This window comes from Mytilus galloprovincialis, chromosome 1, assembly GCF_965363235.1.
Source record: "Mytilus galloprovincialis chromosome 1, xbMytGall1.hap1.1, whole genome shotgun sequence".
Lineage (NCBI taxonomy): Eukaryota > Metazoa > Mollusca > Bivalvia > Mytilida > Mytilidae > Mytilus > Mytilus galloprovincialis.
This window is the reverse complement of record NC_134838.1, coordinates 11,847,263-11,919,351: the sequence shown is the minus strand read 5'-3', so window position 1 is coordinate 11,919,351 and position 72,089 is coordinate 11,847,263. Positions and strand designations below refer to the sequence as shown.

The following is a 72,089-nucleotide window of genomic DNA, read 5'->3' as shown; positions in this document are numbered from 1 at the left end:
TATTTTGTCAGTTGACTAAAACTAGATGGAGGTGTGTGTGTTCTTATTTCCAACAGATGTACACTAAACCTATATCAATATGTGCATAAAGCAAATTGATAGTTGCTAGATACTGAATGATTATACCACAAGAAAGTTTTAACCTGTGCATATATATACTTAAAATACGATAAAACAATCATGTCTTTTTCAGGAATTCTGAATCCAACCATGTAGTATGGAATGTTCTTGAGATATGGTTTTGGTCGATGGATGTTCACGAAGGACCTGTAGTACAAAGTATATCACTGGATTTAGCTCTTTGTCTAAGTGTATTATTAAATTACTTTGCTTTGAGCTCAGTTCATTGTTATGCAATTCTTTCTTTGTAAAATAAAGATTTGAAAGACAACTCTCATGTACAAGGATTTGTCAAAGTAGTATCACCTCTTATGTACAATGTAAGTATTAGGGAGATAAAAGCATTCTATTTTAATTTGAACCAAACACATTATGTTTGTTCAATTATGTTAAAAAAATGATAAGCTCTATCTAGGCTTATCGATTTCTTAAACTATATTTCATTGTTCATGCTTGAAATTTTTATACAACCACAGAAATTTTTGCGGTCCTAAATAGGTATCCTGTCGTCGTCGTCCGAAGACAAATGGTTTCCATATAATACCTTAACTATAAGCAAAAAGAAATAAATAAAATTATAACACAATGTTTATAACCACAAAAGGAAGCTTGGGATTGATTTTGGGGGTTATAGTCCATAAGGTTTAGGTTCCAAAGGTGCCCAAAACAAGCATTAATTTAGTGTCAGTACAATAAGTTGTGTATAAGTATTTCAATTGCTCTGAAATTGTACCATAATGTTTAATACCATAAGTAGAAGGTTGGGGTATATTTTAAGGGTTATTGGGGCAAACAGTCGAGGAATTGAGGGCCAAAAACAAGCATGTTTGTAGAGTCGAGACCATAAATTGTCCAGAATGGTTGTTGAATTACCTAAAACCAATGCTTTATGAAATCTTCTTTGAAAATTAGAGTTGTCTTTCTCTGTCAAGAATAGTAGTTTAATCATCTTAAATTAATGCTTTATACAATATACAATGCAAAATTCACTTTACTACCAACTGATAAATTAAAGCAGTCTTTAATAACCATTCAGTGATTACAAGCACTTTGATTATCATTCTAGGGTTATGCCCTTTTACAAATGGAAACATTGAAGAATTATTTAGTCTTAACTTAAGTTTGTTTTAACTAAATCTAGTGAACCATACCAATAGTAAGCAAATACATATGAAAAAGATGTGGTATGCTTTCCAATGAGACAGTTCTCCACAAGAGACCAAATGACACAGAAGTTAACAACTATAGGTCACTGTACGGACATAAACAATAGGTAAAGCCAATACCGCATAATCAGCTATAAAAGGCACCGAAATGACAATATAAAACAATTCAAACGAGAAAACTAATGGCCTTATTTAGTAAAAAAAAAAAAAAAAAAAAAAACTTGTATGTAACACATAAATAAACGACAATCACCGAGTTACATGCTCCTTATATCATGTTCTCAAATCTAGATATCATCTCCCATATAGAAAAAAAACGTGTGAAAAAATTAATCTATTATGTGTTGCTCTCCTAGATACAAAATGTATCCAAAATCAAAGATGTAGAACATATTCTATCATAATCATTCGGTAACTAGTGTTATTACTGTCTCCTCCATGCCTGTCATGAACATAAAAAAAAATATTAAATAAATAACAGTTCTAATGCTCAAATTGGTTGTCACCGTGCAACACAGTTAATAATATAAAAAAGAAGATGTGGTATGATTGCCAATGAGACAACTATCCACAAAAGACCAAAATGACACAAACATTAACAGTTATAGGTCACCGTACGGCCTTCAATAATGAGCAAAGCCCATACCGCATATATAGTCAGCTATAAAAGGCCCCGATAAGACAATGTAAAACAATTCAAGCGAGAAAACTAATGGCCTCATTTATGTAAAAAAATGAACGAAAAACAAATATGTAACACATAAACAAACGGCAACCACTGAATTACAGGCTCCTGACTTGGGACAGGCACATACAAAAATAATGTGGCGGGGTTAAACATGTTAGTGGGATCCCAAGCCTCCCCTAACCTGGGACCCCTACAACATAAGAACAAACTATAAAAATCAGTTAAAAAAGGCTTAACTCATCAGATAGACAAAAAAATAACACCATAAAGGAAAAACATAGAACTCCTTTTGTCATAAGACACTGTCAAACATCCAAACATACTATCCACACTCATCTGTGTCCACACTTGTTTATGTATGTAAGATGTTAATTAAAGGATGATCACCTTTTGACCCATACGTTTTGTGACGTTCTGTCCTTTGACTTTTAGAATCGTGTTACTTTATATTCCACGAATTTTTCAATCAAATGAAAAATTATGTTTCTCTCCATATTGTTATTATTTCTTTATATTCAAGTGACGTATTGAATATTCAACTACTTATACATATTCAGATTTCGTTTTAAGTGAATCTTTAGATCATAATGTAACTGCTAAGCTGTTGCAGCTTCTGCAAATAGAGCACTCTGCCTTGTTATAGCTAAGTACAAATTCTTAGGTGGTGTTACTCATAATGTCTTTTCAAAATTATATGAGAGTTTGTTGCTTCCAACTGTTGAATATGGTGCTGGTATTTGGGGTTGCAAAAACTTTTCTTTTATAAATGCCATACATAATAGAACTTGCAGATTTTTTCTTAGAGTAGATAAATATACCCCAAATGCTGCAGTGCAGGGGATATGGGGTGGATACCTATTGTTCAAAAACAATGTCCATGCTTTATTCGACTATGGTGACGTTTAAACAATATGAATTTCAATCGGTTTAATAGAAAAGTGTTTATATCGGCAGACATTATGGGTAAAAAACCATAAGTTAATATACAAATTTGGAATTTCATATAATGAAGAAAATTAGTGTATCATTACAGAATGTGTTTATAGTACCTCAGTTGTCAATACTATAAAAATATGTCTAAATGTTTAGTAAATATGTTGAATAGTGAGATAAAGCGGACAGAAAGTCACAGGACAAAAAGACAAAGGACATAAAATCACAGGATATAAAGTCATAGGACATAAAGTCACAAATTTGACAGATCAAAAAGTCACAAATAATTTGTTGACAATTATTTGAATATATAAGAGAAATATCTTAAAATATATTCTTTTTGTTACATATATTAATTTCTTAGTTTTGGAAATTGTTCATAAGCCATGATAAATATATATATTATTTAAAATTTTAATGAAAATGATATATTTCTTGGTACCATGAAGCTATTTAAATAGGTACCACCCCACTTTGAAATTTTATTTTCATACATTTATTTTATCATTATTGATATTTATTGAATTTATTTTAATTGCAAAGTTCCTTTATCAATCATGATAATAGTTCAACAAAAATTAAAAAAAAATATTTCTAAAACTCGTGTTTTTCTTATTAAATTAGGGCAAGCTGACCAAGGTTCGGACAGTATCACTTTTCATAACGGCCTTGCCGTTAAACTTGCATGTGGATCTCTTTGGCTATACCGTTGGTTGAATGTTTTCAACTGGTTCCCTCTAAGAATCTAATACATTTTCCTGTAGCTTTCGATATTCGACACATGAAACCAGTATAAAGTAGATATTGTAGATCAACCGTCGTTCGGACAACTACAACTAAGGTTCGGACACCGAAAACTATCCTAAACTATGGTTCGGACACTTGCATAATAATATGTTAAATACAAGTCTATCGTGTATGTTTTTCTTAGTATTTACTCTCAATACTCCGTATTTTAAAACTCCTGGTTTCCAACACGGACTCCTGATTACCGCAATTTCACCTCAATGATCCCGTACCCCACACAGACTACCCCTTCATCTAGACTCCATTAAATTTTAAAATTATATAATAGTTTGTAATTTTACCTGTCGTCGCTGATTTATCCTTACTTGCCATTTCTTTGAACTGAAAGTTGTAGCATATCTTTAGATAAAGCTACTCTTCGTTTTTGCAGTGGGGCGTGGGTATTAATACAACGTTTAATAGAAATAGGTCTGTAAAAGTCTTTGCATTGCAATAATATATGCTAAAAGCTCCATCAGGGGGGTGCCAATACTAAATCCACTTCTGATTGCATATATTTTGCTATCATTATCATGATCAGGTATGTAGATTGAATGTGTTAGGAGACAGGACTTCATACATGTATAGTGTGTACAACCCTATTGCTTATTGGAATTACTTTGGGAAAGAGCAAACACCTCTAACTTTACTTAATATAATATAAGGTTGGCTGAAAATAACAATGTTCATAATATATGTTTTATATGGTTGCAATTCAGATTGCACTTTAATACACATTTAATATAATGTAATCAGTTATATTTAACAGTTTGTATATTATAAATATATTATTGCTTTTTTGTACACATGTCAGTTCTATTAATCAACATTTTGAACCAAAAGGTATCTAGTAGTCAAATTCAAGCGTTCATTGTTTTTTATTCATTTAAATCTGTTTGTAATTAACGTGATATTCATTTCTGCTTGCTTCTTTCTCTTTTCTCTTTTCTTGCCAATTTTTGGGCTTCCTTTTCTTTTTTCTCTTCTTTCTCCTTTACTTTTTCCTTATATGCTTCTTCGCAGGTGATAACGAAGTACTTCTTTTTTTCAGTTTTCTTTTGACTTAGTTGGGGGATACTGAAAATGTCTCTGTCGTCGTTAATTGACGGTATTACAGAATGTTCCTGCACATCTTCCATTAGACTTTCGTTATTTACCTAAAATAAATGTTTGAGACACCCTTAAAATCGTTTGCTAGTTTAATGTTTTACTTACTCAGTTTAGGAACTTATAATATTAGTAATTAGTATACAGGCATGCACATTTTATTTTACATGTATATGGTTGTAAAACGAACTCAATAAATGTGCATCTCCCAGGGGGAAAACGAGATGTGGTATGCATGACATGTATAAAAGTAAAGGTAGAAGTGAACATACATTTGAAATTATTGTTTGTAAAGTTGTTAAAGATAGACACAACTGGATCACGTCATTCCCTAATGATCTTTAACGCGAGAACATTGTTATATAGACCCGATAGTTTAAAGGATTGATGAGTGCACGTTGACTGGTACAATAAAAAACAAGCAATGTCAGCACCAAATGATGCTATCTGGAACAAGCTTTATTCGACTTGATGTGTTTGTCTTTTAACGAGACGTGCCGGAATGGATTGTTGCTGTGGCATTTGTCCTGTCCAATACTATTGTTATTTCCTATCCTCCTTTTATATATTATTAATTATTAACTTTAAAATATAATCACCAGTTGCTTATAATGTTTCCATGTTTCATACACCTTTTCTTTCAGATTTTTCCCATGTATGAATGCTTGTTCGTACTGTTCCCTCTTTTGTAAGGAAAACGAACACTCAAGGGCAGACAGTGCTAATTCTGGCGGACAAGCTGACGGTGTCAAATTTGTAGGTATAGACGTTCCAGCAGGTACTCCCAACGTCGAAGTTGACGATATAACACCAGAGTCGTCAACTGTGATGCCCAGATCCATCACTTCAAATAAAGATTCTTCATTCGAAACCTCTTCTATCAATGCATCTAAAAAGAAATGATAGAAAGTCTATATATAATATATATAATATATATGTAGTAACATTGAAATCATGAAAAGTAGCCCTAATCTTTAAATAAAATTCAGTGTATAGTCATTGGATGCGTTTTTGGTGTTCTTGCCATGCACATCTCTAATCGTCGATTTTTGCTTTGACAATTCCTGAATTAACAATATAAGTAAGTCCAGACTTCCTTCATTCATTATAGTTATCTGCATTATTACCTCCCTGTTAGATATATAAAAAAAGGAAGATGTGGTATGATTGCCAATGAGTCAATACTTCAAATAAGACGTTACATTGATCTATAAGTAAAAAAAATGTGCTAAGATTGTTAAGAATCAGAAAACTATAGGGAAACAGGTCTAATAATCTGGTGAGAAAAAGATAGCAATGTACATGCGTGACATATAACCATAAAGTGCTACATAGTGCTAGCAAGATCCATAACAGTACCTGAAGTTATTGTGTTATCACATGGATAAGTTTCTGTAGCTGCAGAAGTTGTATCAACTGCTTCGGCAACGTATATGGTATTTGGCAGGAAGGCTTCTGCTGGTATGGCATGTTCATTGAATGGGTAAATACCCGTACATTTAAACCCATTAATTATTTTTGTAATGTCCAAATTGGTTTCAGTCCATGTTTTGTTGAAAAGATGGAAAAATCTTCCATGTGTAATAGGACAGCCTGTCTCTGCTGTAAAGGAATTGAGGGTATGTCTCCAATTTGTCTTCAATGGACCAAAGTATGTCCTAAATGAATGTAAAGTGAAGTGTGACATATGTGAACATTACCTTTACACGACAGAAAAATATAGACATAAGCGGCAATTTCCATGTACATCATTTTAATAAATTACAGCAAGGTTCGAAATAACCGGTGTAACGGCGATCTGTTATATTGACAAGTGAAGTTCCTTTATTAATTCAGAAGTATAGGCAGACAAAGGCAGTTAGTATATAATTAAGAGTAATCATAAATCGTACCTATCTAATGGTTGCAACCAGTGAGATGTGTGAGCGGGGAGTTCTACAAACTCAACATTATTCTGTCTTGCAATACCAAGAAGTTCCACATGATTGTGATAGTTGTGTCCATCAAAGATGAGCACCTGTGGACGTGCTGGTCCAATACTTGGGAGAAAAAGGCTGGTAAACCAAAGTTCTGCTAAACCCTAGAAATAACCATATTCATAACTAATTATACACCGATCATTTTTCTACATATTGAGATAGATACAAAATAAAAGTATGTTTTTCATTTTCATTTCTAAAATCTTAATAAATTAACATGTTCCCTCCTATTCCATGGAAAACTCCAACATAGAAACTTTATTGGCTAGAGGTATAGGGGGAGGAGGGTTGAGATCTCATAACATATGTTTAACCCCGCCGCAATTTTGACGCCTGTCCCAAGTCAGGAGCCTCTGGCCTTTGTTGACTTGTATGATTTTTAATTTTAGTTTCTTGTGTATAATTCGGAGTTTAGTATGACGTCCATTATCACTGTACTAGTATGCATATTTTTTAGGGGCCAGCTGAAGGACACCCACAGGTGCGGGAATTCTTGCTATATTGAAGACCCATTGGTAGCCTTCGGATGTTGTCTGCTCTATGGTCGGGTGGTTGTCGCTTTGACACATTCACCATTTCCTTTCTCAATTTTATTTATAAATTACATGTGAAATTTTTATGTATGTATACTTTTTTTTATTTCCCCTAATTTTTTATTAGGTTATGTCGTTTTTCTTTGTAAATACATTGAGTATTTATTTGTTCTTTTGGCATATAGAGATAAAGGTAAGTTGTATGATTTTTTTTATTATGATTATTTATAAACATTTTCCTGCGAAACTCAAACGTAGCTTTTGCAGGAAACATGTGAGTTCTTTTGCAAGTACTTTTATGTAGATATTTTACATTTGATTTCCAAGTTACTATACAAGTGGATATTATAAAGGTCTAACCTGCTTTGTCCAGCCACTGTCAGATGCAGACATTAATGCACCTGCAGGGGCATTTTCGGTGTCCCAAGATTGTAAAGCTCTTTTTGTTTTCCCCTTTACTATTACATGTGGAGGTAGTATACTTCCTGCTGCGTTGGCACACGCAATTAACGTAACACTCTCTCTGAATCCTGTTTTACTCTGCACATGCCTTGCTCTTTTACTACAATATGATTGAATGTGTACTGACTGATAAATAAGACTAACATAAGTAGATTTTATTTAGGATGCGAGTGGCTCTCCAGGAACTTCAGTTATCTTAATTTCGGCGCTTTGTGTCTATTGTTTTTATGTAAGTAGTTTTTTGTTCTTTGTATTGATCTTTTGAATTTAACCAACTGAAACTGAAAGTGATGTTTTACAGTTAGTTTTTGTTTTGATGTAACACCACTTTCTCCAGTCGGGAGCCTGTAGCTTTGTGGTTGTCATTGGTTCTTGTATGTTATATGTTTTGTTCGTAAATTTTTTTGTTATTATTTTGGTTGTTTGTTTTCTTGCTGTTTTTTTTTTTCTTATTTTTTTTATTTTTAATGTTGATTCTGGGCAAATTTAATAGTCGACTATACCGTATGGATTTTTTTCGTTGTCATACGGTTGCCTTTGTAATCAATTGCTCACAATCATGTACACTTGATGTATTTTAGTCTCTTAATTGTTAATCGTCTTCTTATTCTTACATAACTTATCTTTTACCAATACTACTGTATGGGTGATTGACATATCAAAGAATATATATACTAGAATACAAATTTACCGAGTCAAAACTTTTTCAGAATCTACTGATAATGGAAGATAAGTCTCGTCCATATTCCAAATTTTTTCTGGACTATTCATAAGTTGATGCTTTAAAAGTGTTTCTTTTAAAGCATCAAAATATGACCCAACATTTTCTTTGTTCATTTGTTTATGTCGGATTGCTGCTGTTGCCTCGGGTTTTCGGAGGGATAGTGTGTCCGGAAACCTCTTCTTGTGGAGTCTCCACCACTTGTCTGATGGGATCTTATTTTTAAAATTTAGCCCTCTTTTCTGCGCTAGCTGCCCAGCATATCTGAGGTAGGTTTTTTTCCCAAACCCAATACCTAGGGATGCCCTCTTTTCAGCATATTCCACTAGCTTTCCCTCGTCCTCTTTCTTAAACATTGGTTTTTTCCCATCTTCGGCTTTTATGTCAATTCTGCCTGACACTCGGTCAGCCAGAGTTGATTTGGGAATATTAAACATTTCAGCGGCTTTCAGGGGCGGATCCAGGATTTTGGAAAGGGGGGGCGAAGAAACTAATAATCGCCGAGCGGAGCGAGGAAAAAAAATTGGGACCTTTTTTTGGAATAAAAACATAAAATAAGTGTAAAATGCACTTTTTAAACGGTTCTTGACTTTGGGCATGTATATTTTATAGTTGCTGTAAAGTGTAAGGGTTGGACATTTTTTATGCCGTATTCTCCACATTAATTGTCTATTATAAAATGATGGGATGATCCAAAGCTATGGACTAATATATTTGATGTGGGACTTGCCAGTTAAAAATGTACATGGAAAATTCTCGTTTGTTGTATGTTTAGTTAGTATCAAGATATACGCCGGGCTATTCGATGAAATTTACAATACGACCGACACGAGTTAAGAAACAAACAGACAATTTTTATCCAAATGTTTGGTAGAAATGTTTCCGCCAACAAGGGAAGTGAGGGGTTCCAAATCAACTAAAGGCTACGAATGAGTCTGAAATGACAACGAATTTATGAATGACGGTCGAAAAATGGAGACATTAAGGCAACACTCAGCAGGCAGGTTGCAGTCGGGCCTTGAACAAAGTATTCAATAAATCAGTTTGGCGAAACAGACATTTCGTTCAGATATGGGATTTACATGCAAAACCCCGGCCACCAAAAAATTACGCCCGTTTATTAATCATCATGTTCATTTAATTCTAAAAAAAATCTGTTTGGTTTCAAATGGCAAAAAAGTGGACAAGATTATTGTTTTCAATCCTGATACGACAAGATATTTTGTTTAAGGCAAAAAGAGTGTCAGAACTTTTCCTCTAATACATCTCAGACTGCCCCCTCAAATCAAATGGTCCGTACCTTAGATCTTAAGCTTACTGACAGAGGATCATTATTCAGCTATCTTATTAATAGGCTTGACCGTGTAAATAATATTGCTGTGGAACTTTTTTGTTCCTGACATTATAATAGAGTATTACTTTCTGTTTGGTGGAATTGTGAAATAGAAGTCAGTACGTTCTTGCTCAATCCTTGTCACTTTGAAGGTGTCATTCTTGTCACCCTCAGCATAAGCAATTGTTACTGTAATTTGATTTTCAAATTGACATAGTGACGTTTCTTGACGCACTGGTTTACTCCACCGTAGCGAATCACAGGACTTTGGCATAACCAATAATATATTACAGTAAATACGAGCGAAAAATATCTTTATAAGTAAAGAATTGCCACATAAAAACTAAATACACGGGTAATATTAAAGTTCACTGATTAAATTTTACAAAAAAAAGAAAAGTCCAAGCAAAGGGGGGGCGTACGCCCTCTACGCCCCCCTCTGGATCCGCCACTGGCTTTCCTTATGGACATGTTGTTATTTGTAATTTCTCTTAAGGCCTCCCGCATAACATCTTTTGTCCAAACTTTTTTTTTTTTTCTACTAGGCATTACTGAAAATTTTTCTATTAAAAACTATCGGTTTTAATTAGAAAACTCCATTATTTACAATCTAGTTTCACTTTGTCTCGTTTTCGAATGCCAACAGTAGGTTGAACACTATAAATAGAAGGCTTACTCACCTCTTTGGAATGTGTATGGCAGGCTATTTTTAGATCAGTATCAGGCAAAAACCCCGAAAGATTCCGAAGAGCGGTAATGAGCCAATCAAAATTGGGATTCCATAACAACTATCGGAACATACATTTTAAGGATAAATCTATTGGTTTATTAGTATAATCAGAACAAAAACCGATTGAATCGTCCGAACGAAGGTACTAGTCCGAACCTTGGTCAGCTTGCCCTAAAGACAAAAAAGTCTAAAAACCGAATTGTGACTTTTTGTCTGTGACTTTTTGTCCTGTGATTTTTTGATCCGTGACTTTTTGTCTTTGACTTTCTGTCCTACATTCGAATAGTGATAATTCAATTTTCAGTCAGAGAGAGCTTTTTCTGGTACACCAGGTGGTAACAAACTTCGAACATATTTTTTTCTATTTATCTAAGAACAGTTTCGAAACTTATTTTACAATTCCAATACCATTTTCGCATAGGAGATCTTATGCCAAATTTCGATGTGGTGTAGATCCAAAGAATCGAATCGGGGAGATTTGAAAAGTTACTTTTAAAGGATCGAGTCTGTGATAATTGTAAGGATATTTTAGAAGATGAAGCCCATGTTATTTTAGCGTGTCCTTTATATGACGATTTTAGGAAAAAATTTGATGAAGCAACATATTATAATTATAGTGATTTTATGTATTTTGATGATAATTTTCAGATATTAATAATTATGATGCGTATAGCTAAGCTAAAGCCTGTTGTCTTATTTTATATAGACGCAGAAATGTGTTATACGTTAAATAATGTTCTTATACATATGTTTTATAATAAACGAATTCTGTATAATGTTTTTATATATGTTACAGTCTCTTATAATTCTGTACAGAATGGCTCTTTTTTAATTTTTTTTTATCTATATGTATCTTTTTACACTAAAAGAAATGTTGTATTATATATTACTGAGAGATTACACTTGAATAGAATGTTGAATTGAAATGAATCGTATTTCGAGTGTTCTAAATGTTGGTAGAACTAGCAGATAATAGATAACTTTTGATAAATAGATTTTGTATCGGCTTTCAAATTTACAAGATTTTCATATTTAATGTTTGAATTTGTAAACAAATGGGAATATCCTTGTCCGGGCTAATCTAAACTCGGTTTCCAATTAGGAAAAAAAAAATCATATTTGTCATTTTAAGGATATTTCGCTTAATTTGTTTAGGGAAAAGTAAAATCACAAACTGACTAAAAATTTCTTTTTGTGTAAACAAGGGTGGGACTTATGGGCTACTTGCATCCTGATTGACACAAGCTGAAATCATTACATAGGGCGCATCTATGGCTTCAATTAATTAATGGTAGTCCTATACTGTTACCATAGATAGAGATAGGTAAAAGACTTCAATAAACATTCATAATTGACACCTATTGTTATTGCAATAAACAAAAACAAAATGTGTCGAATGCATGTAGGAAGTGTAATGCCATAACATAATTTTGAAAGAACAAATAAGTACTTAAAACCTTCAAAATTAATTTCTTCATCAGATTCATAATTGATATCTACAAGTTCAGAAGGAAAAGCTAATTGGTGAGTTATTGTTTTTCGTCACGAATTATTAACATGAAATATTTATTCAATTTAAACTAGAAACGGTTTTTACTGATGGTTTAGTCCGAACTAAAACAAAATGTTCTTTAAATTTGATTGACTCAATGCAAAGCTAGGAAATCCCAAAATGTGTAACCTTTCACTCCATATAGAAGTATTTCAATAAATGCCCCCCCCTAAAAAAAACAACTCAATAATATGTATGTATTTGGCAATTATATTTCTATGAAACTATAATAAAACTATTCTGTGTAAAAAAAAAAGCTTTTACATACTATTGTCTAGTATAAACGATTTCTGAGAGTATTGTCCAGCCGAGTATAATATCTTATCAGTTAAGTATTGTAATATCTATGAATATTTTTTTTTTACAAGACTGGAACCAAATTATATTCCAGTATTGCGAGAATGTAGGACTAAAAGTTACAGGACAAAAAGTCACAATTCATTTTTGAGAATTTTAACATATTTTTGAAAAAAACCTAACATTTTTGTATTTTGTTGTGAACTATTATAAATTAAAAGAAACTTAATTAAAATCTTCGACAAATCAATTGTTAAAAAAAATATGTCAAAGTGGTTTGGTACTTCATAAATGGTTTCATTGTGCCAATAAAAATATTCAAAATGCATGATTTGTTTTTAATTTTTTATTTATTAAGCTTATGAACGACTTGCTAAACTGAAAAGGAATATTTGTAATAATTTTTTTTAAAGATCTTTCTCTTATATATTCAAGCAATTATCAACAAATTAGTTGTGACTTTTTCCCTATCAATTTGGTGACTTTCTGTCCGCTTGGTTAACCAAATGCTACCGCCAAGTATAGAAGATATAAATACAAATAATTGCTACGTGGGACTTTCTAGTATATAAAGTCCCTGTTGCTACTTTCCATGAATTGACGATTTATGAATAAGAACAACATTGAAATGATACATATTTTGAAATTCAAACCGTAATTTCTAACGGGAAAAGTCATATGCATCTTACATGTCAAATTATGCGTTCTGTATATGCGTCTTTTTTCTCGAAAAAGTTATGCAGTTTTTCTTTTTTTTCTAATAATATGTAAATTCTAATTTGTGAGAAAAAAACGTTGTTTCAAAAGAGAACAAATTAAATCCAACTCTAAAAATATTGAACGATTGAAACAAAAAAATCCGGGACGTCCCTAGAAAAATTCCATCGCCCCCATATGGTTGGTGCTTAATGTTTGTTTTTTTTTAACTTCTCAACACTAAGTGGACGCCAATTCTCCAGTTGGTTCAATATTTCCACATCTGAACAAAGAGTTTTCTAAGAAGTCTTTTAAATTTTGACATAATCATCATATAGTTTAACTTTGTACTTGTTTGGCTTTATAACTATTTTGATATGAGCGTAACTGATGAGTCTTATGTAGACGAAACGCGCTTCTGGCGTACTAAATTATAATCCTGGTACTTTTGATAACCTTTAAGCTACATGCGTGTATTTTAAGTACAAACATCATTTGATCGTATTTTTAGAATGCATCCAAAATTCTTGTTTTAAAAATAACTTAAAGTCGTACTTTGATGGATAGGGTTTTAGGTTTCACTTAAACTGATAAGCACAAGGGAAAATCAGAAACAAAAACTCTTTCGGAACTTAAACAGCTATTCATTAATTCTAAAATTTATTCCCCTCGGACATAGTACGATAAGCATGGATTTAGACATAAAGTTAGATCGGATTCGGGATCCCATTAGAAGGTTCCAATGAATCTGCAAATGAGGTGTCCCTTGTTGCATGGTTTTAAACATACAAAATAAAATTTGTGAAAAATGTTTAATGTTTTATCAAGCCTCAGAAGCTCCTTTGTTTTATCTATCATCTCAATTGTAACACATGTAAAATTGTTGTTTATTGTATTGTAAATGTTATATTTTTCTGTTAGTCTGCAATAAAACTGGGACATAATATGATAGTATCAAAGTCCAAGATAAGAGGTTATTTGAATGAAGGGAAACCCGACTGATATATAGAAATGAGTTTCTCGTTTGCATTGTTTCATATTTCTCATGTCGGTGCCTTTTTCTCTCATTCACATCATTCAAGGTCGTACGTGAACTATAATTGCTTTTGGATAGTTGTTTCATCAGCAATCATACCACATCTCCTTATTTTGATACGACTGTATAGCATTTAGTTTTCCGACATTATAAAACATTAGGTTGTCATATATCTATAAATATAATTCCTTATCTTTCTATATATACGCATATGATGGCCTTTATATGACAGATCTTTGATAAAAATATTCACAAGCTTTTGGGCTACTTTCAGACAGCATTAAACTCGTCTAAAAAAGTAACACCTATTGCTCCACAACTCATTTGCGTCACTAAATTAAAAAAACCAAAAAGTATCCTTTACGCCAAAATAGACAAATGTGCACCACAATCAAAGATTAACTGAAGAGAAAGAACAGTCCTACTGCAATTTTATTAACAGTAATGCACAGGGGGTAAATCCAGAGACCATTACGTACTTTCTCTAGAATATAAATTCCAGGTTAGAATGGATTTTATATATTAGAGTTAACCTTTAAGACTTTTAGAGCTGTATTTTAATGGACATACTCTTTTTTATAATTCATTATAAAATGGTTTACAAATATTAAGCTAAAATGGGCATTGACAATTTTAATTTTCGCTAAAATGGGTTAAAATTCTTGCGCTAAAATGACTTATACGTTGGCGCTCAAACGTCCGATTTTTTTCTCTCGCGTAACTTGAATGTCCTATCAATGCGATAAAATGTCCTCCGATAGACACAATGATCTAAAACAGTTTAGCATCCTTTTCGATTATTTTCTGTAAATATCACGGCTAACCGAGAGATTGGTCGGTTAAACTATATTGAGTATGCGGCTATATCGGCGGTTGGTCTGTTAATCGGGTTGGATAAAGTCTGTTAATCAGGTGTTATCGAGAAAATCATTGAAAGTTCAGCATGTTTCATTGTATAACTTTCTAAATATATTTTCATCATAAAAAGTATTCATGTCTAACAAAACAATTCAATGTACTGAATTCAGTGGTGTAATTATTATTTTTCTAGCTTCGATGTACGATCTATAAAATGAAAAGGCGTGTTACTCATCAATAAATTTATACACATTTTACACACATAAAATGTACACAAAATGACAAATTGGTTAAATTTACTTGCATTCAATATTTTGAACATCGAAAAAACAAAGGCATTATGTTCGTTAACCATATTGATATCATTGTGTGAAAAATCTACACGAAAATCTGTATTTTATTGACATAAATCAATCTTTATTTAAAACCTGGTCTGTTAATGGGTCGGATGTATAAAACCCGGTCTGTTAATTGGTCTGTTAAGACGGTTATGAATGGCAATAAAAGTATAATTTTATTGCTATATGGGGTGTTATCGGATCAAATAAGTAGGCTCAAGACGAGCGGCTAAAATATACGAAAACAACACATGAGCAATGAAACATAACATATACGGAAACAACACATGTTGAAATTGAAAATTGAATAAAATGGTTTCAAAAAGTGTAATATTAAAGTAATATTAATTTCATCCAAGAATGATCGCATATATCATGTTGATTCTGTTTAATTGTCATGAATGACACAAATTTGTCAACTTCATTGGTAACCAGTATATAAATCAGAGATAAACGTCGTAATGTAACTAAACACCAGTAAGTAAAATATATTGGGATGACAAAATATGAAAAATAAAGAAAGAATAATGAGTAAGATGAATAAAATGTAGAAAAACGATGACATAACAATTTAAAGAATACAGAAATAAACAATACCCCCAATCCGGACGCTCATGGTATACACGAGAATCTGGATGGAAACGCAGAATATAGAATAATATATAAGGACAGTAGAGAGTGATACATTGCTAAAAACGAGAGAAAAATAATACTTGTTTAAGAATACACACATGAAACACCGATGGCTGTTGAAACAGTAACGGATTGCGATGTACTTATGTTGGTGACAAATTTAGAAGTTTACATGCGGACAACTATGGTGGCAGGTTAATGCCGTTTTAGCGCTTTAGCGTTTTCGCCTTACAATATTCTATATGGCGAAAACGCGAAATTGCGAAGTCGAAAACGCGAAAACGCGAAACCGATTTCTCGTTTTCGACTTCGCGATTTCGCCTTTTCGCGATTTCGCGTTTTCGCCCTATAGAATATGAAAGGCGAAATCGCGAAAACGCGAAATGGGCTTCACCGGCCACCATAGACAACTGTAGTTCTCCTCTGTACTTATTTAGAAAGGAGCTAAACGGAATAAATGAATTGAAACTTAAAATAACCAAATGTAGCTGCATTCGCTCCTTTCCGTTTACTTCGTTAGAGTGATTTGTAAACAACATATGATTAAGTAATAAAAGAAAAGAACCAATTGGATGATGCTGACGAATTAGGGTTTAACGTCCAGTGACAAATATCATGTTCATATGTGAACGAGAATACGTTATATGTACCCTGTGTTGTATTAGAAAGACACTTTCAGTCGGAATTGAGAACGTGCTACTTCGAACAGACACAAAAATTAAGGCTGATTGAAAACGTCAATAAAAAATTCATCATATTCCAGAGGCCAATCCATATCACGCTATATTGAAGTGACACACCCTTCAATAAAATGCAAAGAAAGTCAAAATAAAAATGCTCTTTCTAGGATACTGTGGCACCGTATTGTCATTTTTGTTTACTCAGGAACATCTCATTCTTAATTTTTTCAAGGGGAAAATATAAAGGTAGCAAAATTAATGTCGTGGCCAAATAACTGTTAACTGACACAATTTTAATTGTCCAACCCATTAACAGACTTTATTCCCATAATTTTCACTAAAACGTGGTATTATTCACGTTATTTTACAATTATGAAATATTTACTAATGTCAATTTATTTTTTAGAACCACAGTGTACAATTTTAGTCGTTTAAGTGATATCTAAATTTGTTTGTTTCGCCTTTTATTAAAAAAATTGCTATGCGTATAAGCATATATACTACATACTTGCGCGACGCCTTTTAGTTTTACTGAAAACTGCGCAGACTAAGAAATGTTTTTACAAGTGGAAAATGTTCTATGATAGATATCATTTTGTCAGACACTTTTCTTTTTTTGATTTGCTTCTTATAACATGCCAAAAATCTGTTTATTTAATAGAATTTAACATTAAATTAAGCGTTTTACTCTTAACAGACGTATAACCAACCCGATTAACAGACCAATCGCCCATATAGCCGCATACTCAATATAGATTAACCGACCAATCTCTCGGTTAGCCGAGTGTCGGCCGTGAATATGAGTCTGTTTAATTAAAACTTGATATCCCCCTAACCTTTCATTTCAAAGTCGGAAAAACAGAAAAAGAATGTTACATATCTTCATATTTAAGAAAAAATAACTTCTTCCTTTCTAAATTCATACCATTGCCCCAGTGGTAGACTCATACATGATGATAAATGTAGCTTTAACCTGAAAAAGAAATCTGACTATGATATACGTAAATTTCCAAATGGTTTTATGACCCGTACCGTAGAGTTCACGCAAACACCAATCAACACATTTTCCGTTTCCAAGTTTGCCTACGTGAATAATTAATCTAATCAGTTGGTTCTCATATTTCCTTGATATTTGCCGTTTACAAACAAGTTACAAAACAGCATTTTGTCGTTTAAAAACAGCAATCGAAATTAGGCCCGAGAACACAGTTATATCATATTGTATTTCTTTAAAACAACTCAAGAAAATGAAATTTAAAAAATTAGTAAATGACTTTTTGATAGCTCAGACTTTAAATAAAACTTGCAATTGTTTGTCCACATAAGAACGTATGCGCTGTGGCACCGTTAAAGTCCACAATTCCTCTAAGTCCACAACACCGTTAAAGTCCACAACGCCGCTTAAGTCCACAAACTTTCCCAAAGTCTTCTCAATTATGATTGATGAATAAAGTATGAGCATGGAAGTAATATTTAAAATTTAAAATTTATTTCCATTGTATAAGAAATTGAAAAATTAAGTTTCGAGTCCTATATTACAAACGTGACGAATAGTTTTCTCGAATGTTTATAATTTCATTCCATTTTATGCTGATGCACAGAAAGCATCATTATTTGTAAGCGTATATATATAAATTATTATATATTCAATAATCCAGGTCAAACAGACAGCATGCATTATTATTCATGAAATGAGGAACTGTTTTCAAAAACAGACTTGACAATGTATCTGACCTTTAAAACAGAAGTTAAACACAAAAATAAAATCAAAAGTGTAAGTTGTGAACCTACTAGGTATTTGGTTACCTTAACCACAAAAAAGACGGTTGAATTTTTGTCTTATCTGGGTCTCTTGTACAGGTTCTAAAACTTATCTTTCATTGCCTTTAACTAGTAAGTGCTATCAAAGAACTTATCATTTACTTTTGTAATGAAATATTTAAAAATAGTGAAATAAACTATTTTTGGAATGTAAACAAATCTGTCGATTTGAGCTAAATTACGTGCTTTAGATTCTGTTGGCATTGACTATTCAACATTTAACACTAAATTTCCACAAAATCTCATCTAACAAAAATTTGTCTATGTAATTAAATTAATATAGCCTTCTTCTCTAAATAGAAAAGCAAATATGCTAAATAAATTTACAGGAGATATGATAAGATGATTGAAGCTGTTAATTTTCTCCTGGATACTATTAATGTATGTTTCGGCAACAAAGTTTATCGACAAGTTGTAGGTATTCCTATGTGCACTTATTGTTCCCCTTTAATATATTTCAGTTTTACACGTGAAATCCTACACTAAAAATTACTTTCAACCTTTTGTGATAATTTGTGTAAATTATACATCTTCATTTGTAACTATTCAAATAGATATTTTTTTCTTAAATCTGATTTTTTTTGGGGGTGGGGGGTGGGGGGGAATTCACAGACAAACTGCTGTCATTAATTATTATTATATTGTTAAACTAATAATTATTTTATCGAAATCTTTTTATTTACTAAATTTGTCCGTCAAAGTAATTGTGATGTAACGTTTTTTTTTTTTTTTTTTTGGGGGGGGGGGGGGGGGGGGGATATTCGTGACTCTACAATATGTCGATCCCTGTATCTTGGCATTGCGTAAGTTCATGGTATTAACTAACTGTCAGTTACTGCTGGCTTCTCAAATATGTACTAAGTATCTTTTTGGTGTAGGTGTGTATAAGTATCCTGCCACGTCCACTCATTGTTGAAGGCCGAACTGTGACCTATAGTCATTTTCTCTTTTTAAGAGTTTTCTCATTGGAAATAATACCAAATCTGCTTATTTTGTAAATTATATTAACTGTACTGCTTTAATTGTATGTTCACTGGTCGAGATTATAAAGAGATGTCTCAAACGACTTATCCCGATACATATTCACTTGCCTGTCTCCAGTAAAGAATATATTAGTGATTGGCATAAGACATTTCTTTATGTTTTGTTATTTCAATTATTTTAGTTATGAGGACAGATCTTAAAGGGACAATAGCATGTTCACTTAAATTTTCATATTCAGCTTACAAGCATTAACATACTTAAACGTATATCAGAACATAAAAAGTCTACAATAAAAAAATTATAATGCATAGTCATAAACTTTTGTATCAGTTCCATTTCGTGTGTATTTTAGTCTAAACTTCATCTAAATACCCATCGATGTGGCCTTCAGAATAATGGTTATCTAACTCGTTGTTAAGTAGGCTCGCGGATACAATAAATTCACCGAAAAATTAAACAGTAGTTTTTTTATTACACTATTAGTTATAACTTATGATATGGTACAAAAATGTATTCGGTTTGGCCCCAGATGATTTTTAAAATGTTTATATCATTGTAAAAGCTCCAAATAATCTTTCTTTGGTGCAAACATGCCATTTTTTGGCACTAAAATTGAAATATCTTGTCTTACTCATCGGTGACCTAAATTTTTAGCTCACCTCGCCTAAAAGGCCAAGTGAGCTTTTCTCATCACTTGGCGTCCGTCGTCGTCGTCGTCGTTAACTTTTACAAAAATCTTCTCCTCTGAAACTACTGGGCCAAATCAAACAAAACTTGGCCACAATCATCATTGGGGTATCTAGTTTAAAAAATGTGTCCGGTGACCCGGCCAACCAACCAAGATGGCTGCCATGGCTAAAAATAGAACATAGGGGTAAAATGCAGTTTTTGGCTTATAACTCCAAAACCAAAGCATTTAGAGCAAATCTGACGGGGTAAAATTGTTTATCAGGTCAAGCCTTGAAATTTTCAGATGAATCGGACAACCCGTTAATGGGCTGCTGCCCCTAAATTGGCAATTTTAAGGAAATTTTACTGTTTTTGGTTATTATCTTAAATATTATTATAGATAGAGATAAACTGTAAACTGTAAACAGCAATAATGTTCAGCAAAGTAGGATTTACAAATAAGTCAACATGACCGAAATGGTCAGTTGACCCCTTTAGGAGTTATTGCCCTTTATAGTCAATTCTTAACCATTTTTCGTAAATCTTAGTTATTTTTTACAAAATTCTTCTACTCTGAAACTACAAGGCCAAATTGATCCAAACTTGGCCACAATCATTATTGGGGTATCTAGTTTTAAAAATATGTGGCATGACCCTGCAAACTAACCAAAATAATCGCCATGGCTAAAAATAGAACATAGGGGTAAAATGTAGATTTTGGCTTATATCTCTGAAACAAAAGTATTCAGAGCAAATCTGACACGCGATAAATTGTTTATCAGGTCAAGATCTATCTGCCCTGAAATTTTCAGACAAAAAGGACAACCGGTTGTTGGGTTTCTGCCCCAGAATTATTAATTTTAAGGAAATTTTGCAGTTTTTGGTTATTATCTTGAATATTATAATAGATAGAGATAAACTGTAAACAGCAATAATGTTCAGCAAAGTAAGATCTACAAATAAGTCAACATGACAAAAAATGTCAAGTTACCCCTTAAGGAGTTATTGCCCTTTATAGTCATTTTTTTTTTAACAATTTTCATAATTTTTTGTAAATTTTTGTAAATTTTTAGAATATATTTTCCACTGTAATTACTGGGCCAAGTTCATTATAGATAGAGATAACTGTAGCAAGAAGAATGTCCTGTAAAGTAAGATCTACAAACACATCATGATCACCAAAACACAATTTTCATGAATTTATCTGTGTCCATTGTTTGATATGCACATAGACACATGCTCTTGAGAGCCTCTAGTTTATTATTGTTTTCAAAAAAGCTGTACATAAACTATATAATTGTAAAATTTATGCGATTTCCTGTAATTAAGTTCTTTTTTTATTTCGATATAACCTCAATTTCTCCTATTAGTTTAACAAAAAAAAATGTATGCTATGCTTCTTTCGGAGGCAGATTGCGAGCTTAACGGTGACCCAATATTTTTATTTTATTTTTCTATTAGATATAGGATAAAGTATATTTATAGAAAAACATAGCGAAATCCTATATTAGAAAAAAAATGATTTATACCCGCGAGCCCCCTTAACATAAACATCTATATAAAATATAGCGAACTCGTGCAATTGGATTTTTCTAGGTCGATGTGATTTCATATTAAAGGTCAAAACAATATGTAAATAATCGTTGTAACCTACATAAGAATTTTTTTTGTAGATTGAATCAATCAAATCAAATAGTTAACCTTGTTTCACTTTCAATGTTGACATTCTTTTCCTGTTACTAGCTGATCACGCCTTGTTCATGCGTAACAATTCAAGCTAAGCGGTCCAATTTAAGTATATAAGAATACGGATTTAATGACGTCGAATTAATCACATGCAAGTGAATAATTCACAAGAATGTTTCTTTGCTTATATTGAGAAAACTTAACCGAAGTAGTTTTTTCTATTTCTCGTATGCTCCTGTTATTCGAAAATTATGTTGACTCTGAACAGTTGAGACCTGGACTCCTATATATTTATGTCTTTTGGTAATTTTTGTCGTTAGGTTGTTGTCTTATGGACGCTAATTCGCTACATTTATTGCAACCACCCCGGAGTGTGCAGTTTATATCACAATAGTCTAAAACAGAGAAACGGAATTTCTTACGGAGAAATAAAATCACGGAGGTACACTGACATATATCAGTAGTTAGCACTTCTGTGTTGACTTGAGTTATCATTGATATGTTTATAATAATAAATTAACTGTTAACAAAAACTTTGAATTTCTGAAATACTAAGGCTTTTCTTCCTAAGGAATAGATTACCTTAGCTGTATTTGGCAAAACTTTTAGGAATTTTTGGTCCTCTATGCTCTTCAACTTCGTACTTTATTTGTCCTTTTTAACTTTTTTTGATTCGAGAGTCACTAATGAGTCTATTGTAGACGAAACGCGCGTCTGGCGTAAATATAAAATTTCAATCCTGGTATGATGAGTTTATTTATCAAAGATCTTCTGTTTATCGTTCATCGCACTATTCTAAAGTACAAACAGAATCAATAAAAATATATCAGCAAAAAACAAAAAAATAAGTCATCATTTTCAAAAGACCCGTATGATTTTGCCATCTGTCCCCTGTTGACTTTTTCTCAGAAACTACTGGTTCAATTTAAATAGAGTTATTAATCTTAAGATGTCTTAATTGTGATAATTAATTCATAAGTTTGACCGAACAATCAAATTTATCTTTTGAAATGGCTTAAATAAAAAAAAAAACAGTTCATCCCAGTAATTGACCATAAATTGAGATTTTGATCAACTTCCAGTTGTTTCCCCTAGTAACTTAAAAGATAAAAGTTAGACTTTTGTCCCAAAAAAACACAAAAAATAAGTGATCAACTATTATACAGTTATACATGATCTGAACTAATTTCAATTTGATTGTCCACATCATGCTCTGGTAAATGTTATTGTAACAAAGAGGATCTTGAACCATTCTAAGATTTTTTGCATATAACATCTTGAAAATTGGTTATAAGTTACCAGCATATATTATCAGCAAAAAAGTGACCTGTATTTGTATGCAAATCGTACTACTACGAGTGTCTTGTAAAAGAATACTGAAAAAATAACACTCATGTAATCCCACAAACCACAACATTATACGACAAGGATGAGAGTTCGACGAATCATATATACCAGATAATTATTTCACATTTAGATATATTGATGATGTTTTTTCTTTTCCATTAACAATAAAAACGTGATTGTGTTCCATTAAAATATTCCCCAGAATTTGAATTAAAGAAGATACCAAGACCTTGTTGATAAATATTCCGAATCAACTTCACAATTAATATACAATGGTCTTGATGTATAGATTGTTATAGTATTCTTTAAATTGTCTTTATTACTTTTAAAACTGCTAAGTCTATTTTTTGCAATATCCATTTGACGTGGCTCAGTACTTATACATCCCGTCATTTTATTGTACTATGGACATTTTTTGCATTCCTGTCTTTGGTTTTTGCTTACTATTGTGTGCCTTTTCTATTTGACTTTTTGTTTTTCCTTATTGACATATGTTTATTTTTAAGTGATTAAGATTATTATAGCACAATTGTGTCTGCTGTACCTTTAGTTATCTTACGTTCACAAATTGTTTTAAGACAATAATGGAATTGTATGCGACTGTCATACAAGTCAGATGTTTAGCTGGCTATAAAACAGTTTAATTCACCATTTTCTACATAAGAAAATGCCTAAATACCAATTCAGGAATATGACAGTAGTTATCCATTCGTTTTTAATGCCTTTGAGCTTGTGATTTTGTCATTTTCTTATAGGGACTCTCCGTTTAGAATTTTCCGTGGAGTTCGATATTTTTATTGTTTTACTTTTTTTCTGCGATATAATAAAGATAGTCTCTTCTCTTTTAAACTAGCTTTCGATATACTTATAATAAAAACAGAAATCGCTGCTTCTGTTTCACATAGAATATTTTCTCCGTATGTCCATTATGCAATAACATAACAGCTAGTCAAAGAACAATTTTTGTTTAACGTTTTTTTCTAGCAAACTAAACACAAGGTTCCGAATATGAATATATAATAGATCACAATTTCGAAGCTGATATCATGATGAAAGGTATGAATTTTGTTCATTGTTGAAGACCGTACGGCGACATATCATGAGCTAACATCTTTGCCATTTTTGTCTCGGGAGATAATTATCTCATTGACAATCAAACTCCATATATTCTTTTTTTACATAATAGTTACATTGTATGTGCGTCCATATGTCCTTTTGTATTCCAAACAAATAAAACGATTAATTAATATCAAGATTATATGTAACAAATCTGAATTAACATATCAAAAACAATCCGTGTCCGTTTCAAATTATCATTGCTGTGGTATATAAAGTAAAACGTATTTTAGTTGGTTAAAGCCTGTTTCAGTTATACACTGCATATTTTTACGTTCAGAACATTCGGAACTGTCTGCTTTGTGTGTTCCAGTTTTGCGTTTACTTCATTTAATATAAACAGCATCACAGAACTCTGCAGAATTTTCCTAAAAAGTAAAAATCACAAAAATACCGAACTGAGAGGAGAATTCAAAACGGAAAGTCCGTAATCAAATGACAAAATCAAAAGCTCAAACACATCAAACAAATTGATAACAACTGCCATATGCCTGACTTATGTACAAAACTGTGGATAAAATCTGGTTTTATAGCTAGCTAAACCTTTTACTTCTTGTATGACAGTCGCATTAAATTCCATTATAGAATGAAATTCAAAACAGTGTAGCTGTGGCCATTGATTGACACATTAAAATCATCCATTGACTGGGACAATTTAGGTGAACGTTCGTATGTAACGACCAATGCTCACTATGTACTTTTTAAAGACACTTAAACTATGGGGTCACCAAAGGTTCTCAACACCTAAATAAAGTAATTCGAAAAATTAATCAGAAATAACACGATATTTTGATTTATATCAATTATATAAATCAAAACAGAAAGGTTATTCCTGATTAATTTTTCGAATTATTTTATAATTAAAGGCGTTAAGAAACCTTTGGTGACCCCACAGTTTAAATGTCTATCGTAGGTACGTCGTGAACAGTGGTCGTTACAGACAAACGTTCACGTAAATTGTCCCAGTCAATGGATGAATTTAATGTGTCAATCAATGGCCACAGCCACACTGTTTTGAATTTCATTCTATATATTTCAACAGTTGTTTAATGCCTGAATCAAACCTTAAGGATGTACTTAGGTGATCTATGCTAAATTTGAATAAATCAATAATTCAAAATTGATACTTTAAGCTGGAAGAGAATTAGTAAAGGATCAAACTAAGCTAAAAATATTGATAGGTCATGGAGCCCCTTTTCGAGATACGAATTATAAAATATGGCGGTAAAAGGCTTACTCAGACTTTTACCTTATACTTGCATTGGTATTATTTGGGTCTCAAATCAAAAGAAAGAAAATCAAGAATCTGCTTTAATGTTGTCAAAAGACCATATCTGAGCTATCAAGTCTTATGTTTAAAGATAAATAGATGTTATGGGGCAAAATATTTTACCTTGTATCGTATGGAAAAACACTGAGGAGTTCGAACATTTGACACTTTAAACTAAAACCTCACCTAAGTACATCCTTAAGACCGAATTTTCTGTGAACCTTCAGCTGTCTACTTTCTTTGGTCGGGTTGTTGTTTTCACTCATTCCCTATTTCCAGTCATTTTTCAGTACTGACTATTGAGTCGATGATATAGAGTCCACCAGTAGTGATGTCAACCCAGTGCGATTTTTTGACAGATTAAGCATTGTATCAATTGACTCTTTATTTGCTTTATATTCCTACAATGTCAAGTCGGAAAATAATAATAATAATAATTGACTCTGCAACAACTGAACCTATGAAAATATACTAAATCGGTTAAATATATGAAAAATTTATAATTCTCCATGCTGGGATTTTTTTCAAGTTAGCAAATTATACATAAAAACCAACACGGCTTAAATTATATCAAAGATTTTTTACTTAGAATACAAATAACTTTTTTTAAAAGGTAGTAAACGTCTTTTTAGCCATATATAAGCACAATTTATACGGAAAATTAAAGTTAACAATTAAGGGGGTAAATATTATGTTTTTCTGATTTTTGGAGTAACTTTCAAACCAAAACTAAACCAAAACTTAATTCAGGTGCTTTAAAAAATATTTCGCAGTTTGACTATTGTTTCTTTTACAAGTAAAAAATGAGTAAATGTGTATTTCAAATTGGTTCAGCTTTTGTCACAAGAGCGGGAAAGTCAAACTTTTATTATGGGTCATTCATTTATGAAAAATTCACACATTAAGATGGGGACTCATTGGTAAGTTACGTATTAAAGCTAAATATGAAATTGACATATGGAACATACAAGAGAGTTGTCTCATTGGCACTCACACAACATCTTCCTATTTCTAAGTAAACATTTTTAGGTCAGTTAGACATGAAATATAAAACTAAAGAACGCCTATAGGTTCCTAAATATGGCCACTATTTTCAACTTATCTGTATTGAATTATCACAATGTATCAATGTGACTTTTCTGATTTTTAATTGTTAATTGGCACATAAGGCTTTTTGTAAGGGACATGCTATTGGTACTTAAATTGATTTTGTTTTGGAAGAATAACTCGATATTTTGTTATATGCACAGTCTATACTGTTTAATTATATTGTAACATTGCACAATGTGATGCATTTCTCAGAATGTCTTTACACTAAATCCGTTGGATGCATATTGATTGATACTTTAGTCTGCGATTACATGATTTATTTGTTAGTTGTTATTGACCTTGAACTAAAATGCTATAACATCGTGTTCTCTTACTTGTTCAGTAAAGGATGATCTAAAAATAAGTCAACATGAGCAAAATAGTCAATTGACCCCTTGAGGAGTTATTTCCCCTTTTTACATTATTTACTAGAGTCCAATTACTTTTTCAAAAATCTTCTTCTCTGATACTACTTCGCCAAGTACTCAAACATGTAACGGAATGTTCCTTATGGTATCTAGCTATTAAATTGTATTAGGGGATTTGATCCATTCAAAACATGGTGGCAGTTTTTAAAAACTAAAGAAGTAAGAGCAAAACTGACATAGGTGAAAGCGTTTGACAGGTTTAGATCGACTTGGCACTTGATATTCAGACCGATAAGACAACTGTGATTGTTGGGTTACTGTCCAAAAATGATTAATTTTTTGGAAATTTTGCAGTTTTGGGTTATGTTTTAACTTTAATATTATTATAGAAAGAGAGAAAGTGTAAATAACAAAACAGCAAAGTAAGATCTCCAAATAAGTCAAATGCCTGAGTATGAAATTACAAGTAAGCGATATATCAGGCTCTTATGAGCCTCTTGTTTAGACGGCGATGTACCTTTTGATCCATCATTCAGTGTTTATATATCCTAATATGTTATGACCGTATGTGTAGTGGTGTCATAGATTTTCACGAACGGTAATATTGCACTTAAAGCGCATAACTTCTGTCGATACTTTTGGCATTAAACAAGGCATGTCTTCTTTGACTATCCATGACGTTATTTCAAAATACCAAATCCCTGGGATGTGTTTTAGTTGATTTGAGTCTTTGATGCATGCTTTTTTTAATTAGTATTAATTGTTTTTGGCTTTTAACTAGCTTTCAGTAACTGGGAGTACTCTCAAATCGAATTTTCGTGTTAAATTGACCCGTTGGTACGGTTTGTAATACATTCTTATTACTCAATGTTTTGCTAGTTGTGTGTTATACTATCTCTATTCACTATTTTCAAAAGATATCATCCGTTTGATATTAAGTATGACGAATTTTCACTTCTGTTCTCCTAGTATGAATAAAACATTTACTTATTTTGTAAAAAAATGTTTCCGTACTCTATGTACTCCTAATTACTACAAAATTATTATATCTATACTTGTGAACGTTTTTATAAAGCGCCATTTTATCCAAGGTTAATAACTTATATTTGAGACTGTTACATCTTCTGGTATTGTTTTACATCATCCCACTTTTTTTTAATTACTATTGTATTTACATTGTGTCATGGATCAAATTTATTCATTCAGTGTAAAGGAGTAGGTTCAGTAAGACCACTTTTTGACCCCAAAATATATCAGTTTTACAAAATTGTCATAATGTAAACCTTTAGCTATTTATTGGAAAGCAGAATACTTCTGCTACATAAATATGGGCTGTTTTTGACAATATAATGCACATATATCGGGTACTAGCATAATTAAGTCATTCTAAATTACTGAAATCTTCACAATTTTAGCATTCAATTAAATTTTAGACGGTTTTCGTCTTAAATGGAGTGACTGCATTCGTGTTCATTCTTAATATTTGAATGTTAGTTGTATTTGATGATAATACATGACATATATAAAGATTGAGGGTGAACACAGATGCGGCCACTTTCATTTTTGATAAAGTGACACATTGTTGCATAATTAATAGATTTTTCGTATTTAAGCTTCAATATGAGCGTCTGAAATGACTAAATCAGTTCAAATATATCACACAAATTGACTGATTCGACTTAATTGTACAAAATCTTTCTTGAGATAAACCTGAAATTTGAGGCCAAAATGGCCCCTTACCGTTAATTGTTTTTGTTATTATGTCTTTTAATTGAGTTAAGTCATTTCAATTGATGTAAGTCTTTCTATGTTGTGATGTGACATTCATTTTCTTCTTTCTTCTTTCAATTTATACAATATTCAATTTATTTCAGTTTCAACTTAATTAAATATTGAATAATATGAACTGTTAGGATGCAGGTTGGCGCTTGGTAATATGTTTAAACCCACTGCATTTGTATGTACTTGTCCTCATTCTTAAACCTGTTGTTCAGTTGTTGTCGTTGATGTGGTTTATATGTGTTTCTTGTCTCGTTTTTCTTAAGATGATACTGTTGGGTTTCCTGTTTGGATGGTTTGAATTACACTATTATTTATTGTGGCTTTTATAGCTTACTCTTCGGTGTGAGACGAGACTCCTTATAGAAGGTCGTATTTTGACCTATAATGGTTACTTTTTGTGGCTTGGATGGGGAGTTGTCTCATTAGCACACTAACAACAACTTCTTATATCTAATTATGGAATAAAACCATTTAATCTGATGTATATACAAATATTATTATGAAGTAGTGTAATGTACAGAGTTGGAAACAACATATCTTCTAACCTTCAAAAGGACGTGATTCATCCAGTTAATAAGCCAATTCAACTTTTACCATAAAATTTGCAACACGTTTTATAATTAAATTTAAAAAAAGATTGAAAAAGTACTATTTAAATTCACACTTTGATAATATAAGAATTAGAAAAAAGGTTTCATAATACAACTCTTGAGTAATTCATAAAGGTGTAAAATTGTTATAATCCTGGAAGTAAGACTGAAAAATGAAGTCGTAGGGTTTCAAAATATTTCAATATAATTGATTGATTGAGATTTTTGTGCAACGTTCAGTGAAAAGTATTTCATGTGAATGCCAGGACGACTTTGTACAGTACATACTTTTACTATTATCATCATGGTAGTATTGTGCACTTTGTGTGAATGTTACATAAAAAAGTTAATAGATCTTGATTGGTTGTTGCTATATATTCATTGATAAATATTAAACTTGTAAGTTGAACGTTAAAATCTTTAAATTAAGTATATTGTAATTAATTGTCTGTGACAAATTTGCGCCTCTACAAATTAACGCAACTTAAAACAAATTATGATGTAAACTGTTTTAATATTTAATTTATGTTTTCTTGCAGATTAAAGATGGACCCACCACACCAAGAAAATTGTCACCTCCATGGCAACTTACTCAATACCTTACAACGAACTGTCAACAACACATCCGAGCAAGTCCTACACCTACAAAACCAAGTGAAAGCCTTTTTCCCTTCAGCAAAGCCATCAGCTGAAACCATCATGTCTAATCCATTTGGATTTGATCTAAAGGAACCATTACAACAACAAGTAGCTGCTTCTCTACTTAAACTTGGTCGTCATCATCATAACACATGTATTCCCTCCCTTGTAACTTCACTCCAGAACATTGGGTGGAAGGTTCGCATGCAGAACTGGTCAGTTTCAACTATCCAAAGCCAACTGACAATAGCAACATCTTTATCTCACTGTATATCAACTAGCAGCTCATCATTTACCGTACCTACAAACATTCCACAATCTGCTACGCCTTCTAGCACCACTCACGTGACCGGAATTGATGCTACTTCCAGAACACCTGTGATGTCAGGGTCAATCAATTGTCCGTATTCATCAGACGTTACCACGAGTTGTTCCTGCTGTCAAGACTGTATAGATGCTCTTAAATTAACCAATATGTTAATTAACAACAAACTTGCTAAACTGAATGAGACTTGTAGTACTATACTAGACATGCTGAATACATCTATTGTACAGAAAAGCAAACTGATTCAACATCTAGGTTACCAATGTGACAACCAGATCAGTATCGAAAGACAGGTTTCTCAACTGATGACATCCGGGTTAGATGGTATTTATGCTTGCTCATCCGTTCATTCCACTCAACAACATACCCAACCGTCATTAACCAATAGGACGTCGACACCATTGATACCTGCATTCAATTTGCCTTTATTTACTTCATCCATTAACCCACATCATGACTTGACAAAAACAAGGGATTTGTACAACAAATTTCCAGAACAACTGAATTTTACGAACACTCAACCGTCAACCATTAGAGAAAAGACCACCGTAACTCCATCAAAAAGGGACACACTAGATAAGCCGCCAAAACTAACACTACAACTTCCTGTTCAGATTACTATAGATACCCCAGCGTCTATCTCACTGTCACCTCCAATTCTATCTCCACAGCTACCTGTTCAGTTAACTCCAGATACTCCAGTATCTATCTCAGTATCACCTCCAGTTCTCACTCCACAAGTTTGTACAGAGTCTACTTTTGATCTTCGAGATGCCACACCATCAACTTGTAACTACTCTAAGTTACTGAAGTCAACTCTTAAAGAGCACATGAACCGCTTCCCCAAAAGTGAAATTTCCAACGCCTACAGCATCCTACAAGATTCTACATTATTTCAACTTACCGCAGCACCAATATCACCAGTAATCAGTAGAAAACGTCTATTTATAGAAGTCGATAGTGACGATGTAGAGAAAATCAAGGTTGAAAAGCGTACACATTCATCAACCGTGGAACCAGTTCAAAGTCTTACCGATTACCCATCATTACTAGCTGGTATGATAGTAGGACATAGCTCGTTCAAGGTGACAGACGATTGGCCAAGTTACAAAAGCCGTCAGAATATGGTAAACCTGTGGAATATCAAACCATTTTATCTAAAGAGAAGACTGAACCTCTACACGTTACACATGTATTCCCTCTACTGCGGCACAGAGAAACCAGCCTACGACGTTACTTCAAACAGGGTTTGGCAAGAAGTTTTGTCAGAAGTTTCACAAAATAACAGCTCAGCTACATTTTTCGCACGTGATTTAGTTTGGCGTGTTCTTACTTTAAAAGATGTTTACCAGCTTCACCATGGTAAATATAGTTTCAGAGAAGTAATGTCAGCTGTTAAGAGAGCTACAATTGATAAGTACAATATAAGCGACGATTTCTGGGATACATCTTGCATTGATTTCATTAACAATTCAAACAACTACTTCTTCAAGAACAAACTCCGTTCTAAAGTCTTTCAGATGTTTTTACGCGGGAATCTTCCTGACGCCTAATTACGTCTCGACAACAGCTGCTGAAAGGTTTACCAATTCGGAAGTGCGTTGGAACGTCCAAATTAAACTTTTTTGAAATCTTAACTTTGTACCAATAATTTAGTATTTTGCTGAAATACATTCGGAAGAACATTTGAACGTCTAATTCAAATAGTCTTATTATAACCTTGTATCAATTGCTTAGTATTTTTGTCATTACGATGTCATTTAGCTACAGAAAAACTTGTAAACCATAAGCTGTTTTTACTTGAGTGGAAAAATTATGTTGTATGTCTTTTTAACTTGTTAGAACAATTATGTATTTCTTGCATGCTGTGAAATACTTTATTGGTACCTTTAATTAATGAATTAGTTTATAGAATACCATTTGGTGCAACTTAGCAATTGTTAACTATTCAAAGTATCTAATGGATAATTATTTTTAAAATGGATATTAACAGATTTAAAAAATATACTAGTAGTTGTCTTTCTCTTTGGTGTGAGGTAAATTATAACCTTTCAACTATGTTTTAAAATTAAGAAATGGTAAAAGAAATGTAAATATTCTCATGAAACCTATAGTTGTATGTATATTTTCAAATCAAAAATAATTTATTTCCCGCGATTTTTATAAATATGTGTTATATATATATATGTAGAGATAGAGGTAGATATTTATTAAATTATTCGACGTATTTTCTTTATATTTTTTGTATTCCTTTACCTTTTCTTGTCTGAAACTTTTCTCACTCCATACCGTATCAATAAAATTGAAAATGGAAACGGGGGAATTTACCAGAGACAGCAACCCTAACAACGTGCAGAAAACATTGTATTTATTAGGAAGTTACCGTAGAAAAAATGTGATATGATTGCCATGAGACAATTCTCCACCAGAGATCCAAATTGCCGTAGAAGACAATGCCATAAAATAACATCAACTTGGGTAACATATATTCTGGTTCACATTTTACCACAAATGTAAAAAAGAATAAATGTCCCCTAAGTAAATTTTAACAAATACACTGGTAAACAATGGGAGGATGGTTGGATACATTTGGTTAGTTTTTGTCGTTATCCATCAGCGATGGTTTACAGTATCATCTGTTTCTCGTTTCTCGGTTTTATATAGATTAGACCGTTGATTTTCTTGTTTGAATGGTTTAAAACTGGTCATTTTTAGGGCCCTTTATAGCTTTCTGTTCGGTGGGGGCCAAGGTTCGTGTTGAAGACCGTACTTTGACCAATTATGGTTTACTTTTACTAAATGTTACTTGGATGGGGAGTTGTATCATTGGTATTCAAACCACATCTTCTTATATCTATAATAAATGGTATTAAAACTGTGAAACATAAGGTATTAAAATTTCAAGATGGCACAATACACTTGAAATATTTTTCTTGTTACAATTCTTTTATGAAGCTTTAACAACTATTACACCGAAAGGACTTCAACAATAAGCAAAACCCATACCACATAGTCAGCTTTAAAAGGCCCCGAAATGACAATGCAAAACAATTCAAATGAGAAAAATAATGGCCTAATTTATGTTTAAAAAATGAACGAAAAACAAATATGTAACACATAAACAAACGACAACCACTGAATTATAGGTCCCTGACTTGGGACGGGCACATACAAACAGAATGTTACGGATTAAACGTGTTAGCGGGATCCCAACCCTGCCCCTAACCTGGAACAGTGGTATAACAGTACAACATAAGAACGAACTATAAAAATCAGTTGTAAAACACACATCATATGAACGGGTACTTGTGCATTCCAACAACAAAAAGACACTAGGTACAGATCGGAGAGAACTCGCAGTTAACTGACAGCTTCAAAACCTCTAACATCTAATACAATCAAAGCGCGAAAGCGCTGTAAAGGCAGTTAATTACAGGTTGTGTGTATTTCTAGTCCAGTTATATCATTATCTTCCATAGAACAGAGGTGGTTTGTAGAATTTAAGATTTAGAGTTCTTTTGTACCTAGTTCACCTATATCTATAGTCTACTGTTTACAGTATATTTTATGTGCCTCGCCATGAAATGCATTTTTAGCCATGGCCTTGTCAGTTTGCTTTAAATTTATGAGTTTGACTGTCCCTTATGTGTCTTTCGTCCCTCTTCTTTAGACATATAAGAACTTTTCCTTTTCAATATAAATAGACTATTTTTAATTATTGATTGTATACGCATATTCTATGACTCCCATAAAAAGAAGTTCACAAAGATTGACTAGTCTCTGTACTGTGTGTATAGCAAGAACATCAAGTAACATAATGGTAAATGTACATAGTAACACATCAACTTTTTTGATGACGATACCTGCCAACTGTCAGTATTTGCAGAGAATTTCCCCCATCGAGCTCGAAGCTCCCAAATGGAAATTTTGTAAGAGCAATTTTGTCGACTATTTTAAAGAAAACAATTATTTCAACAATGGCAATGAGCTTGTTTATGCACGAAGAAGCCAAAAACCACATTAGAATATATTTGAAGGGAATCCATGACAAATCGCCCCATTAGCAAATAGCCCCACTTTAAAAAAAAACCTGCCCCAACCTGGATAACCAAATCGCCCCACTTGTGAAATGTGTTATATCCCTTAATATTACTCCTGCCAACTTGCCCCAACTTATAGAAAACGATAATATCTAAATAAATATATTATTAACCAGGAAGAATTTACTAATGCCAACTCGCCCCACTCATGTAAAAAGATGTTATCCCGTTGTATATAAGTTAAATTCCGTTAATATTACTCCTGCTAACTGGTCCCACCTAATGGAAATCAGTGAAATCTAGATAAATATATTATTAACCAGGATGAATTTAGTAATGCCAAATAATGGCAACAGTAGTATACCGCTGTTCAAAACTCATAAATCCAGGGACAAAAAACAAAATCGGGGTAACAAACTAAAACCGAGGGAAACGCATTAAATATAAGAGGAGAACAACGACATAACACCGAAACTTAACACACACAGAAACGGACCAAGCATCAGACAAAACACCACGAGAATAACAAATATAACATGAAAACCAAATACATGAATTAGGGATAGACAAGTACCGTGCCACGTCTGATCTCAATATCTCAAAAATAAGAGAAAACACAAACGACTCAACGTTAAAATGCAACACACACAGAAACGAACAATAATATAACAATGGCCATCTTCCTGACTTGGTACAGGACACTTTTAAAGGGAATAAAAGTGGTGGGTTGAACCTGGTTTTGTGGCATGCCAAACCTCGCACTTTAATGGCAAAGTTAAATATAACATTGAAATGACAACATATTACAGGACTACAATACAAATAAATAGAACATATTAGACAAAGAAAAACATGATTATAATAGATAACAAAAAGCATCAGGTTTAAAATTCAATACGCCAAAAACACACAGGACTTACAAGTGACGCCCAGATATAAAAGATCGAAAGAGAAAAAAGTACAAAGTTGTACTGGAGATAAAAAGTTGAAAAGGTTTCGCCAAATATGGCATTGTTTTTATGCCCGGGATAAGAACATTCTTATTATATAGAACAATTCATGCTATTGCAAACAGTAAATTTTATCAAATGAATATGAAAGAGATATACATAAAGAAACTGAAGTATTAACTAATTACAGAAAACTAAACCCGAATACATAACGCCCAGATATAAAAGATCGAAAGTGAAAAAGGCACAAAGCCGCACAGCACCGAAGACCAAAAGCTGAAAAGGTCTTGCCACTCTCCCCACTTATGGAAAAAGATGTTATCCCGTTGAATATAAGTTATATTCCTTATATTGCATTATGATACAATTAACAGGTTTCTTTTCAATTGTTATGCAAATAACTAAGCTTCAAAACTTAGTTATTCTTCAACAATACATTTTTTTTTTAGAATTATAATTTCAGTATATCAATAATAGTAATTAAATAAATTTTCGGTTTGTTTGTATTCTGTGTAGATTAGTTTTCATTAAAGTGGTGCGAGTTTTTATTTTTAATTATATATATATATATTAATCTAAATATTACCGTTTTTTTATAAGTAGGGCGGGTTGGCAGGAGTAATATTTAACATGATTTAACCAATTTCACATGTGGGGCGATTTGATAAATCAGTTTGTGGCGGTTTTTTTAAAAGTGGGCGATTAGCCAGTGGGGCGAATTGTCCTGCTTCCATTTGAAGGCCTCCTTGAAGGTTTTGTATGACTATATGAACCATCTTTCACGTAAAACCCCCATGTGCATTTTGAAAAGTTGGCAGATATGTTTCTAACTCCAGGCAAAATCTACCGGTATGAATGAAAAAGAAGTTTTCAATTAAGGCTCTGTGGCCATAACAGCTGTCATGGCTGTCTCATTAGCATTTTAACCACTTCCCATATTTGCAATTAAATTAATAGAAGAAAATTATTCAACGAAAACTTACATGTAAATATGAAATTCTCTTTACGATATGAGTTTTTCTCATTGTTTGAGATTGTACAGTAGTACCTGTAACTGCTTATACCTATTTCTTATTCACTTTTGCTTGATAAACTCACTAAATATCATGTATATATACATTGTACCACATCTCCTTATTTTTATATGCATTCCAATAACATGAACAATTGTAATTCAATTCTATATACCAAAGCAAAATGAACTGCACCACTTTCATTCACTAGTATGCATCTTTTGGCAAAATACAAGTTCTTAAATGACACAAGATATATTTATTGATAAAAAAAATAAAATTTAGTATACAACTCTTTAACAGATATAAAAAAAAAAAAGCACAGCTGTGTCATAACTTGTGAAATCTGTGCTGAAAACATAGACATTGATGGTATTTGAGTAATTCCATATGTGAAGCTCAACATTAGCTCGTCAGTTGGTGGTGGACAGTTATAGTTCCTTTCTGCAGGCTAGGATGAATGACTTTTCAGGAAAACCAATTTCACAAATCAAAACTTTCCTCAAGATTTCTCCTACAATATTCATCCAGTTTAGTTCTTTTGGTTTAATTGGACACCGTCCTGATTTTTAATTTTGCAAACCATCCAGTCTCTTGCTTGCAAATGGTGCATGAAAATAGGATTGGTATGGCAGTAGACAAGTCTCTTTAAGTGGGTTTGTGCCCTGAAAAAAAGTTTTATAACTTAAGTTTTTTTGAAACTTGTGCAACACACATACCTAAATAACTATAACATAGAAGAGAGCATCATTCGTGTTAATGTTTTGTTCCTGTTTACATTGTCATTGATATTTTTTCAGAAAGCCCGAGGCATAGCTCATGAATTCCTGTCATTACATCCTAAATTAACATAATTACTGCTAGAATAATTATCAGTATGATATACGTACACTATCATTGTACAGCCCAAGTCTTCAGTATATATCATTGTTGCATTCATTCACTCCTGTGTTCAGTCGTTCAAAAATATTTATTAAACATCAACAAATGAACTTTAATAAGGACAAGAAAACACTAGAAAAGATACGTACATACAACCCGTGTTTAAGTGTATTTGAAAGAGAAATATATCTGGTTAAACGATGTATAAAGGAGGAAAAAATTGCGGATATTGCATTACGATGCTTTCTACCTAATAGCACGTGGATATGTTTACATATTTAGACTTGACCCAGTATGACCCGTACCTTGTAGGTCACCGCCGTCGTTTAAACACTAGACTACAGTCGTGTATAAGACAATAAAATGCTTAAGCCTGTACTATTTGTGTGAAGTAAATGTGTTTTTTCTGTACATTTAAATTGTTTTACCTGATAGCAAGGACGTATATCTATCCGTTTCCTTCTCAATTCACTTTGTCAATATTTCTTCGAGCTCCTTCAAAACATACGTATTACTGCGCCCGGAAGTGAAAAAAATATTAGAAATCCTCGTAAAATAATGCTATTTTCAATTTTGTGGAATCCATTTTGTTATATTTATTATATAAAGATAAAAAAAGTTACGATTAATTATGAATTTGCATATCATTATACGGAACGTTTATGGACTATTTTTCCATAGCTGTAAGTCGGTCATTTTGGCGGGAAATCATGTACACATACACACGTAGATTGGCTGGTACCTGATCGTAATGTTACACATCAGATATATCAAATAGCTAATACCCGGAACGTAGTACCGGGAACCAGGATAATACGTAGACAACATACATAACTAATACCGAAATTGAAAACGCTTTACGGTTTCTCGTTTATAAACTGAATTCCGCTTTGAATTATAGAAGATGCAATATTAATCATGTTCAGTCGACTTTTCATTGTTATATCAACGTCTGAACTAATTAAAAAATCTTTAGATCTCAGATAACACTCGAAATTGACCCGACCTCTTTCCACACGGAATACAAATAATGATAGTTTGTAGTCAGGTTGACTGCTTATAATGCAAAATACACATTAATAACAAGTTCTATAAAACGAACAATACACACTGATCGTTTCTTTAGTCCCCAATGTAAATGAAAGAAACAAAAACCATATCATACCATAAAAAGAAGAGGAGAAATTCGAACATTTCCGGATCTTTTCCTGGCCAAAAGACCCCCTGCATTGCGTATGAAAAGATTAACCTCATGACTTGAAAGTCAGGCCTTAAAGCACTGCCTTTAAAAATCATGCATCTAAGACTTAATTATCAATCTGTACACATCCAACATCCAATGGATTTCGTGTAAAGACGTTATAAACAGTCAGAGAAAACCATGGCCTTGTGCAATGCCATCATACAGGTATCGACAGATTGTACATCCATGAATGTGTATATCTTTATAGCATACAAGTAATATTTAGTTTGCTTTTAATTTACTGATAACAAAACAATACTTATACAAATAAAAACAATATTCAATGATCTTATTACAGTGTTGAATTGGTAACTTTTAGAAAAAGTTTATTTAACGGATCGACAAGTTTACCAGGATCGTTTCTAAATTTTCGGGCAAGGTTAACAACATTTCCGTTAAAATGAGGATATTAAGCTATCCTGTTAGAAAAAAGTTTTCTTCAGATACAAGTAAACTTCAAAACCAAATCTATATATCTATGGAAAAATTTAGTAAAGGTTTTAAATAATTTATGGTAACGAAATCCCTGGTTTAATAATATATCAGAAATACATATAGATTACGTTCGTTAAAATCAAAAACATCACAACAGACACGGGCATAGCGAACGAGCTGTGAAATATAAACACCATAAGATAGTGCCAAAGGAACATCACCATCTAAAAATTGAAAATTAACAATAGGGAACGAAAACGTCCCTTTTGTCGAAAATTTTAGTGTGGAGTTTCCCGTTTAAACCTAAAAGTCAGTAGGCTGTATACTATACAATGTTGGACTACCAATCATCACAGGACTTGGACAAACCATCATTATCTTTATGAACAAAACTAATTGAAAAAATCCCAATAAGTTTGTGATATTAAATATCGACAATCGATGAAAGTAATCGTACATACAAATGCTGCGACAATAAAAGGTTAGCGATACATGACCAAGAAGACAACTTAGTTACCCAGATAGTGTAGAAACACAACATACTTGAAAACGTTAAAAAAGAATAACCTATACTATTGAAGTACGTGTTGTTATTTGAGCATCAGGAACACAATATATGCTGACAGAAAAAAATCTGAGATGTTGATTATCCAAAAACAGTTTTAAAAAAGAAGATTGAGTATGATTGCCAATGAGACGACTCTCAACAAGAGACCAAATGACACAGACATTAACAACTATAGGTTAACCGTAAGACATTCAACAATGAGCAAAGCCTATACCGCATAGACAGCTATTAAAGGAAATGCAAGAAGCACTAGTAATGCCCAACTGAAATAGAAAAGATACACATATATCACTCACTTCGAAAAAAATTCTAACATCTTTTTTTCTCCTTCGAAATATATATCAAAAGGGAGGACTTTAATATTGCATCTATAAAAATGGATACCAAAATTTCATTTGAAAAAGTTGTTTTGGCAATGCACAACTTCATGTTTTTTCTAAATCCGTTGATAAAGATTTAAAAGCCATGGGATGTGTACTGATTGATATTTTAGCCTGAGAAAACATTTTTAATTAGCTTTTGACTAGCCTTCAGATTACTGTAAGATCGGTACTTTGTCAGTTTTTTGGAGGATGTTGTTTGTCGATGTCAAGCATTTTCAACTGGTTTTACTGTATGTTTGTATGGTTCTCTTGCATAGAATAGTATGGTCGATCGCTCCAGCCTAACTGATCTAATATGTGTTGTACAACAGTTCAATCCCACATGCTTAGAGACGACATCAAAAGTTCAATGAAGGATAAAAAACTTAATTCACATAGTTTTTTTACTGAACCCCACACCCCCCTCTTAACTTAATTTGGGAAAAATTGATTGACCAATAGGGATATATGTAAAATCGATTTTAGATTAACAAAACTTGCAGCAATGTTGACCCCCCCACCCCCAAACTATTTGATTTAAGTTTTTTATCCTACATCGATCTTTTGATGTCGTCCCTTAAATAAATAGTGTCAATACAATCCCAAGAACACCTTAAAATACCGTGATTATGTACTATCCATAGGGTGTTGGCCATTTGCTTACTAGTATTCTCAATAAATCTAAGTTTCGATGTGTTTTACTTTTGTCAGTATTTGTAGAAAACAATAGAAACATATATACATCAACATCAAAATTCTTTAAAAATCAATATAAAAAAAATCACTTGCATAACCCACACTAAAAAAATATAAACATTATAAATGTTTTTTAAACAAAAGATATAACCCTAATCATAAGTATCTGGTTTTTTTCGAATGCTGAAATAGGATATGAGTTTTTTCATAGAATAACGCAAATTATATACAAATACACTGAATTTGTCATTTGTCAATAATATTTTATCGATTTCATATCAACAGAAGGATACATATTTTTTTTAATTTCGTTAAGCGACTACTATTGGTAAAAAAAAATGCTTTATAATGAAAAATATGCAATTTCGCATCAAAATCTATGAATGCCCGTATAATTTTGAATTTTTGAATTGGAATGAAAATCGCTATAACGGAATAAGTTATTCATACAGAGTTTTCTTATTTGTGATCACAGATTAAGTTCGTGTGAATTTGAGAAAACGCTTTCAAACATTTTTAAAATTAATTATCACGGGTTTAATCGTTACTTTTTTGTAAATTTGTTATGTACAATATCACATCTCATTATGCCTTTTATGGACTGTCTTTGGTGAAGTATGTATACACCAACTCAAGATGCAAACGCTTTATCGTGTTGTCTGTCCTGGTTTTGGCGTCGACAGGTAACCAGTAATACGATGAACTGGACAATATTCAGGACGAATAGAACAGAAAACATACCACCAAACAGCAACGTTGTATTTTCATCTAAAAAAGGAAAGAACAATTATTTTATAAAAACTCAAATTGGAAAGTTTTTCTTTACCAGCTATACATGTTTGTATATGATGAATAAAGCAAAACCAGCAAGAAACAAGACAATTGAATCATGTCATCTGCAACAATTATAAACAAACAGGGCTTAATTCGTATAATTTAATGACTATAATAAGCCAAAACAATGTTTATTTTATATTTATAAACGATTACAATACCTATGTCAAAAATTTGTTTGTCTTCGTGTTGTTTTTACGTTGGGTTAGGACGAGTGGGTCCGTTGGTAGCGCTGAGGCAAGAAAACCAGAAAAACGGATGATATATAGATGATCTTTATAAATTGTTACATTTAATTGAAATGTCCCAATAATTTAATAAGGTTATACCAATGACCGTCAGAAAAAGTCCGTGTAATGTGTAATATTTTGATTCAAACCCCAATAAAGTACATTGCAATGTAGCGTTTATTAAATTTATGAAATAAAATCGTAAATAGATTTGTAGTGTGAATTCAGAAAGTAATGACAATTTATTGTTATATTCCCATGTAAACGAATCAGTACAAATTAGTCCAGGCTTAACATTATCACAGGTTCATTGTGAGGTATAGATTATCGACCTCCCAAACAAGTTCCAGTGGCTAATATTTCACATCGTATCAAATAGTTTAACTATAAACAACGTAAGACTTTGTTCATATTCACCTTTATCCGATTCACTGTCTTCATCTTTGACAACATGATCATTGAAGTCTTCTACAGGCTCGTTTGTATCACTCACGTCCGATACAACGTCGTTACCGAGGTAACTTCCACACTTTGGTAAACCAGGTGGTGGTTTAGGGATACTTGCGAAGGACTCGTTCAAGACAATCGCCATTCCATCGTTAGAATGCATATCAATGTGGCAATGTAGAAACCAGATTCCAGGAATTGTAGCCGGAAATCTTACAACAACGTATCCTCCACTGGGTACAATTACTGTGTCTTTTAGTACTGCTCCTTGTTGTACAATACCTGGGACATTTCCATTCAACCATGATGAATTGCTCCATGTGGCGCTGTTACACATACTCATGCCTGGTTTGGTATTTCCCCTACAGTCAACATCATTATTATCTTCAATTAATGCGCCTGTACTTTTATTAAATACTCCATATCCAACCTTAATTACCATAAAAGCATGTCCGTGCATATGTACCGGATGGTCATCAACTCGTCCTTGACCCATATTTAGGAATGTCATCTGAATTGTGTCGCCCGAATTTATTGTCAAAGAGTTCATGCATTGGCATAATTTTTCTTCCCCACATTCCTGGTCTGTACATTGATGTGGTAGTTCGTCGGGTTGTGTGAGTGCAGAAACATCTGGTAGCTTGAACTGTCGTCCATTTACGGAAGCTGGTCCTTCTTCTCCGTTATAGCCAGGAAAGGCAAAATTGAGAAAATACTCTTTAAATTTTCCTTGAACCGGGAGGGGAGTTAGAATATTAAGCACAGTACGGAGCTCGGTCAATCGAGTACAGTTTACATTTTCATTTTCAGGGTAAAAAGGAAACGGACAGTTTACAACAATACATTTGTTTGAAGACGTACATTTGGACTTTGAGGACGTAGGTTCTGATAACATGGCTCCCTCATACTGTAATATAGCCTCAGCCTTGGTCGTATATCGCCTATCTAAAGTTTCAGCGCGTACCATATAAGTTCCTATTGGCTGGTCCGCGTTCAAGATAAAATTGAATCGTTCACCAGGAGCTATGACAAATGACTCTGCTACTACAGGTACAGTTTCGTAACCATCAGCCCCAACAATTGTTAAGTTATGTTGATCAACTGATACTCTCCATGGATATAGAGCACCAGGTCCGATAACCCTAAATAAGTACTGTTTACCTTTTGTAACTTTAAATGTTTCAAGTGGCGCACCGTTATTAGACGTACCACTCCAGAATCGTCCACGCCCATTGATAAGCCCAGCATGAGTTCTATAGGGCGTATATCTAGACATGCCCAATTGCATTGATGGAAGTAATTTCGTTCGGTTGATGTACGTACCTCCTGCTTCTTCGAACAAATCATCAGCATCTGAACCATATTCATGATTCCATTCAAAAACTTGCATTATATGTTCTTCAAGCTGAATTTTATTTGACAGTTTTGGCCTTATTATAAATGCACCAAATAAACCATTCAATCTTTGGTGGCCCATGTGTGAATGGTACCAGAATGTTCCTGGTGGATTAGCTGTGAATTTATATTTGAAGGTTTGTCCTGGTCCTATCGGGCATTGCGTAATGTAAGGTGGACCATCCATCCAAGGAGTATCTTTCATGTCTACGCCGTGCCAATGAATCGACGTCGCTTCAGTCAACTGGTTGTTATGTACATTGATAATGACTGTTTGTCCTTCATAGACTATGATTGGGGGACCAGGGAGGCTTTTGTTAGCAGAAACTATCAGTCTACCAGAGGATCCCTCCCATCCATCTGCTGTCATTATTTCATCCATCTTGTACGAAGAGGCGTTTGCTGTGTCTGTGACGTTATAGAGGAATAGTTTGCCGTTGTGCGCATAGACTGGACCGTCTTCTGACATCATTGCTAGTTCGTAATGTATGTCGAGGGATGTTTCACATATCTTCGCATGAGGATCACATTCAAATGCAGTAGTTAATGTAACAAAGAGGAGAAATAACAACAGCTTCATAATGTCGACTCTGAAAAAACAAAATTACGAAGGATAAAAATTATGAATTGGAAATCATAGATGGACGATCTTTATATTCTCATGTGTGATGTTCTGTTATATTTGGCCTCTGCTTTTCTGCCAATAATCTAAATGATACTGACTAATCTATTCTTGAATTGAGTATACTATATTACTTTAAATTGAGAGAATTTAATGTTTCGTGCACAGTTTTGTTCACACCGAGTATTATTATAATTATATTGTCATTCAGTTATCAGCACTTACTACATTCTGGTGATACAAGTTTTTGTAACTATATTTTACCATTACAAAGGGCCATGCTTAAATCTTGTTACAGATTTAAAAATTGTAGTAATATATTGGAAGTATATTGTCTTTATCGCCTTTTCGCCGAACAAGAGACCAAATGACGTAGATGTAAGCAATATCAGAGGTTTTGTTGAATTTGATAAATCAATATTTAAATCATTATATGTTTTGTTAGACATTTATGAACACTCTTTGTCCTACGTCCTGTACTATACTTATATTTCAAGGTTTTGCTTTCTCAAGACTGTTTATGCCGTCTTTACACTGATTCTAAGTTAACAGATATACAGATAGATAATTCAGTTTGGGAAAACATGGTTTATTCATTTGTTGAAATTGGCTTCGAATTTTAGAATTTAGTAAATGGAGTATGGTTAGCGAGCTACATTGTTTGTTTCGTCTGTTTGTTACGATTCTTTGTGTGTTAATGGCCGATCTGACTGGTAAGTCTAGCCCTGCCTAACTGATTTCTAGTTTGCTTTAATGTTGTGTGGTAAAACACATGTCCGATGTTAGATGGTAGCGTTAAAGCTTTCACAAAAAGGTTTAACGTTGCAACATTATGTAATATCTTGTCTCAAGTCAATATGTTTGTTATAAACAAATCAGGTCGTTCGGTTACTCTTTTGTTTCAGACTGTGTTATACCTGGCCTTTTTATAGCTTAGTATACGGTATAGGATTTCGGTCATTGTTTAAGGTCGTACGGTGACCTTAACTTTACATCTTCCTCCATTGGTCTCTGTTGGATAGAAGTCATTGGCAAACATATCACATCTCCTTATGTTTACATTGCTGTTACAATAAATACACCAACATGATCACAGAATAACCAATCTATTACATTAAGAACATCAATAGTAGCTTGAACACATTAAACATTCACGTAAAGTTTTTGAAATCCGCTTATTAATTGATAGACTCATAAAAAATTCGAGTACCTTTTTTTTTGGGTACTCAAACTAAGAAGTCAATTAATCAAAATGCTCGATTTGATGTTTCAAGAACTTTGTACTCTGAGTTCTGAGTCAAGTTTTATGACCGAAAAGGTCTGCTAGATTACATACCGAGCTAGGATTCTAATGCGTCACATAACTTTGATATTTGCAAAAATGGAAGCCATTGTGGTAATGACGCACTGTCAATTTAGCTCTTGAAACCCGATTTAATTATCCACATAGTATCATTACGGTTCTTATATGCCAGTTGTATTTTAAAAGACAAATGTATCTACTAGCTATTGAACATCATTAAATGCACTTCTATGCATTTGGTCAACTTAAAACTATTGTCTGTCGATTTTCAAGGAGAATTTTCGAAAGTTCAAAAATATTTATTGAAAGTTTTTTTTTTTTTAAAGTTACGCATTTTTAAGATCCACCAGAAAATTTTGTCGTCCAGTAAAGTTTTTAGTAAAAAGAAAAAGAACAAAAATACTGAGCTCCAACGAAAATTCAAAACGGAAACTCCCTTATCAAATGTCAAAATCAAAAGCTCAAACACATCAAACGAATGGATAAAAAATGTCATATTCTTAACTTAGTACAGACATTTTCTTATGAAGAAAATGGTGGACTAAACCTGGTTTAATAGATGGCTAAACCTCTCACTTGTATGTCAGTCAAATTCCATTATATGTGTGAACAAAACAAAAAGACATAAGAGGTAAATTGTCACAAATAGGTGTACAGCAGTCAACATTGTGTTACAATCTTAATCAATATTAAAACAAAAAAATATGTAACAAAGAAGCACAAAAAGGCTTATAGACAAAATACATTAGCAAAAATGAAAGACAAGGATACACAAAATTTACAATATCACAAAAATAAAATGAGGGGATGTAAAAGTACAGAGCCACGTCATATGTATCAATGAAACTCAAACAGACATTTAGAAAGCACATATTTAGCAAAAATTAAGACAAGAATACGAAAATTACCATTGAACAATAACACAATGATGGGATGTATAAGTACAGAGCCACGTCATATGTTTAAAGAAACACAAAAAGGCAGATTGACAAAGCACATAAGCAAAAATGAAAGACAAGAATACAAAATATCATAGAACAATAACAGACTGACGGGATGGGATGTATAAGTTCAGAGCCATACCAAATGGACATCATAAAAAAACCCCAGACTAAACAGTAAAATAAATTCATAAAGACAAATGAAAGTAACAAATTGTTATTCGAACACGTCTACTTTGCAGTTATGACGTTCACTTGACCCTGTCCCATATATTTCATCCTTTTAATAGGAATATAATTTTTTTTATATTTCAGTATCAACCTACAGCCTAAATATATAAAAATAATAGAATCTGAAGCCAGATGATGAATCAAAGTTTTTTTTTCTTTTATAGGTTTTCAAGACAGAATAGTCAACTAAAACACGCCTAAACCTAAAAAAGTGTACTCGACTTTCTCTTCTCGCTGAAATTATTGCATATTGTTGGTATCCCTCCCCGCCTCCCCCCCCAATTTTTTTTTTTTTTTTTTGTTATCTTTCTTTGATTTTTTTTTCCCGGCAGAATTTTTGTTTATGCACCTACCACAATCGACTGTTTGTTGAAAATTTGTCTTTAATTTAAAAGTTTACAAATATCTCGACGAAAAATTCAATAATTTAAGTAAAACACATACATAAGATGCATACAATCCTAAATTAAGCACATCCATGAAACTTTCAAAGAAATAAAAACAGATGTAAAGAAATTAAATTGACTAACCTTATATCTTACAAAGAGTTGCATTTTTTTTTAATTTTAACTGGGTGTCTGCCTGGTTTAGGACATCAAATTAATAAAAATATCACAAAGCTTGTCATTCACATGTTTCTATTTAAATGAAATAAAACGATCATATTCCATATAAAGGAGACTTTTGTGCGTGAAAATAACGACAAAAAATACAAAATATCAAATACCAAATTTTAATTGCCTATACTTGTGAAATTGTGCTATCAAATCAAGCTAACGTTAATGGAATACTGTATACACAAACGTTTGTTTAAAAATGTTCTTACTTTTTCCGCATTCTCGTACCACCAAGCTCCTGATTTATTACTGGCCTACAAACAAAATCTTGTTTATTATATATAATTTAATTTCTTTCGTAATGCGCAGAGTCCTTATCTGATGACCTCCGTTTTGAACAGTTATAAGAAACCTTGAAGTTAATTTTAAAGCTTGAATTTTTAAGTTGCCTGGAAGGTAGTCCCATGATTAAAGAATGTTGCTTACACAATGACTGGAGTTTAGGCGTACTCAAATGACCTAATGACGATTAAATAACGTACTTTGGGTAGGTCGTAAACAAAGAAAAAATGGAACCAGAACCAATCGTGTTAGGGAGTAGTTGACTTTGGCTAATAATGTACATGGCAATTCAGTATTTCTATTTAGAACGAAACGTGATTTTTTTTATCCTTGCTCTTAGAAAAATTCCTTTTCATCCATCTTTTGAAACTGTGCAGCATTGCAACGACATTGTACAACCAGAAAGGGAAAGTTACAGCAACAAATAATTCGTCTGTGATGAAGGTAGACATTTGTCGTTAAATGGTCATATGGCTAACAAGACAGTTTTTAAAAATTCGAAAGTATTTATGTCAAGTTTAATAAATATATATAACGGACATTGTTCTTTAATGATTAACTAGTTATTGTTGATAGTTTGTTTTTTTTATTCTGTACGCGACATTAACACATAAATTACTCAAAAGCAAGACATATACCGCTATCACATGTTTCACACACAGGGTAAACATGTGTCGATCCACGCGTGTCCTAAAATAACATCGCGTCCGATCATTTCCTATTTTAATCCCCTAAACGTGTCCTTCTATTCTCTTTGCTAAAATGTCTCCGATTTTTTTTTATCTCGTCCAACAACAATTCCAATATTTATATTTGTCCTTGGTGACTCAGAAACTTAGAGACACCGAATTACAACACCAGATACATATCAGTAAAGAAAGATAAACAAGGAAAAAAAAACCACTTTGAACTTGAATTTTTCAGTTTGGAATTTAAGTCATAAATTCTAGGTTTTGCTCGGATTGGTCCTCATCACAAATATTGTGTGCTCAGAGCAATTCCATTACTGAAGGTTTAAAAAGGTCAGATATATATCTATTGACGATTGACATTTTTACCTTTGTCTGTTTGTTTTACTCACATATTGTTGTCATATATTAGAACTGTCTTATAGTTTTTATGAGAGGTTTAGCTAGCTATAAACCAGCTTCAACCCACTATTTTCTACTTATTAAGTAAATGTCTGTACCAAGTCCAGAAAATGACAGTTGTTTTCCAATGATGTGTTGTGTTTGAGCTTTTGCCATTTTGTAAGGGACTTCTTGTTTTGAATTTACCTTGTTTTTTAGTATATTTGTTATTTTACCTTTAACGAGTTAATTAAATACAAGTGTTAATTTATTACAAAGCTAGGTTTATATATTATATTAACTTGCCACTGGACACCAAACAGCCATCAAACACCACCACCATCATTTTCCTCATTACTAATAAACCGAGGTTTTGGGTTAACCGCAATTTATTCAGTTTATTAGAAAATGGTATAAGGTCTAACGTCCAAGTACATATTCTTGTTTTGACACGTTTTAAGCAACACACGTCATTCTGGAATTATTTTTCTAAAGCAACACTTATCATATTGGAAAATTTTTAAATCAACAAAGGTGTTACAATTCCTTTTTAGAGTCTAGATTAATAAAGCACCTTTTTGGACATGCAGAAAATTGTAAAAGACATATTTTTGTTCATTATTTAATTACCAGCAGGATAAGTGCACTCAGCTAGCTTTCAGTAACTGAATGCATTCTTTGATTGATAATTTTTTCTTAGATACATGATTTATTTGATTAGTTATTATTGGCTTTGAACTAGCTGTCAGTAACTGCGCCTATTACTCTAAAATCTGTACTTAGTGTCTTTATGTTATTGGGATGTACAAGTTCCAGGCCATGTCCACTTTGTGTTTTTGTTACATGTATTTCTATTTGTGTCCATCTGGTGAGCCTTATTGAACTGATTTTTATAGTTCGTTCTTATGTTGTACTGTTACACCACTGTCCCATGTTAGGGGAAGGTTTGGATCCCGCTAACATGTTTAACTCCGCCACATTCTGTATGTATGGGCCTGTCCCAAGTCAGGAGACCGTAATTCAGTGGTTTTTGTTTGTTGCTGTGTTGCATATTTGTTTTTCGTTCATTTTTTTGTACATAAACTACTAGTAAAGGCCACTAACAGCCACAAATAATGAGCAAAACCCATAACGCATACATGTGATATAAGGCATCGGCAAAAAAAAATGTAAATTAATTTAAAAGAGAATACCAACGGTCTGATATATGCTTAAACACTGAATACAGCAATAAACGAAAACCGGAAGGTAACAAATAACTGTTGTCAATAATTCGTTTGAGCGCCGTGATATGCTGATTTTTCTATGAATTTTTGTTTATAATACATGTACTAATGAATATTAAAAAAATAAATTAGTCACTGCGATTGTCCCAAATCAAGAACATCACCAGTTTGGTTAAATGCTCATGTTCATGCGTCTGTCCAAGACAAGAACCTTGTCAGTGTGGTTGAGTGCTCATTTACATGCGAATGTCCCAAGTCAGGAACGTGGCCACAAGCTGTATTTGTTTTTCATGCAATTTTGTTCGTTGGGAAATTTGGTGTTCTTGAATATCTTTGAAAGTCTCGTCTAAATTGTATTACTGTTCTAGACTATATTGTATTTGACAAAAATGTCTATATATACATTGTAGACAAACATTAGACAATTGTTGAAAACAGTATGTTATTAAACATCTCAAATTATTTGTGCCATCGGAATGCTGCCGAATACACATAAAAACCTGATGAAACACAGTCTAATAGATAACTTTAATACAACAATTTATACTTTCATGATGTTTTCAATATATACTGGTTTGGTATCATAAATTGACGACTTAGTATTACGAATCTGACCATAAGATAAAAAACAAACTTACTGCGAAACAAGGATTAGAGTATTCAAAGGAGTTTGATATAAACGTCGTTTTTCTATCAGGTTTTTTTCAATAGTTATATTAGAAAGAAACAAAAAAATTGAATCTTTGGCATATAATATTGACACTATGCTATTATTTGTAAGATCCTAACATTAAGTATTTGGGTGATTATGTCACCCGATCGACAATGTCGGGTGACATATTGCTTTTCCTCTGTTTCTTTTTCTGTATTATTATGTCACCCGATCGACAATGTCGGGTGACATATTGCTTTTCCTCTGTTTCTTTTTCTGTATTATTATTATTATGGCACCCTCAACGGAGTTGGGGTGACATATTGTTATTCTACGTTTCTTTTTTTTCTTATTATGGCACCCTCAACGGAGTTGGGGTGACGTATTGTTATTCTACGTTTCTTTTTTTTCTTATTATTTTTCTTCCACCGATTTTGTCCAGCTTATTTCTCGGAATCCAATGGACCAATGTTGGTTAAACTCTACTATAATAAGGACCACCATGATAAGTTGTGCAGTGGACTTTGGCATGTGCATGATGGCTACCGTTACCATGGAAACTAAAAAAATGTAAAAAAATCCAGTTTTTTGTTTTCTCGAACTGTTTGGATAGACTTGAACTTAGAAACATTATATTTTAATACAATGTAGGTGCCCACTATATACAGGTATTGGATGATTTTGACGCTCATTGGAACTACTATGTTTCCATGGAAACAACACCAAAAATTTCAAAAATATCAAAATGCTCAAAACTTAATGAAACTTCACAGTAACGATGAGCAACATTGGAAGATGTGGAATTTGGCGTTGGAATTTTCAAAATATCTGTTGTTACCATGGAAACAATGCAAAAAGGTCAAAACTTTGAATTTTCACAGAACATTCCAGAACATCAATGTTGAATTTATTCTAGAGACATTAAATCGTATATGATGGTATATGATTATGGAGGGAAAAAATTGCAGCGGGGGTTTGACTTTGGAATATTCAAAATGGCCGCCGTTTCCATGGAAACAGCAAAAATATGAAAAACTTCAAATTTTCAAAATGCTTTAAATTAAATGAAACTTATAACAAATGTTGCCTAGCTAATGTAGACTTCACTTTTGAGTTTGGAATTTTCAAAATGGCCGCCGTTGCCATGGAAACAGTGAAATTTTCTAAATGGCTGCCGCTGGCCTGGCAATAGGGGAAGGGTGCCATCCGCTATTGCTCGCAATGGCAAATCTAGTTATGGCACCCTCAACGGAGTTGGGGTGACGTATTGTTATTCTACGTTTCTTTTTTTTCTTATTATGTCACCCGATCGACAATGTCGGGTGACATATTGCTTTTCCTCTGTTTCTTTTTCTCTATTATTATGTCACCCGATCGACAATGTCGGGTGACATATTGTTTTTCCTCCGTTTCTTTGTTATTATTATTCTTATTCTTCCAATGATTTTTGTCCGGCAGATTTTTTGAAGGCAATGGAACCAATCTTAGTGATAGTCAACTATAATGAGGAACACAAAATTTCGGGTTGCAGTAGGTCATAGGACCATTAAAAATGGCTGCCGTTACCATGGAAACGGAAAAATTGTGAAAAATTCCACTTTTTGGTTTTAGGGAATTATTTGGAGATGCTTAGACTTAGAATCATTATATTTTGATACAATGTAGGTGCCCACTATATACTTGTTTTGGATGATTTTTGGCATTCATTGGAACTACTATGTTGCCATGGATACTACACCAAAAATTTCCAAAATATCAAAATGCTCCAAATTTAATGAAACTTCACAGGAACGATGAGCAACATTGGTAGATGTGCAATTTGGCGTTGGAATTTCGAAAATGTCTTGTGTTACCATGGAAACAAGGCAAAAATGGTCAAAACGCTTTAAAAAACCTTAAAAGTGGCATTTACTTCCTTAAAATGGTAGGTCAAATTCATTGAAACTCTGATGGTATGTTCCCTCTCATGTACCAATGGAGTATCTGCCATTAAAAATTTGGAATGGTCTGTGTTACCATAGAAACCAGCCAAAATGTCAAAAATTTCAAAAACTTCAAAATGCTTCAAACTTGATGAAACTTAATATATTTGTTGACTGTCAAGTCTGCATGAGACTTTTGAAGTTGGAATTTCCAAAATGGCTACCGTTGCCATGGAAACTGCAGAAATGTCAAATATTTTCAAAATGCTCCAAACTTAATGAAACTTAATATTATTGTTTACTGGCATGTATAGATGAGACTTTTGACTTCGGAATTTTCAAAATGGCTGCCGTTGCCATGGAAACAGCAGAAATGTGAAACTTTTGACAATGCTCTTATTGTACTGAAAATTTACAGAAAGATATATCGCAATCAATAGATCTGCATTCACTGTTAAGTTGTTTTGAAATGGCTGCCGCTTAGTGGCAATGGGGGGAAGGGTGACATCCGCTATTGCTTGCAATGGCAATTCTAGTTATTATTATTTTTCTTCCACCTAATTTTGTCCGCTCGCTTTCTCAAAGCCAAAGGAACCAATCTGAATGATGGTGCACTATAACAAGGAACCCTGACTTTCCTGTTGCTTTTCAATATTGGCACTAAAAAAATGGCTGCCATCACCATGGAAACGGGAAAATGGTGAAAAAATATAATTTTGGAGTTAGGTGAATTGTTTGAGAATGCTTAACCTTAAAATCTTTAGATTTTAATACAATGTAGGTGCCCACTATATACTGCTTTGGGATGATTTTGGCAATCATTGGAACTGCAATGTTGCCATGGATACTACACCAAAAATTTCAAAAAAATGAAAATGCTCCAAATTTTTTGAAATTCTAGCATAACGATGAGCAACTTTGGTAGATGTGGAATTTGGCGTTGGAATTTCCAAAATGTCTGCGGTTTCCATGGAAACAATGCAAAAAGGTCAAAATGCTCCAAAAACTTCAGGGTTTGGTGAATAACTTTGGTATGCTTGAACTTAAAATCATCAAATTTTTATACAATATAGTTGTCCACTATATACAGGTTTTGAATGATTATAACAATCATTGGAACTACTCTGTTACCATGGATACAGGATCAAATATTTCAAAAATTTCAAAATGCTCCAAAATTGATGAAACTTCAAATTATTGTTGACTGCCAAGTCTGGATGAGACTTTTAACTTTGGAATTTCCAAAATGGCCACCGTTGCCATGGAAACTGCAAAAAAGTCAAAAATTCTCAAAATGCTTTGACATTAATAAAACTTGATATTATTGTTAACTGACAAGTAATGATGAGGCTTTTGACTTTGAAATTTTCAAAATGGCTGCCGTTGCCATGGAAACGGCAGAAATGTGAAATTTTTAGAATGCTGTGAATGTACTGAAAATTTACAGAAAGATGTATTGCCATGCATATATGTGCATTCACTGTTAAACGATTCTGAAATGGCTGCAACTTAGTGGCAATTGGGGGAAGGGTGACATCCGCTATTGCTTGCAATGGCAATTCTAGTTATGGCACCCTCAACGGAGTTGGGGTGGCATATTGTTATTCTACGTTTCTTTTTTTTCTTATTATGGCACCCTCAACGGAGTTGGGGTGACGTATTGTTATTGTACGTTTCTTTTTTTTTTCTTATTATGGCACCCTCAACGGAGTTGGGGTGACGTATTGTTATTCTACGTTTCTTTTTTTTCTTATTATTTTTCTTCCACCGATTTTGTCCAGCTTATTTCTCGGAATCCAATGGACCAATGTTGGTTAAACTCTACTATAATAAGGACCACCATGATAAGTTGTGCAGTGGACTTTGGCATGTGCATGATGGCTACCGTTACCATGGAAACTAAAAAAATGTAAAAAAATCCAGTTTTTTGTTTTCTCGAACTGTTTGGATAGACTTGAACTTAGAAACATTATATTTTAATACAATGTAGGTGCCCACTATATACAGGTATTGGATGATTTTGACGCTCATTGGAACTACTATGTTTCCATGGAAACAACACCAAAAATTTCAAAAATATCAAAATGCTCAAAACTTAATGAAACTTCACAGTAACGATGAGCAACATTGGAAGATGTGGAATTTGGCGTTGGAATTTTCAAAATATCTGTTGTTACCATGGAAACAATGCAAAAAGGTCAAAACTTTGAATTTTCACAGAACATTCCAGAACATCAATGTTGAATTTATTCTAGAGACATTAAATCGTATATGATGGTATATGATTATGGAGGGAAAAAATTGCAGCGGGGGTTTGACTTTGGAATATTCAAAATGGCCGCCGTTTCCATGGAAACAGCAAAAATATGAAAAACTTCAAATTTTCAAAATGCTTTAAATTAAATGAAACTTATAACAAATGTTGCCTAGCTAATGTAGACTTCACTTTTGAGTTTGGAATTTTCAAAATGGCCGCCGTTGCCATGGAAACAGTGAAATTTTCTAAATGGCTGCCGCTGGCCTGGCAATAGGGGAAGGGTGCCATCCGCTATTGCTCGCAATGGCAAATCTAGTTTTTATTATTTTTCTTCCACCTAATTTTGTCCAGGAGATTTCTCGAAATCCAATGGACCAAAGTTGATGGAACTCTATTATATAGAGGACCCTTAGGTGAAGAGTTGCAGGCACCATGGAATGGTTCAAGATGGCTGCCGTTACCATGGAAACGGAACAAATGTGAAAAAATCTAGTTTTTTGTTTTGGTGAACTGTTTGGATATGCTTTAACTCAGAATCATTATATTTTAATACAATGTAGGTGCCCACTATATACAGGTGTTGGATGATTTTGGCATTCATTGGAACTACTATGTTGCCATGGAAACTACACCAAAAATTTCAAAAATCTCAAAATGCTCCAAACTTTATGAAACTTCACAGTAATGATGAGCAACATCGGAAGATGTGCCATTTAGAGTTCAAATTTCCAAAATGTCTCAAGTTACCATGGAAACAATGCGAAAAGGTCAAAAAATTAAAAAATAAATAAAAATCCTGCAAACTGGATGAAACTGAACAGAAATGGTCACTGGCATAAGCAGAGTTGACTTTTGAAGTTGGAATTTTCAAAATGGCCGCCGTAACCATGGAAACAGCAAAAATGTCAAAAATTTCAAAATACTCCAAACGAGATGAAATTTTACAACAACGTTAATAAACATGTGTAAAAGCGCTCTTTGACTTTGAATTTTTCAAAATGGCTGCCACTCGCCTGGCAATGTGGGAAGGGTGCCATCCGCTATTGCTTGCAATGGCAAATCTAGTTATTATTATTTTTCTTCTTGCAACAAATTTTGTCCAGGTGATTTCTCGAAATCCAATGGACCAATGTTGATGGAACTCTACTATAGTAAGGACCCCCAGGTGCAGAGTTGCAGGAAGCATGGAATGGTTCAAGATGGCTACCGTTTCCATGGAAACAGAACAAATGTGAAAAAATCCAGTTTTTTGTTTTGGTGAACTGTTTGAATATGCTTTATCTCAGAATCATTATATTTTAATACAATGTAGGTGCCCACTATATACAGGTGTTGGATGATTTTGGTGATCATTGGAACTACTATGTTGCCATGGAAACTACACCAAAAATTTCGAAATTCTCAAAATCCTCCAAACTTCAGGAAACTTCACAGTAACGATGAGCAACATTGGAAGATGTGGAATTTGGCGTTGGAATTTCCAAAATATCTGTTGTTACCTTGGAAACAATGCAAAAAGGTCAAAACTTTGAATTTTCACAGAACATTCCAGAACATCAATGTTAAATTAATTCTAGCGACATTAAATGGTACATGTTTATGGAGGGCAAAAAATTGCAGCGGGGGTTTGACTTTGGAATATTCAAAATGGCCGCCGTTACCATGGAAACAGCAAAAATATGAAAAACTTCAAAATGCTTCAAATTTAAGGAAACTTATAACAAATGTTGCCTAGCTTATGTAGACTTGACTTTTGAGTTTGGAATTTTCAAAATGGCCGCCGTTACCATGGAAACAGCAAAATTATCCAAAATTTCAAAATGCTTCAAACTTAATGAAACTTTGCAAAAATGTTACTAGACATCTGTAGATGCACTATTTGACTTTGGAATTTTTAAAATGGCTGCCGCTCACCTGGCAATGGGGGAAGGGTGCCATCCGTTATTGCTAGCAATTACAAATCTAGTTATTATTATTTTTCTTGCAACAAATTTTGTCCAGGTGATTTCTCGAAATCCAATGGACCAATGTTGATGGAACTCTACTATAGTAAGGACCCCCAGGTGCAGAGTTGCAGGAAGCATGGAATGGTTCAAGATGGCTACCGTTACCATGGAAACAGAACAAATGTGAAAAAATCCAGTTTTTTGTTTTGGTGAACTGTTTGGATATGCTTTATCTCAGAATTATTATATTTTAATACAATGTAGGTGCCCACTATATACAGGTGTTGGATGATTTTGGTGATCATTGGAACTACTATGTTGCCATGGAAACTACACCAAAAATTTCGAAATTCTCAAAATGCTCCAAACTTCAGGAAACTTCACAGTAACGATGAGCAACATTGGAAGATGTGGAATTTGGCGTTGGAATTTCCAAAATATCTGTTGATACCTTGGAAACAATACAAAAAGGTCAAAACTTTGAATTTTCACAGAACATTCCAGAACATCAATGTTAAATTTAGTCTAGAGACATTAAATGGTATATTATTATGGAGGGCAAAAAATGCAGCATGGGTTTGACTTTGGAATATTCAAAATGGCCGCCGTTACCATGGAAACAGCAAAAATATGAAAAACTTCAAAATGCTTCAAATTTAAGGAAACTTATAAGAAATGTTGCCTAGCTTATGTAGACTTGACTTTTGAGTTTGGAATTTTCTAAATGGCCGTCGCTCACCTGGCAATAGGGGAAGGGTGCCATCCGTTATTGCTAGCAATTACAAATCTAGTTATGGCACCCTCAACGGAGTTGGGGTGACATATTGTTATTCTACGTTTCTTTTTGTTTTTTTTATTTTTATTATTATTTTTCTTCCACACATTTTTGTCCAGTCTGGAACTCTAATGTGAATGGACCCTAGAAGATGGAACTCTACCATAATGTTAACCACCATATGAAGATTTGCTTTTTGTGGTTGGCACTTTCAAGATGGCTGCCGTTACCATGGAAACGGAACAATTGTGAAAAAATCCAGTTTTTTGTTTTGGTGAACTGTTTGGATATGCTTTAACTCAGAATCATTATATTTTAATACAATGTAGGTGCCGACTATATACAGGTGTTGGACGATTTTGGCACTCATTGGAACTACTATGTTGCCATGGAAACTACTCCAAAAATTTCCAAAATATCAAAATGCTCCAAACTTAATGAAACTTCACAGTAACGATGAGCAACATTGGAAGATGTGAAATTTGGCGTTGGAATTTCCAAAATATCTGTTGTTACCATGGAAACAATGCAAAAAGGTCAAAACTTTGAATTTTCACAGAACATTCCAGAACATCAATGTTAAATTTATTCTAGAGACATTAAATGGTATATGATGGTATATATGATTATGGAGGGAAAAAAATGCAGCTGGGGTTTGACTTTGGAATATTCAAAATGGCCGCCGTTACCATGGGAAGAGCAAAATTATGAAAAATTTCAAAATTCTTTAAATTTAATGAAACTTATAACAAATGTTGCCTAGCTTATGTAGACTTAACTTTTGAGTTTCGAATTTTCAAAATGGCCGCCGTTGCCATGGAAACAGCAAAAAATTTCTAAATGGCTGCCGCTGGCCTGGCAATGGGGAAAGGGTGCCATCCGCTATTGCTTGCAATGGCAAATCTAGTTATTATTATGTCACCCGATCGACAATGTCGGGTGACATATTGCTATTCCTCTGTTTCTTTTTCACTATTATTATTATTATTATTTTTCTTCCACCTAGTTTTGTCCGGCAGTTTTCTCAGAGCCAAAGGAACCAATCTGAATGATGGTGCACTATAACAAGGAACCCTGACTTTCCAGTTGCAGTGCAACTTTGGAACTAAAAAATGGCTGCCATCACCATGGAAACCGAAAAATAATGGAAAATTCCAGTTTTTGGTTTTGATGAATTATTTGGAAATGCTTTAACTTAGAATCATTATATTTTGACGCAATGTAGGTGCCGGGCATATACTGGTTTTGGATGATTTTGGCAATCATTGGAACTGCTATGTTGCCATGGATACTACACCAAAAATTTCAAAAATATGGAAATGCTCCAAATTTTATAAAACTTCACAGTAATGATGAGCAACATTGGTAGATGTGGAATTTGGTGTTGCAATATCGAAAATGTCTGCCGTTACCATGGAAACAATGCAAAACAGGTCAAAATAGTCCAAAAACCTTTAAGTGGCATTTACTTTCTTAAAATGGTAGGTCAAATTGATTGAAACTTTGATGGTATGGTCCCTCCCATGTACCAATGTGGTATATGCCATTCAATTTTGGAAACGGTCTTTGTTGCCATAGGAACCATCCCAAATGTCAAAAATTTCAAAAAATTCAAAATGCTCCAAAATTGATGAAACTTAATATGATGGTACACTGACAAGTCTGAATAAGACTTTTGAAGTTGGAATTTCCAAAATGGCCACCGTTGCCATGGAAACTGCGGAAATGTCAAATATTTTCAAAATGCTCCAAACTTTATGAAACTTAATATTATTGTTAACTTGCATGTATAGATGAGACTTTTGACTTCGGAATTTTCAAAATGGCTGCCGTTGCCATGGAAACAGCAAAAATGTGAAATTTTCTAAAATGCTCTCAATGTACTGAAAATTTACAGAAAGATGTACTGCAATGCATATATGTGCATTCACTGTTAAACAATTTTGAAATGGCTGCCGCTTAGTGGCCATTGGGGGAAGGGTGACATCCGCTATTGCTTGCAATGGCAATTCTAGTTATTTTTCTTCTTGCAACAAATTTTGTCCAGGTGATTTCTCGAAATCCAATGGACCAATGTTGATGGAACTCTTCTATAGTAAGGACCCCCATGTGCAGAGTTGCAGGAAGCATGGAATGGTTCAAGATGGCTACCGTTTCCATGGAAACAGAACAAATGTGAAAAAATCCAGTTTTTTGTTTTGGTGAACTGTTTGGATATGCTTTTTCTCAGAATCATTATATTTTAATACAATGTAGGTGCCCACTATATACAGGTGTTGGATGATTTTGGTGATCATTGGAACTACTATGTTGCCATGGAAACTACACCAAAAATTTCGAAATTCTCAAAATGCTCCAAACTTCAGGAAGCTTCACAGTAACGATGAGCAACATTGGAAGATGTGGAATTTGGCGTTGGAATTTCCAAAATATCTGTTGTTACCTTGGAAACAATGCAAAAAGGTCAAAACTTTGAATTTTCACAGAACATTCCAGAACATCAATGTTAAATTTATTCTAGAGACATCAAATGGTATATGTTTATGGAGGGCAAAAAATTGCAGCGGGGGTTTGACTTTGGAATATTAAAAATGGCCGCCGTTACCATGGAAACAGCAAAAATATGAAAAACTTCAAAATGCTTCAAATTTAAGGAAACTTATAACAAATGTTGCCTAGCTTATGTAGACTTGACTTTTGAGTTTGGAATTTTCAAAATGGCCGCCGTTACCATGGAAACAGCAAAATTATCCAAAATTTCAAAATGCTTCAAACTTAATGAAACTTTGCAAAAATGTTACTAGACATCTGTAGATGCACTATTTGACTTTGGAATTTTCAAACTGGCTGCCGCTCACCTGGCAATGGGGGAAGGGTGCCATTCGTTATTGCTAGCAATTACAAATCTAGTTATGTCACCCGATCGACAATGTCGGGTGACATATTGCTTTTCCTCTGTTTCTTTTTCTGTATTATTATTATTATACTTCCACCTAATTTTGTCCGCCCGCTTTCTCAGAGCCAAAAGTACCAATCCGAATGATGGTGCACTATAACAAGGAACCCTGACTCCCCAGAGTCTGTGCAAAATTGGAACTAAAAAATGGCTGCCATCACCATGGAAACGGAAAAATGGTGAAAAAATAAAATTTTGGAGTTCCTTGAATTATTTGAGAATGCTTAAGCTTAAAATCTTTAGATTTTAATACAATGTAGGTGCCCACTATATACAGGTTTTGGATGATTTTGGCACATTTTGGAACTGCTATGTTGCCATGGAAACTACACCAAAAATTTCAAAAATATGGAAATGCTCCAATTTTTTTGAAACTTTAGCATAACGATGAGCAACTTTGATAGATGTGGAATTTGGCGTTGGAATTTCCAAAATGTCTGCCGTTTCCATGGAAACAATGCAAAAAGGTCAAAATGCTCCAAAAACTTCCGGGTTTGGTGAATAACTTTGGTATGCTTGAACTTAAAATCATCAAATTTTTATGCAATATAGTTGTCCACTATATACAGGTTTTGAATGATTTTGATAATCATTGGAACTACTATGTTACCATGGATACAGGAGCAAAAATTTCAGAATGCTTCAAAATTGATGAAACTTGATATGATTGTTAACTGTCAAGTCTAGATATGACTTTTGAAGTTGGAATTTCCAAAATGGCCACGGTTGCCATGGAAACTGCAAAAATGTCAAAAATTCTCAAAATGGTTTTAACTTAATGAAATTTGATATTATTGGTAACTGACAAGTTAAGATGAGACTTTTGACTTTGAAATTTTCAAAATGGCTGCCGTTGCCATGGAAACGGTATAAATGTGAAATACTTTAAAATGCTCTGAATATACTGAACATTTACAAAAAGATGAATAGCCATGCATATTTGTGCATTTACTGTTAAACAAGTTTGAAATGGCTGCCGCTTAGTGGCAATAGGGGGAAGGGTGACATCCGCTATTGCTTGCAATGGCAATTCTAGTTATGCCACCCTCAACGGATGTTGGGGTGACATATTGTTATTCTACGTTTCTTTTTTTTCTTATTATGGCACCCTCAACGGAGTTGGGGTGACATCTTGTTATTGTTCGTTTCTTTTTTTTCTTTTTATTATTATTATTAAGTCACCAAAACGGAGTTTTTGGCGACTTATTGTTTTTGTATCGTTTCTTATTATTATGGCACCCTCAACGAAGTTGGGGTGACGTATTGTTATTCTACGTTTCTTTTTTTTCTTATTATTATTTTTCTTGCAACACATTTTGTCCAGGCGATTTCTCCAAATCTAAAGTACCAAAGTTGATGGAACTTTACTATATTAAGGACCCCCATGTGCAGAGTTGCAGGAAGCATGGAATGGTTCAAGATGGCTGCCGTTTCCATGGAAACAGAACAAATGTGAAAAAATCCAGTTTTTGTTTTTGGTGAACTGTTTGAATATGCTTTAACTCAGAATCATTATATTTGAATACAATGGAGGTGCCCACTATATACAGGTGTTGGGTGATTTTGGCACTCATTGGAACTACTATGTTGCCATGGAAACTACACCAAAAATTTCCAAAATATGGAAATGCTCCAATTTTTTTGAAACTTTACAGTAACGATGAGCAACATTGGAAGATGTGGAATTTGGCGTTGGAATTTCCAAAATATCTGTTGTTACCATGGAAATAATGCAAAAAGGTCAAAACTTTGAATTTTCACAGAACATTCCAGAACATCAATGTTAAATTTATTCTAGAGACATTAAATGGTATATGATGGTATATATGATTATGGAGGGAAAAAATTGCACTTTTGGAATATTCAAAATGGCCGCCGTCACCATGGGAACAGCAAAATTATGAAAAACTTCAAAATGCTTTAAATTTAATGAAACTTATAACACATTTTGCCTAGCTTATGTAGACTTGACTTTTGAGTTTCGAATTTTTCAAAATGGCCGCCGTTGCCATGGAAACAGCAAAAATATTCTAAATGGCTGCCGCTGGCCTGGCAATGGGGAAAGGGTGTCATCCGCTATTGCTTGCAATGGCAAATCTAGTTATTATTCTTATTCTTCTCTTTCTGACCCCTTAAACTGTCCTACCATTTTTTGGGAAGCAGTACAGGATGGAAAATTTATATTTATTCTGGGTATAGGTCTGCATCATAGGGGTTGCAGAACCCAATGACCGTGATACCAGGGTGTCATCTTGGCATAATTAGGGGGGCTCAAAGATGGGTGGGGTCAATTTTTTTTTACATTACTTAAGTTTTCTACTGTATGTAGAGTAGATGGAATTACAATTTCTTTTATGAATATTTAGAGACACATGTCAGCTTCAACTTGGAACTAATTTTATTTCAGTAGGGGGTCTTCTTGGCATAATTTTAGGGGGGTGAATTTTTATGGAACATTCCAGAACATCAATGTCAAATTAGTTCTAGAGACATTACATGGTATATGATAGTATATAATTATGGAAGGAACAAATTACAGTGGGGGTTGGTCAATGGAATATTCAAAATGGCCGCCGTTACCATGGAAACAGCAAAAATATGAAAAACTTCAAAATGCTTCAAAAATATTGAAACTTATAACAAATGTTGGCTTACTGATGTAGACTAAACTTTTGAGTTTGGAATTTTCAAAATGGCGGCCGTTACCATGGAAACAGCAAAAATGTCCAAAAATTTTAAAATGCTTCAAAATTGATGCAACTTTAAAGAAATGATGCCTACCATATGTAGACATTACTTTTCACTTAAAAATTTCAAAAATGGCCGCCGTATCCATGGAAACGGCAAAAATGTTAAAAATATCAAAATTCTTTCAATTAAATGAAACTTTACACATAGGTTATGTGGCATCATGGATACCCTAGAACAATGATTTGGGGCCGTTTTGGTGACTTTTGTGTTAGCATCCTAACACAGGATTACTAGTTATTATTATTTTTATTCTTCCACACATTTTGTCCATACTATTTCTCTGGATTGGTCAGACCCATGTTGATAGAACTATACCATAATATGAACCGCCATGTAAAGTAGTGCAAGAGACATTGGAATGGTAAAAAATGGCCGCCGTTGCCATGGAAACTGATCAAATGTGAAAAAAAAAATGCAAATTTTAAATCTTTCATTATAAGACCTAGCTGGATGAAACTTTATGGTAATGTTCCTTGGTATGCCTAGATGTTGTGACAATATAAGAAAATTCCAAAATGGCCGCCATTGTCATGGAAACAGGGCGAAAGTTTAACATTGGCCCTATGGGAAAATACATTAAAGATGCATTTTCTTGAAGAATATAGCATCAATCCCAATGAAACTTTATAGATATGTAACATGGCATGTCCCAAAGTGGCACCTGTCTTTGGAATTTTAGAAATGGTACCCGTTACCATGGAAATAGCAAAAATTTCAAAAATTTCAAAATGCTCCAAAATTAATGAAACGTTACAACAATGTTAATACACATCTGTAGATGCAATCTTTGACTTTGGAATTTTCAAAATGGCTGCCGCTCACCTGGCAATGGGGGAAGGGTGCCATCCGCTATTGCTTGCAATGGCAAATCTAGTTATTTTTATTTTTCTTCCACACATTTTGTCCGCGCGAGTTCTCGGAATTGAACGGACCAATGTTTATGGAACTCAACTATAATGAGGAACCCCATTTGAAGTTGTGCACCTTGCTATGGAATGGTAAAAGATGGCCGCCGTTTCCATGGAAACATCACAAATGCGAAAAAAATCAAAGTGGTCCAAACTGGAAGAAACTCCACAGGAATGTTAACTGGCATCTCCTGATTTCCAGTTTGACTTTGGATTTTTCAAAATGGCTGCCGTTACCATGGAAACAGCTAAAATATCAAAAATTCTTACTCTTTCGTTATAAGATCCAGCTGGATGAAACTTTATGAAAATGTTCTCCAGTATGCCAAGATGTTAAGACAATATTTGGATTGTTCAAAATGGCCGCCGTTGTCATGGAAACTGGGGCCCAGTTTTGCATTGACCCTATGGAAAAATGCATAAAATCAGCATTTTCTCAGAGAGTAGTGCACCAAAGTAAATGAAACTGTATTGATATATAACATGACATGTGGCAATGAGACGTACGCTTTTAGAATTTTGGAATTATCTACTGTAACCATGGTTGCAGCACAAATGTTCAAAATTTCCAAAAAAATCAAAATGCTGCAAACTGGATGAAATTTTACAGGAATAGTGACTGACATGTGCGGAGTTCCATTTTGAAGTTGGAATTTCCAAAATGGCCGCCGTAACCATGGAAACAGCAAAAATATCAAAATTTTCAAAATGCTTCAAACTTAATGAAATTTTGCAAAAATAATGACTTGCATGTGTAGATGCACTCTTTGACTTTGAAATTTTCAAAATGGCTGCCGCTCGCCTGGCAATAGGGGGACGAGGGTGCCATCCGTTATTGCTAGCAATTACAAATCTAGTTAAGTCACCAAAACGGAGTTTTTGGGGACTTATTGTTTTTGTATCGTTTCTTATTATTATTATTCTTATTCTTCTCTTTCTGACCCCTTAAACTGTCCTACCATTTTCTTTAAAGCATTAGAGGATGAAAACTTTATATTTATTCTGGGTATAGGTCTGCATCATGGGGGTTGCAGAACCCAATGTCCGTGATACCAGGGTGTCATCTTGGCATAATTAGGGGGGCTCAAAGATGGGTGGGGTCATTTTTTTTTTACATTTCCTAAATTTTCTGCTGTATATAGAGTAGATGGAACTATAATTTCTTTTATGTATATTTAGAGACACATGTCTGCTTCAATATGGAACTTATTTTATTTCAGTAGGGGGTCTCCTTGGCATAATTTTAGGGGGGTGAATTTTCATAGAACATTCCAGAACATCAATGTTAAATTTATTCTAGAGACATTAAATCGTATATGATTGTATATAATTATGGAGGGAACACATTACAGTGGGGGTTGGACTTTGGCATATTCAAAATGGCCGCCGTAACCATGGAAACAGCAAAAATATGAAAAACTTGAAAATGCTTCAAAATTAATGAAACTTATAACAAATGTTGCTTAACTTATGTAGACTAAACTTTTGAGTTTGCAATTTTCAAAATGGCCGCCGTTGCCATGGAAACAGCAAAAATGTCCAAAAATTTCAAAATGCTTCAAAATTGATGAAACTTAAAACAAATATTGCCTACCATATGTAGACATTACTTTTCACTTTAAAAATTCCAAAATGGACGCCGTAACCATGGAAACGTCAAAAACGGGAAAAATATCAAAATCCTTTCAATTTAATGAAACTTTTCACACAGCTTATTTGACATCATGGATACCGCAGAACAATGATTTGGGGTCCGTTTTGGTGACTTTTGTGTTAGCATCCTAACACAGGATTACTTGTTATGGCACCCTCAACGGAGTTGGGGTGACGTATTGTTATTCTACGTTTCTTTTTTTATGGCACCCTCAACGGAGTTGGGGTGGCATATTGTTATTCTACGTTTCTTTTTTTTCTTATTATTATTATTTTTCTTCTTGCAACAAATTTTGTCCAGGTGATTTCTCGAAATCCAATGGACCAATGTTGATGGAACTCTACTATAGTAAGGACCCCCAGGTGCAGAGTTGCAGGAAGCATGGAATGGTTCAAGATGGCTACCGTTTCCATGGAAACAGAACAAATGTGAAAAAATCCAGTTTTTTGTTTTGGTGAACTGTTTGAATATGCTTTATCTCAGAATCATTATATTTTAATACAATGTAGGTGCCCACTATATACAGGTGTTGGATGATTTTGGTGATCATTGGAACTACTATGTTGCCATGGAAACTACACCAAAAATTTCGAAATTCTCAAAATCCTCCAAACTTCAGGAAACTTCACAGTAACGATGAGCAACATTGGAAGATGTGGAATTTGGCGTTGGAATTTCCAAAATATCTGTTGTTACCTTGGAAACAATGCAAAAAGGTCAAAACTTTGAATTTTCACAGAACATTCCAGAACATCAATGTTAAATTAATTCTAGCGACATTAAATGGTACATGTTTATGGAGGGCAAAAAATTGCAGCGGGGGTTTGACTTTGGAATATTCAAAATGGCCGCCGTTACCATGGAAACAGCAAAAATATGAAAAACTTCAAAATGCTTCAAATTTAAGGAAACTTATAACAAATGTTGCCTAGCTTATGTAGACTTGACTTTTGAGTTTGGAATTTTCAAAATGGCCGCCGTTACCATGGAAACAGCAAAATTATCCAAAATTTCAAAATGCTTCAAACTTAATGAAACTTTGCAAAAATGTTACTAGACATCTGTAGATGCACTATTTGACTTTGGAATTTTTAAAATGGCTGCCGCTCACCTGGCAATGGGGGAAGGGTGCCATCCGTTATTGCTAGCAATTACAAATCTAGTTTTTCTTATTATTTTTATTATTTTTCTTCCACACATTTTGTCCAGGAGATTTCTCGAAATCCAAAGGACCAAAGTTGATGGAACTCTATTATATTGAGGACCCTTAGGTGAAGAGTTGCAGGCACCATGGAATGGTTCAAGATGGCTGCCGTTTCCATGGAAACTGCAAAAATGTGAAAAATTTTCAAAATTCTAAATTCTTCATTATAAGACCCAAGTGGATGAAACTTTGTGGAAGTGTTACCTGATATGCCTAGATGTGCTTGCAATATCAAGAGGTTCCAAAATGGCCGCCATTGTCATGGAAACAGGGCGAAAGTTTAACATTGACCGTATGGGAAAACACATAAAAGCTACATTTTCTTGAAGAATATAGCATCAATCCAAATGAAACTTTATAGATATGTAACATGGCATGTACCAATGTGGCACCTGTCTTTGGAATTTTGGAAATAGTAACTGTTACCATGGAAACAGCAAAAATTTCAAAAATTTCAAAATGCTCCAAACTTCATGAAATTTTACAAAAATGTTAATTGCTATGTCAACATGCGCTCTTGGACTTTGGAATTTTCAAAATGGCTGCCACTCACCTGGCAATGGGGGAAGGGTGCCATCCGTTATTGCTAGCAATTACAAATCTAGTTATTGTTCGTTTCTTTTTTTCTTATTATATTTATTCTTCCACACTTTTTTGTCCATGCTATTTCTCGGAATTGGCTTGAACAATATTGATGAAACTATACCATAATGTAGACCACCACATTCTATAGTGCAGTGGGGTATGGCACCATCAAGATGGCTGCCGTTGCCATGGAAACGAAACAAATGTGAAAAAATCCAGTGTTTTGTTTTGGTGAACTGTTTGGATAAGCTTGAACTCAGAATCATTATATTTTGATACAATGTAGGTGCCCACTATATACAGGTGTTGGATGATTTTGACACTCATTGGAACTACTATGTTGCCATGGAAACTACTCCAAAAATTTCAAAAATCTCATAATGTTCCAAACTGAATGAAACTTCACAGTAACGATGAGCAACATTGGAAGATGTGGAATTTGGCGTTGGAATTTCCAAAATATCTGTTGTTACCATGAAAACAATGCAAAAAGGTCAAAACTTTGAATTTTCACAGAACATTCCAGAACATCAATGTTAAATTTATTCTAGAGACATTAAATGGTATATGATGGTATATATGATTATGGAGGGAAAAAATTGCAGCGGGAGTTTGACTTTGGAATATTCAAAATGGCCGCCGTTACCATGGGAACAGCAAAATTATGAAAAACTTCAAAATGCTTTAAATTTAATGAATCTTATAACAAATTTTGCCTAGCTTATGTAGACTTAACTTTTGAGTTTCGAATTTTCAAAATGGCCGCCGTTGCCATGGAAACAGCAAAAATTTTCTAAATGGCTGCCGCTGGCCTGGCAATAGGGAAAGGGTGCCATCCGCTATTGCTTGCAATGGCAAATCTAGTTATGGCACCCTCAACGGAGTTGGGGTGACGTATTGTTATTCTACGTTTCTTTTTTTTCTTATTATGGCACCCTCAACGGAGTTGGGGTGACATATTGTTATTCTACGTTTCTTTTTTTTCTTATTATGGCACCCTCAACGGAGTTGGGGTGACATATTGTTATTCTACGTTTCTTTTTTTTCTTATTATGGCACCCTAAACGGAGTTTGGGTGACATATTGTTATTCTACGTTTCTTTTTTTCTTATTTTTAATATTATTTTTCTTCCACTTTTTTTGTCCAGGCGAATTCTCGGAACTGTATGGACCAATGCTGATGGAACTTTACAATAATGTTAACCACCAGGTGCAGATTTGCAAATAAGGGTTGGCACCACCAAGATGGCCGCCGTTACCATGGAAACTGGTAAAATGCGAAAAATTTCAAAATTTTCAAAATGCTCCAATCTTTCTAAAACTTTACAAAAATGTTAATAGGCATGTGTAAATCCGGTCTTTGACTTTGGAATTTTCAAAATGGCTGCTGTTATCCTGGCAATGGGGGAAGGGTGCCATCCGTTATTGCTAGCAATTACAAATCTAGTTAAGTCACCAAAACGGAGTTTTTGGCGACTTATTGTTTTTGTATCGTTTCTTATTATTATTATTCTTATTCTTCTCTTTCTGACCCCTTAAACTGTCCTACCATTTTTTGGGAAGCAGTACAGGATGGAAAATTTATATTTATTCTGGGTATAGGTCTGCATCATGGGGGTTGCAGAATCCAATGTCCATGATACCAGGGTGTCATCTTGGCATAATTAGGGGGGCTCAAATATGGGTGGGGTCAATTTTTTTTTGCATTTCATCAATTTTCTGCTGTAAATAGAGTAGATGGTATTATATTTTCTTTTATGAACATTTAGAGACACATGTCAGCTTTAACTTGGAACTAATTTTATTTCAGTAGGGGGTCTCCTTGGCATAATTTTAGGGGGGTGAATTTTTATGGAACATTCCAGAACATCAATGTCAAATCAGTTCTAGAGACATTAAATGGTACATGATTGTATATAATTATGGAGGGAACACATTACAGTGGGGGTTGGACTTTGGAATATTCAAAATGGCCCCCGTTACCATGGAAACAGCAAAAATATGAAAAACTTCAAAATGCTTCAAAATTATTGAAACTTATAGCAAATGTTGCCTAATGTATGTAGACTAAACTTTTGAGTTTGGAATTTTCAAAATGGCCGCCGTTGCCATGGAAACAGCAAAAATGTCCAAAAATTTCAAAATGCTTCAAAATGCTTCAAAATTGATGAAACTTAAAACAAATGTTGCCTACCATATGTGGACATTACTTTTGACCTCAAAATTTCCAAAATGGCCGCCGTAACCATGGAAACGGCAAAAATGTTAAAATATCAAAATTCATTCGATTTAATGAAACTTTACACATAGGTAATTTGGCATCATTGATACCGCAGAACAAACGATTTGGTGTCCGTTTTGGTGACTTTTGTGTTAGCATCCTAACACAGGATTACTTGTTATTTTTATTATTCTTCCACACATTTTGTCCATCGTGTTTCTAAGAATTGAGTGATCCAATATTGTTGGAACTATAACATAATGAGGACCCCCATTTGAAGTTGTGCACCTTGCTATGGAATGGTAAAAGATGGCCGCCGTTTCCATGGAAACAGCACAAATGCGAAAAAAATCAAAGTGGTCCAAACTGGAAGAAACTCCACAGGAATGTTAACTGGCATGTGCTGATTTCCAGTTTGATATTGGAATTTTCAAAATGGCCGCCGTTACCATGGAAACAGCTAAAATATCAAAAATTCTAACTCTTTCGTTATAACATCCAACTGGATGAAACTTTATGAAAATGTTCTCCAGTATGCCAAGATGTCAAGACAATATATGGATAGTTCAAAATGGCCGCCGTTGTCATGGAAACTGGGGCCAAGTTTTGCATTGACCCTATGGAAAAATGCATAAAATCAGCATTTTCTCAGAGAGTAGTGCACCAAAGTCAATGAAACTGTATTGATATATAACATGACTTGAGGCAATGAGATGTACGCTTTTAGAATTTTGGAATTATCTACTGTAACCATGGTTGCAGCACAAATGTTCAAAATTTCCAAAAAAAATTAAGTGCTGCAAACTGGATGAAACTTTACAGGAATAGTGACTGACATGTGCGGAGTTGCATTTTGAAGTTGGAATTTCAAAAATGGCCGCCGTAACCATGGAAACAGCAAAATTGTCCAAAATTTCAAAATGCTTCAAACTTAACGAAATTTTGCAAAAATGATAACTTGCAGGTGTAGATGCACTCTTTGACTTTGGAATTTCCAAAATGGCTGCCGCTCGCCTGGCAATGGGGGGACGAGGGTGCCATCCGTTATTGCTAGCAATTACAAATCTAGTTATGGCACCCTCAACGGAGTTGGGGTGACATATTGTTATTCTACGTTTCTTTTTTTTCTTATTATGGCACCCTCAACGGATGTTGGGGTGACATATTGTTATTCTACGTTTCTTTTTTTCTTATTATGTCACCCGATCGACAATGTCGGGTGACATATTGCTTTTCCTCTGTTTCTTTTTCTGTATTATTATTATTATTATTATACTTCCACCTATTTTGTCCGGCATGTTTTTTGGAGTGAAATGGAACCAATCTTAATGATAGTTCACCATAAGATGGAACAAAAAATTTCGGGGTGCAGGTGGGTCTAAGACCATAAAAAATGGCTGCCGTTTCCATGGAAACAGAATAATTGTGAAAAAAACCAGTTTTTGGTTTTGGTGAATAATTTGGAGATTCTTAAACTCAGACTCCTCATATTTTGATACAATGTAGGTGCCGGCCATATACTGGTTTTGGATGATTTTGGCAATCATTGGAACTACTATGTTGCCATGGAAACTGCACCAAAAATTTCAAAAACATCAAAATGCTCCAAATTTTTTGAAACTTCATGGTAACGATGAGCAACATTGGTAGATGTGGAATTTGGCGTTGGAATTTCCAAAATGTCTGCCGTTACCATGGAAACAGAGCATAAGTGTCAAAATGCTCTAAAAACTTCAGGGTTTGGTGAATAATTTTGATATGCTTGAACTTGAAATCAACAAATTTTTACACAATATAGTTATCCACTATATACATGTTTTGATTGAATTTGACAATCATTGGAACTACTCTGTTACCATGGATACAGGATCAAATATCTCAAAAATTGCAAAATGCTCCAAAATTAATGAAACTTAATATGATAGTTCACTGGCAAGTCTGGATGAGACTTTTGACTTTGGAATTTCCAAAATGGCCACCGTTGCCATGGAAACTGCTAAAAAGTCAAAATTTCTCTAAATGCTTTGAACTAAATGAAACTTGATATTATTATTAACTGGCAAGTACAGATGAGACTTTTGACTTTGAAATTTTCAAAATGGCTGCCGTTGCCATGGAAACAGCAGAAATGTGAATTTTTTGAAAATGCTCTGAATGTACTGAAAATTTACAGAAAGATGTATTGCCATGAATCTATGTGCATTCACTGTTAAACCATTTTGAAATGGCTGCCGGTTAGTGGCAATAGGGGAAGGGTGACATCCGCTATTGCTTGCAATGGCAAATCTAGTTAAGTCACCAAAACGGAGTTTTTGGGGACTTATTGTTTTTGTATCGTTTCTTATTATTATTATTCTTATTCTTCTCTTTCTGACCCCTTAAACTGTCCTACCATTTTCTTTAAAGCATTAGAGGATGAAAACTTTATATTTATTCTGGGTATAGGTCTGCATCATGGGGGTTGCAGAACCCAATGTCCGTGATACCAGGGTGTCATCTTGGCATAATTAGGGGGGCTCAAAGATGGGTGGGGTCAT

At 33.6% G+C, this 72,089-nt stretch overlaps 1 protein-coding gene and 2 long non-coding RNA genes across 3 annotated transcripts; all 3 read right to left on the bottom strand.

Moving 5' to 3' along the window:
- Nucleotides 1-4,387: 4,387 nt before the first annotated feature.
- Nucleotides 4,388-6,400, bottom strand: LOC143069920 (uncharacterized). The gene is made up of 3 exons (XM_076244695.1): nt 6,160-6,400; nt 5,400-5,689; nt 4,388-4,850 (listed from the first exon to the last, which is right to left on the bottom strand). Exons 2-3 carry the CDS (start codon nt 5,640-5,642, stop codon nt 4,608-4,610), a joined length of 486 nt encoding a protein of 161 aa, XP_076100810.1. The 5' UTR covers nt 5,643-5,689; nt 6,160-6,400; the 3' UTR covers nt 4,388-4,607.
- Nucleotides 6,401-36,581: 30,181 nt separating this feature from the next.
- LOC143065302 (uncharacterized) lies at nt 36,582-38,508 on the bottom strand. The gene is made up of 2 exons (XR_012975440.1): nt 37,648-38,508; nt 36,582-37,002 (listed from the first exon to the last, which is right to left on the bottom strand). It is a non-coding gene; the product is annotated as an uncharacterized LOC143065302 (long non-coding RNA).
- A 2,001-nt stretch (nt 38,509-40,509) lies between these two features.
- Nucleotides 40,510-47,467, bottom strand: LOC143065298 (uncharacterized). The gene is made up of 3 exons (XR_012975439.1): nt 47,353-47,467; nt 42,005-44,019; nt 40,510-41,291 (listed from the first exon to the last, which is right to left on the bottom strand). It is a non-coding gene; the product is annotated as an uncharacterized LOC143065298 (long non-coding RNA).
- Nucleotides 47,468-72,089: the final 24,622 nt, after the last annotated feature.

Excerpts from the sequence above, each read along its gene's own strand:
- LOC143069920 (XM_076244695.1), bottom strand. The coding sequence starts at position 5,642 with ATGGATCTGGGCATCACAGTTGACGACTCTGGTGTTATATCGTCAACT. Across the intron at positions 4,851-5,399 it reads GGAAACATTATAAGCAACTG|GTAAATAACGAAAGTCTAAT; the intron begins GTGATTATATTT and ends CATTTATTTTAG.